Here is a 72,089-nt window from a genome sequence, read left to right on the forward strand (position 1 = left end):
ACATGTATGCAAGAGACCCCTTTTAATGTATGGTGTGATTGCAGATTTTATTTACTCTAAATATTACTGGATGTATAATAGTAAATATTTTGATAGAAGCCTTTATTGTCTTCTTTCGAAAATGTATGAGATGTAAGTGACAATTTGAGCAGATGTTTTCTTTGACCAGTTACCCCTTCCAGACATGATGAGTGGAAGCGACATCGAGGGTCGTATGATTGAGGTCACTTTGGACTGCTACTAGGGCGGGGTTCCCTTTGTGCCATCCACCTCGCGGCTTTGCCAGAAGTGTCTGAGGGGTTTTATTGTGTTTTCTGCCCTTCTCCTCCCCCCCCCCCCCCATGTCCTTGTCCTGCGGCTTCCTTTCTCTCTCTCACTTTCTCTCTCTCTCTCTGCATTTTTTGGTGGCATATCTGATTTATGCACTTTCTCCATTTCATCGTTGTTTGCTTTCAAATTTCTGTTTAAGGCCTGTCTGGCGCTCTGTTGTCTTTTTTTAGTCATGGAAGAAAAAGATAAATCTCCTCTTGTATTGCCTAATTTTGTATTCCCCATCCATTGCTTGTACAGTAGATCTGCGTATGATGCCGCATTCTTTTAGGGAGATTTTATGAGTTGGTGATCTTTACAGCTGATTAAGCAGCCAGTCTTTTCACGTGGATTTCCTCCCGAGTGATTCGCATACCATATTTTTGAAAGAAAAAAGAGTTAAGTGGAATAAAACACAGATTTTAAATTTCTGCATAAAGATGCCGCAGTTGATGTCTCCTGGGAGAAATTTTGGTGTACATCATTGTGAATGTTCAGTGGAGTCTGAGGTTGGAGTTAGTAAGACTGAACAGATTTTGTGCGTCATCGTAGTGGCAGATATTTTTCATTTGAATGACTCCAGAGTTTAAAAAACAAACAAACTAAAAAATACTATAGAGGCAAGAAGTAAGAACAAATTGTATATATGAATTGTTGCAGTCAGGGTATCTGTAATTGCAAACAGGACAGTACGCTTAACCCTGTTCAGATTTTCTCAACGAAGTGTCTCTTCCGTTGCTGCTTTGTAGTAGATGTAAAGGACTATAATATCTTTGATTGTATTGAATATCTTTCCTAGTTTGGCTGAGCTGATTCCAATTGTCTGTCGGTCAGCAGAAAGATTCCAATCACATCCCCAAATCTTGTGCCCAATGTTTTCTTACTGCTTTGCCAGATAATCATCGTACATGGATGTGATTATGCCTTTAAAATGTAGAGCGTGTATATTTGCTTCAGCAATGGTAGTCGTAGTTTGTTTTTATTATTCACAGTTTGGCTTGTACGGAGCATAGAAACTTCCTGGATGCAGTCCAACTGAAGCTCATTCAAGTGGCTTTCGGAATATTATCCTTCATGTAAATATTTCAGTGGCAAAACAGATGAACATCTGGGTGCAGCATATTTGTGGATAGTTTCAGCCGGAAGACAAATTTGTTCATCCACTGTCTCGTAAAATGTGATATCTTCAGATTAAAAAAGAGAAGAAAAATGTGGCACACTTTTCCAATTTAGTATTATTTTGTTGGTGCATCATTTTTTATATTGTTGAGATCAGACCTGTACTCCTAAGTGTCAATTTTGGCAGTCTGCATTTTAATTGTCATGCTGGTGGTTTTTTTATCCGTCTGTTCCTCCTGTTTTTATCTAATACACTGCGCTAGGGTATTGGCTCTGCCTAAGGATAGCCATGGCAACCAAAATCTTTGTTCCACACTTGAGGGGCATCAATGTCAACATCCTTTTACAGAATATTAATACCAGGAAATCTCTGTGGTTACGAGTTTTCCCTGTTCGAGCTGATCTTGCTCTAATCAATGCCAAGGTTTAACCGTTGAAATTCGGCTCGGGAGCTCCTGCTTGTATCTCTCATTTGTCTGCTTTCTCAAATGCATTAGTTCATACTTCTAAACAACATGTAGTGTATATCTGTAGCCCTATATGGTATGGTCTAAAAGTTTGTAATTGAGCCACGGCCGAGTGGTTTGTATTTTGTGTCGTGAAAAGTGATAATAAAGTTTGAAAATGCCAGCTATGGTTGATGGAAGAATTCTCTGCCTGCTGATCTCTGCATATTGTCCCGTACAGTTTTCCGTTGACTCACCTGCTAGTCCGTGCGTGTGTGATACTTTTCATGATCTCATGCTCGTGTGGACACCCAGAGGTTTGCATTATTTTGAGATGCGTTTACTGGAGAGATCCAGGGCAAGGGATCATTTTGCGGACATTACAAAAGGAACAAACGGCAGTGCATTCTGCAAGACATAAGACGGTGGTGTAGTGATGGTGTAATACATGTGTAAGTTCTGCTAGCCATCAATACATCATGCTCTTTGGTTAAGGTTCTTGAATGCTGGAAATAATTTGTAAGGATGCTGGTACACCCAAGAAGAAGAATTATATCTGCTTTGAGCTGGCCTCTGCCCCAGTTAGTGTGCCAGGAGTATTATGATTCAGGTTCTCCGTCTGTGTCATGCCATGTTATTACAATTGTAAAAAGAACAGCGTGATTCTCCAATCATAATTTTAACCCAAATTTTGCTAGAACGTGATTTCTGATAACAAATTTCAGTTGATAACATGTCCAATGATGTTCTTTGGAGTAAAAGATCGGAATAGGGTAATCAAAAAAATGCTTCCTTGTGCAGAAGGAGCTAGAGGTTTATCTGCAGTCAGTGGTCAAGATCGATTAACTTCACAGAAATGTAAAAGTAGCTCCAAATACTTCATAGCAGAGAAACCCAGCGACTACTTGTGGAAGCAGAGGCGCCCAGTTGCCTGTATACAGCAGTTGGAGTGCTCTAGTTTGGAGTAGGCTTGAAATATGTATATTGGTGGTACATGGTCTTCGGACTGAAGCAAACTACGTATAGCCGAGATGGGCTATTCTTGCAGTTATTATTATCGCAAGGGTAGTTCATGGAGTACAATGAGATTCAACAAGTGACGTGAGGATTTCATGGGTGGACCGTGATTCTTCAAAGAGATTTTCGGAGAATTTTCCAAGAAACCACTCTGCAGTGCCGGGCTCACAGTCCCATGTTCGGTTGATCTACAAATGACCGTCATCGTTGAACGAGATTCGGATTATTAAAGTAAATCAAAGAGACAAGCTGCTCCACTTGTGCTGTTTCGACGTCCACCAGTCGGGAAAGGTCTGACGTCCTGTAGACCTGCAAGATGTTTGTTCTTGAAATAGAATGCAAGTGACTCGAGTGCCTCAGACAAAACCACAGGCTGGGAAGAGCTGCCAACAAAAATACCTCTCAGCATAGGCAGAAAAGTGACCATTTCAGGAATTGTTCGGAGAGAAGTACTGACTGGCTTTGCCACATTCCCATCGTCGACATAATACCTTCACTGTCTGAAAATTTCCATCAGCTGCCCGTTGCCAGGTATTGACTGTGCATGAAATGATCCATCTCCGTTGGGCCATCTGAGAATCATCGGCTGGAGATTACTTGTCGTCAAGAATGTCTGGTGAGCAGAAAATTCAGTAATGGATCATTTGAAGGGGAACGAAACCCAAATAAACATGTGGATCAAGTAAATGCAGCAATATTAGTAGAACAAATCAGTGATAGTTTGAGGGAAATCAGATAATCTGTTCAAAAGTTATGAATTTTTTAATGTTCAGTGCTCCCAGAGCTCGATTAGAAGACTACTACAATTCATGACATTGCATATGGAAAGCAATACAGAAGAAATATAAAGAAAAATCAACATATTTTCACTTTTCTAGCACATTTAAAGAGCACTTGACTCGCTCTTTTCAGAAAGCAGGGAGAATATTACCCTTATCATGTGTAAGTAACAAGGCGAGGGAATATTTACTTTTTATACACAATGAAATTTTGCGGAATTTTCTGGATACTGTCTTTCATGGCAGCACCAAACCTTAAAAAATACAAAACTTCTGAATAGATTTCCCATTTTTCTCAAATTTTCACTGATGTGTTCTACTAATGATGCTGCATTCATGCTGTCCACGTTTATTTCTGGACTTCATTTCCCTTAAAACCTTCCATCCAAAGAAGACATTAAGCATGTGGAAAAGTACATATTTGATGCATGTTGGAATGAAGCCTTCTTATCAAGTATCACATCTTTAAAGTTGATCAAAGCTCTCAAAAGATCCTGCATTGTTTTCTTTAAATATGGAGATATGGTGTGTTATGTTTCCAAGAATATGCTCCATCACAAAGTCTTTTCCCGTGCTGGACAGAGTAGCTCTGTAAATTACAGAGGTCAGTTTCCTTCCACTGGTCGAATGCAAGAGAAGGCCTGCTGCATTTTACTGGTCAGGATCTCAAATGTTATTGCTCACTTTTGGTGGTTTGAACTTACAATCAACCCTTTAGCACATTTGAGGTTTCTGGCAATGCCGACCACTACAGGTAGAAGGAAACGGTAAACTTTCGGGGGTTGAAATACAGAGTGTAAATTGATCGTTTACTCATTAAGATCAACTTCATAGACGGATGGCGGATGACATTAAACAGATAGACAAGCACACCCACATTTCGCACAAACACACACACACAGATAATGGTGGCTGCTGATGTTTCCGTGATTCTTAAAGACCCAATATCGCGGAGAGAACAGGTCAGCCCGATTGAATTGACAGGGATGCCAGTTTCAGGTAAAAGCCTGAATTCAAGCCCTGGCAGTTTCAAAGTTCTGACTTTTTCATGTACAAAGTATCTTCGCGTAGATGTATTTCAGGCTCTCTCTCTCTCTCATTCTAACTGGCATCCCTGGAATTGATCGTCATTCGCCTCCCACTATCAGTGAATATATGCACTGAAGCGTACATTTAATGGTCAACTCAAGTCAAGATCCTTTGGATGCATCTGTGTTGCGTATGAAGCTTTACACAATCTGTTTTGGGGATTCCTGAATATATCTTAAGTCAGATCAGCCTTCCTATTTCATGGTCTCACAATGCTACCAGGTTTCTAAGAGGTCAACCACAGAGTGCTATGGTGCTAAAGGGTGTAGTATGAAACTGAGTTTACAATTTGGAGGCGCCTACAGTGATTTTCAGCATATATTTCCTTTGTGCTAAGCATTTAAGAATAGCCATTGGAAAGATGGTGCAGTAAAATTCATGAGGAAAATCTATCAGCAGTATACATCATCGGTGCACCACGAGTGTATCAAATCCCCAACTCTGATCACATTTATCAACTTCAGTGTTACTGGTGTTGTTACTTTTATTTCAGTACCATTCACTACTAATATCTAGAAGGTGTGCTTGTTGAATAGTAAATGCAAATACAACTGAATTATATATGTACAGCATCAATTTCATCGTGAAGATTATTTAAAATCTACACGGAGTCGTATTTCTCGTCTTACTGGGTCTAGGACAGACTTGTAGTGAATTTCACTTTTCATACTTGTTTGGTGTAATTGATATGTCATTTCTGCCATTTTGCATTCATTTCAAATGGCTTGGGTGCAAAGAATGATTGTTTTCAATTTAATTCAGTTCAATTTCATTGTCCATTTCTGGAATTTGTTTTGTTCAAAGTGGAATTATGTGAAGCCAACTGTGTTAGGAGTTCATTTTGTAAGCAGTATCAAGATACACGGAAAGTGTATACAGTATATATTGTTTGTGTTCAAAGGTACCTGGATAGTACATTTATATTTGTTTTCTTCGTGGCATCTTTGAACATGGAAGGGATTTACTTTGGCTGAACTTGAATCTCTCTTCCTATCTATATGTTTGAATCATGCTAAGGTTGACAAACCTTTTCAGTTAACCAATGTCTTTCAAATCAAGTGGGGACATGCTCACATGCTGCTTTTTTCCAGTCATGGCAATATCAGGGTTTGATCAGGTACTCAATTTTGGCTCTGCCTTCATCTCGATTGAGCGCACGCAAGAAACTTTCAAATTCCACCTTGATGTACTCCAACTTTCAAATTCCCCCTTGATTTACGCAGGACATAAAGTGTTTCTTCAGGTTGAAGAGGAACAAAGTGACTCTATCTGACATGCATTTAGATGTAATTGTATGGCAGCCTCGGTGTATCAGTTGAGTGCTTGCTAGATTTGTTGCAGTAGTTTTTGGATGATGCCATTGAGCTGAGTAATCATGTTCAAGTTCATTGCCTTCTGCCCTCTTCCGATAGCTCTAACCATTTCGTAGTTGTAAGTTTTGCATTCAGAATGTTTTAAAATTATGCAGAGAGAGTGAGTGTGGGAATGACAAAATAAACCAGCAAGTAGTCATTATGTTGTGCCCCGATTTTGATGGAGAAGTTTGTTGCGATCTAAAATTGGATATCTTGTACCAGTTGTATGAATTCGTACTCATGGTTACAATACCCTGAACTTGGTGTTCAAATATTCTATTACGCTACCCAAGGTGCAGGAGATGTATTCGGTAACAGAACCTCAAGAATTGTTGCCAAGGAAACTTGTCACACACATCGTCCAGAACATATGGCAGAACCATATTCAAACAGTGCTTGGAAGTTAAGACTTTTGAGTTTGGATCTTTTTCTGTTCTTTTTTTTTTTTGTCTCAAAAGATTGATGTCTTCAGATTCCCAATGACATGTGATGTCCTGCAGACTTGTGTGATATTCTCTGATTTAGTGTCTCGTTCAGAAGCGCACGATCCACCATGTATCATTAAATTCTTTGCAGTGTTAAGAAAAATACTCTACCGTCTGGGGGGCATGAACAAGTAAAACTACCAGCTTCTCCGTCTGCATCTGAAATGATGGAATGGAATTAATCCTGGAATTCATCTGCTCCGTAGTTTTCCTGTTCATGAGGGAGGAATCTTACAGAGCTTTTGCAAATGGTGTCACAATTCCTGATGTGTTTTCCATGCCCTCGGACATATGAGCACCACATGAGAGACACTACACAGTCCTGCGATGACTACCTGGGATTGTTTGGCTCCAACATTTTTTTAAACATGTAAATGTCTAATGTTATTCTGTAGATGTGAGATTTTGCAGAGAAGGAAAGCAATTCAGGTGTACCTATGTATTTGTAGATGTCAGTATCAATGTTCTCAGGTCCTCGTTTTGTTAATGTGAACATAAAAGCATTCACTCATACCAACAGTACTCTACAACTTCAACTGAGTAAATTTAGTCCTCCGGTGATATCACATCTTATCTGGTTTCTTGTGATTTCAACTTAAACTGGTGCCAGTAGCAAACGAAAAATATCCACATGGTTTGTCGGTGGAAGCTAGTAAACTAATTGCCCAGTAGTACTGACAATCTATCTATCAACTTGGATGGTTGTGGCAACTTGCTGCTTCATAGCACTTAAATGTCGGAATACTTCAGCTGGAGATCATTTTAGTAGAGAACCACAGTTTCCTCACATTAATGGTATCTGGGTTTCTTGAACTGTTTTGGATCAACGAACTGCAAATGCCATCGTCGCCTTTGTGGGTACTGCTGAATATCTTTGAACTGGAATCTGAAGCAGTTTCCCCAAGATGTATCGGTAAGCATGACGGTTTCCCGCAATTGTTGGCCACTCTACTCTCATCGTTTTGCATGGATGTTGCTTTGAGTAACAGACCTTGGAACTACTCATGTTTCAGTGGAAGAAGACCCCATTTCTTGAGGAGAAAGAAGAGAATGCATGCCTCTACCATCGAAAAGTCGAAATAATGGAATCTGCCGAGTCTTCCTGTGTAGCTTTGAAGAGAAAAGCATGGTGGTTCACCTGGAATCATATCTTTTTGCTGGCTGAAGTCCCTACGCTGAGGATTTGAGAAAGAGAGGAAAAGTCTGTTGATGGAATCCAGCTACCATCATCTCGTTGTCTCTTCTATGGCGTCTTCATGGAGTCATAATCTGTGCATCCCAATGCTCTGCTGTCATGCCAACATCATCCTGTGTTTCATATGGTGTCTCTACCAGTATTTTTACTTTGATTTTTTTTTTTAAATCTCTGACGATCCATCTTAGAAGTATCCTGCTCAAGGCAGACCTTCTCTAGCAAAATGCATTGTGCAAACGTCCATCAAAACTATAATAAAAATTAAAGCCAGATTCATGTACAAGTAATGACAACCAATCAGGAAGTGGGATTCCAAGACAGTATCCTGTTGTTTGCAGCAGTACTTCTGAACTTAGGGGTCCAAGTGAGATGAACTTTTGCCATTACACCCTTTATGAGAATTTAAGCTCCTGAAAAGAACACATGATGACTTTGGTCCTGCCTTAGTCCCACCCTATGCAAGATGATGTTGGCACTGTCAGTGAAAAGAGGGGTATGTCTGTGAAATCATCTGGAGGTATTTCCTTATTTGTCTCGGTTTATTATTTACACCATCTCGGCTGACAGAGGTTTTCTGGCTTCCCCCAGGCTTGCCATGGAAAGCAGAATGGCACCTTTAATCTTCTGGTGAGTATGGTGGTAAGTACACTGTATATTAAAAGTACCAAGTATAATCACTGTTTTTTGTTATGATAGTTGAAAATACTTGGAATTAAAAGATAGATTTGTATTGTCACTCTCATACAAATGTACTGCATAGTAAAAAGTGAGGATGTATTGCCACTCTCTAAATTTTCAAGTCATTGATCAAATGAGGTCTTTTTAACTCACCTGAGCCAAAGGCTCTAAGTGAGCTATTGCAATCGCCCTTCGTCCGGCGTGCGTCGTGCGTCGTGTGTAAACTTTTTGCATTTTCATCTTCTTCTTGAAAACCCCAAGACCGATTTTCATCAAACTTGGCAGGTAGCATCCCTAGGGGGTTAGGAACTCAAATTTGTTAAAATGGGCACCATGCCCCACCCAGGGGGCCCCCAGGGGGGCCCAAACTCCCCAAAATTAAGGAATCTGTAAAAATCTTCTCTAGAATCAGAAGTTATAGAGCTAAGATAATACTATGAGTGAGTACATTAATGACTGTAGTTTCAAGTTTGTTCATAGGAGATCCAGGGGTGCCCCTCTTGGGGGCAGGGGGGGGGGGGGGGGGGGGGGGGGAGTTGGTTGGGAAGGTCCAAATGGAGGCCTGAATTGTACATTTTCATCTTCTTCCTGAAAACCTCATGATGGATTTTCGTCAAACTTGGCAGGTAGCATCCCTAGGGGGTCAGGATCTCAATTTATCAAAATGGGCACCATGCCCAACCCAGAGGGCCCCATGGGGCCCCAATCCCCCCAAATTAAGGAATCTTAAAAAATTTGGGCCCTTATTGTACATTTTCATCTTCTACTTGAGAATGCCTGGTCAAATTTTGGTAGAGCTGTGAATAATTTAGATTAATGACTGCGTGAAAGGTGAACTTGCGATACTCGGGTGAGCGCTAGACCCACGGGTCTCTTTTTTTTTCTCTCTCTCTCCTTTTCTTTGTAGTGCTGTTTGAACATTGCATCTAAATTCATTACTGGATATCGAGCTGAATGAAATTCTTTGAAATTTTTCAGGATAATTCTGAATTTTGGATTTAGTTCCAGTTTCAATAACATTTTGCTTTTTGATTTGTTAATTTTACTATAGTTATTTTATTCATCATTCTAGCTGAGAAATAAATGAATTGCTTTATAGAAATATCTTGTCTCTGTGTGCATTTGTCGCGAAAGAGACCTGTAAGTTTGCGTAAAAGTGATTTGAATGTTACCAGTATTTCTGTCATGTTATGACAGATTTCACCAAGGAGGTTCAGCTGGTGTGAAGTGATGGTAAACACAAGTAGACTTTCACTTTAAAAAAAAAAAAAAAGATCAATTTTGTCTCCCGCGGTAGATTTTAGCCTATGTATAGAGGCCACTAGGAGCGGACACAGACCCACATGGAGCTGCTGCAGCAGCCAAGCTGATAATTTTGCGGGTTTTCTGCCTTGAAGCCATGCCAGTTATTCATTGTAGTGCTCAATGATTGCCACCGCTGAATTCATCACTCATTCAGTCACAATAATGGACTAATGTACAAGTGGATATTTTCGCGCGACTGATTTTTCGCGCTCGGCCCGGTAAGAAGAGTTTCGCACGTGTTTAATTCCACGGAATCAAAACAGTAAGTACGGGTATATATGGCAAGCAAAAATATTTGCGTGCTTTTATTTTCGCGCTAGTTTCTGGTTGTGCGAAATGCGCAAAAATTTCCACTTTTACAGTAGTGTAAAGGTTTCTTCACGACTACACAGGCTACTGTGCAACAACTAATGATCAATACTGCCATTGTCAAATGCATGTAACACACGTGCATACGTACCACCACCACTGGTTGAACACACACATGTTGTGTGGCTATGTGTGCATTTCTATTTGATATTTGAGAGACTTTCATTTGATATCAATCCATTAGATTGTTCAGTTGGTTACTAGGTAGAACTTTTGCTCTGGTTCAAAGTGTTTCATATCACAAAAGGAACACACACCACCCAGGACTGCCGGCATTCATCCATCAAAATCAGTGAGATTCCCCAGAGCAATGGGGCAAACACATGTAGGCTACCTGTGTGTTGCATGGCACTCTATTGCAGGGTTGCCAACTCTCACGCATTGAGCGTGAGACTCACTCATTTTGGTCCTTTCTCACTGTAAAACTTTATTTCATTTGCATGCATTTGTATTGATCTCACTCATTTTGACTCCTAAATTATAAAAGCATTGGCCTATGGGAGTCTCACTCTCAACTAGTTTCCAGTGTTGGCAGCCCTGCTATTGACTGAAATACATGCAATTAACAAATCAAGGGAGGTTTTGATGTTCTCTTATTTTCACATGAAGAACTAGAAAAGCACTTGGAGAGAGCAGACCTCCGGCAAGCAACTCAATTCCACCCACACATGCATACTGAAAATTGCCAAATTTTGTTTACGCCATCAGCTTTCGGCTACATGATGCTTCGCCTGAGCTGAGCATGCTTTTAAATAGAGCACATATGCAAACCCAAAATATGCGCAGTTTGCACTCTCAAGTTCATTGACCCTACCTGCCAAAAGATAAAAGTCCCTCATATATCCATTAAAAAATTCCTGGATCACTACATGTACCAAAATTTAATCACCTGTTCCTTGAGTCATTACCATTATCAACTTTTCCTGCAAGTTTCATTCAAATTTGTTCACAAACTTCTTGAGGGTTTTTTTTTTTCACACAGACAAACAAACAACACAACACCAATGAAAACATAATCTCCTTCCTTGGCGGAGGTATTGTGTTTTCAGGAAGCCTCTTGCAAAATCTGGGAGATATGGCAGCTCTGCACACTATCAGCTCTCATTAGGATTCAACAAACGCTCCAAAAACAAAAATTGTCTATCTGGAATAACTGCTCATACTGTTTCTTTAAGTAGCTTTTATTAGCATACATGTACTCCATTTTACAGATATTGTAGAAGCAAGGTTGGTGTTGAAGTGCACATAGGAAGAAAAAAAAAAAAAATTATGAGATGGAATGTTCTTGTTTTGTGGACAATTTGAGTCAAAAGATATAAATATGAAACAATTTTCAGCCAGTGGATATAAAATGGTGTCCAAAGAAGGGTAGAGTGTTAAACTGGGGCAGAACATCTTTTAGTAGGACACTGTTATTGCACAAGAGAGGGATAGAGAGGGGAAGGGTGAAGCTAGGGGAAATCTTCAAGTCTGAAGTGGTAGGTACCATAAAAGCTTGCACTACCTGCATTGCAAATCTTGAATGTAACTGTGTATACATGTGCCTGTGCTACCTCGTACGCAGTCGTAAGTACATTATCATACCATTTATCATTTTTCAGTTTCCACTGGTGAAATATCAAATCTGCAGCCTTAAAAACTTACTGTCTTTACTTGTGATACATTAAGTACAGTTGGGATTTCTGTGATACAGTGGAAACTTGATACAGTATAAAGAGATATGATGTAACAAATTACAGTGTACCGGTATCTGATAAAGAACAAATTACCTTGGTCCCAAGGATCTCGTTATACCGGGTTTCCACTGTAATTGCTTTAACCCGTTGAAGACTAGTCCTGTGTACAATCAGGCAGATATCAGTGCCATATATAAAGAGAGTCTGGCCAACTCGTAAATTGGATGCCATGTCGTTTCCCTAGCGTATTAGGCTTTGCAGGGTTAGCGTGTACGCTCGGACATAATAATGAAAACCTACCAAATAAGGGATAGTGAACAATGGGCACTGCGCATGAGCGCACTTTGGTAACGACATGGCTCCACAAAGATCACGGGACCACTTTTGACCAATCACAGGCTTCAAAACTCATAAGCCGAAAACCGAGTTGGCCAGACTCTCTTTATATACGGCACTGGCAGATATCAATGAGAAAAGCTTGTTACAGGTGTATAGCAAAATCAGTTCGTCCTCAACGAGTTGAAATATTAAGTATACATGTATGCAACTAGAAATTCATGCCAAGACATTTTTCTTACACACAAGTTCTTAGTGCTGGCCCTTTGTGTAAAACAATCAAGATTGGGATCTGCAGATGTACGCTTCCTTAATGAACATCACTTGGCCAGTACAGTGTACCTAATTTTTGCCAACTACAGTCTGTATTTCAATACAGTTTGCTTGTTTTAATGTACAACAGCCAAAATTTTCATATGTAGAAACTTCATGTGGAATTGCTTGGTTCTGACGCACAGAGGAAAAATCAACAAACTGAACAGCAATACTCTGGTAACATTGACATACACTGTTGCAGACTTTAGACATTTTGAACTGCAGTATTTTCCCCCACAATAAAAGTTGCCCTCTATTCCCAATAGAGTTCACACATTTCTTGCTTGCTGAAAACGACAAAATACACAGTAGGTCCAGATGTGGAATTCATCAGTTACCAATCAGTCAGAATGAGGTTTTACAGCAGTTTGACGGACTGTGAAAGAAATCCTAAAATAACTTAAAGGACAAGTCCACCTTCATATACATGTAGATTGAGTAAATGCAGCAATATTAGTAGAACACATCAGCGAAAATTTGGGGAAAATCGGACAATCCATTCAAAAGTTGTGAATTTTTAAAGTGCATAGTCACTGCTGGATGAGAAGACTGCTAGAGTGTATGATGTCATATGTGTACAACCATATAAAGAAAATAAAAAAAGAATTTCACAAAACTTTACTCTTTGAATTAAGTGAACATTTCTTCGACTTGTTACTGACAGTATGTTAAGGGTAATATTATTCCCCCCGCCTTCTGAAAGAGAGAAGTCAAGTGTTCTTTTGTTACGCGAGAAAAGTGAGAATATGTTGAATTTTCTTTATTCTTTCTTTATATCGTACTCATGTGACATCACAAGCTATAGTACTCTTCTCATCCAGCCTTCAGTGAGCAGAAACTTCAAAAATTCATAACTTTTTAACGGATTGTCCGATTTTCCTCAAACTCTCAATGATGCGTTCTACTAATATTGTTGCATTCACTCAACCCACATGTCTATGAAGGTGAACTTGTCCTTTAAGGTGATGATATCAAGGAAGCAAGAACATGATTTTTGCATGTAATTATGCATACAGTATATGCCTTGTTTCAGAACTAAAAAGATACAATAAGACACTTGTCAACACATTTCAACACCACCAACCACTTGACCAATAGATGGACAATGATAGATAACAGTATTGCAGCAGAAAAAAAAAGAAGAAATTAATCACCAATAAAACATGACCTCATGTTACGTCTCTAGATTACATATTATACACTATGCACTCTCTAGAAGCTCAAGTATTATTAAGAACATAATTATATATACACATGTCCAAGAGAGCTTACGTTACGTTACAAGACTGGAAGGAAGAAAGATAATTCACATGTCAAGATGTGTAGAAGCTTACTTTTCCTTGCAAAACCACTCAATTTTCCTGAAACATAAGGCTGGATAAGCCCCATCGGTCAAACTAAGCAGATACTGTACACGTATGACAATGCTATTGTGATCATTCTTTTCAGAGATATACAGTGGCGTACTTACATTATGAAGAAGTTGTTTTCGATTTGAAGTGAAAAAAAAATTATAGTTAAGTAGTCACTGAGATGATCAGGATTGCACAGTGCAGAACTCTTGAATTATCGTCTATCCTGGAATGTGTAAAATGTGTAAGCTTGTTTAGCAGTTTCTGCTTAACACTTGGGGTATAATTTGGCAAATCTGCCACATTCCATGCTGCACATTTCCTTGTAAGTTCTCTATGTCAGAATTGGAAGACCTAATCAGTTGCAGATGACGGCAATCAAAGTTGGTATCATAACATGTTTTGAGAAGACATTATTAAGTGGAAAAGCGATGTACACTGTATATTCTAAATCATCTACAGGTCCAGTACATTTCTGTGAAACTGGCAGGGAAATGTAAAAGCTAATTATTCATGTAAAAGTACAAGTTGTCTACAAACTAGTGCAAGTGAGGTTTCAATGTGGAAATGGCGCTAAAGTCATACGAACAATCTTATGTGGACCGTGCAGATTTTTTTACACAAACCATAAGTCACTACATCACTATGTACACACACCAATACCTGTATTGGGAGTGTTTTCATATACAAAGCTGGCCAGCCATATCACAAATGCACACCCTTGTCCATCTCTTGACAACTTTTCTCACAAACCTACTACTCCATTAAGAAATCACAAATTTTGCTAGGCTCTAGGATTTTCCCTTGCATGGCCCTGCCATAGTATACAAATATACTTGGCCTTGAGAGTTTCTTGTTAAAACTATGGGCCTCGGTGACTCCAAACTAGTACTATTCACTTCGAGCAGCCCCGAAGTGAATAGTACTAGTTTGGAGTCACCGAGGCCCATAGTTTTAACAAGAAACTCGAAACTAGGCAAAGTATATTTGTTTTATATTTTGGATCAAAAATTTGAATAAAAAGTGAAAATCATTTTATATAGGCCCTAGGCTTAGCCGCACTGCGGCAGCTGCGCAGCGCCTGCAGTACGCAACAGTGCGAGAGATCGGAAATTGAAAAACGTAGTAGCCGTGGCACCGCCAGAGTTGCCCGTCGCATGTATCCAAGCGCTCGTATGGCCGCTGCAAACCTGAACACTAGAGTTCGGGACCGGACGCGGACGGGTACACTTGATTGTAACTAAAGAAGGGTGATTGTGACATCATTTTGCAAATAGTATACTATTTGCAAAATGTCGTCATAAAAGTGACGTCATTTTGCAAATAGTACTTCATAAGGAGTGTCAAACACACCAACACTCTAAAATAGTTCAAAATACCTATAATGACGTGAAGCTCTTTTAACCAATCAATGGAAGACAAATTTTTGATCCAAAATATAATATGTAATATTGTCACCTTGTAAAGCTTTGTGATGTATCTACACCTATGTCATTTACCATAGCTTGCTATGTACAAGCGATATATTAGAAACTCTATGTAGTAATAGATACGCTTCTTCTTTTCTCTTGTTCCCGCACCCCCCCCCCCCCCTTTATTTTTGTGGTCAACTGGTGCCAATGGGCTGCTGTGTTCATTTCTCTTTTCACTTTTTACAAGTCTAGACACTGGAATACTATGTCACTAGGACCATTATCACTTTTTTATATCAAGTCATTCACCACATTACATCTCCATGTAACACAATACAAGAGAGTTTCCTGATGAGCTGTAAATGCCATATCTCATTGTGGTTCGTTTTGCTAGTCGTTTTGATAACCATGAAATAATATGTATATATAGCATGCCAAGGTATCGCCCCCATTAAACTTCGCAACATACAGCGGCACTGCCAAAGCATTCAACAATTAGCAGTCAGAATCCCTCATACGAGTTATGACTCTCATGAACGCTAATTATTATTGACTCGAAAGTCTTGCCTCCGATTCCAGATTTGGATCATATACTGTATACCCCACAAATTTCACGAGTGACTGAATTTGTGACCAAGAACCACAGAGATGAATTTGGGAAAGAAGTATTTTTATCTCTTTTTAGGAGAAAAGTATGTTTCACCTTCCAGACAATGTATAGCACATTTGTGCTACAGGAGGTAATGGTTGCCAGAGTTATTGAATTTGTGAATCTATGTTGTTTTTCATGGAATTCCTCCAAACGAAAAACACCACAAAATATACTGCATATACATGTACAGTACTGCCTGGAAAATATCCATTGGTGATCTGCTAAAACCCAATAAGAGTTCTAGAGCCTGCGTAGTTTCATGTTTCTTGAAGAAAATGCATGCATGTTCTATCAATTGTGTCCTCACCACTTGAGAAGTAACAACTGTCTTCATATAGATGACATAATCATATAAACAAACATATTCAAGTTTCCACACTATTAAGTACAGAATTGATAGACCTATGAATACATCTATTATTAAGGTGCCATTAAGTACTCCAAACCTTGCAGTCTTTCCCAGTGTAACACAAAGAAATGATTTACAGAAACTTCTTTGATCCACTTCACTGAGCCATCAGACTTTGTCTAGAACATAAACTTGTCACGTAAATGATGCATTTTCTTAGTAGTTTTCAGAGCAGTTAAAAAATATAATTATGTACACAACATACGAGTATATTACAACAGAATAGAGTGTTATCAATATTATAACTTTATGTATAAGTGACTACTTTATAAAAGACCCTGTAAGTGCAAGAAAATAATTTGCCTTAAGAACAACTCAATGCTAGAATCTGATAGCAAATATATTTATGGGTAACCCTGGACGTATTCAAGGCATTGTGATAGTCAAACATAAGCAAATAAATATCTACCAGATTTAGTGCTTGATTAGAAGACAACATTGTCAAAGCGATGAAAATAAATAATGGCCGATAAACCCCATTCTTTATAGAATGGCTACTTTGGCATGACATCAGTTCCATGAAGTACACTCAGATGTAAAATGCTACAGCTAGCTAGTACCTGATACTTGCAACATTAGCAAAGGGTAATTCAAAGACACGGCCATGATGATGATGGTAATGACATGTTCATCTACAAGAGGCAAAAAAAAGAAGTCCTTTCTGGGCCAGTTTTGCTTGCAAATTGGAAGTGGAACGTCCCATCCGTGCCACTGCTACAAGTGGACAAGTGCTAGATGTCTGTAGTTGATCAGCGAAGAGGTCTTTGAGTTGCACATAAAATGATCAGGATTTTCTGAAAAGATAATTCAAGGGAAAGAAATCTCTGGTAAGAATAAACATTCCACTGAAAATAACAACACTATCCATAGCAAACACATAAAATATCTGTCTGGAAGCAATATTTACCCCAAATAGAAATGTGGATTCAGAGAATATTACAAGATACATTACAATGTAATACATTGTACATGTATATCTGCACTCACTGAATCCTCATAATGCACGACATCAAATATAAAGCAGATACACAGATAAAGCTGTCATAGATTCAAATTGATTGGAATTCTTGCATTGAGTTGTTTTTATTGCAACTGATTGACACTGATTGACAAAGTGCCCTACCTGGAAGTAAATAAGCACTGAAGTTGTCAGTGTTGCAGAAGCAGCCGCGACTAAAGAAATCATGGGCGAAAGCATACACACTCGTGCAGGACTCGAACCCATGACCTCCTGATCGCTGGACACGTGTCTTATCCACAAGACCACAGAGCTTCCGCTCGACAGCTAGTGCTGATTCTAATCCTTATAGCATGCAGCAGGTATTGCGTCATTAATCAAATTGATTGAAATTCTTGCGTCAAGTTGTTTTTATTGCGACTGATGGACAAATTGCGCTACATCGATGAAAACAAGCACTAAACTGATTAGTGCCATGGCTACTACAATGTACTAAAACACTGATCAGTTCAGTTCTTATCTATATACATCGAGGTAGGGCAATTTGTCAATCAATTACAAGCTGTCGTAGACATGTCGTATCAATTGCAGCAGTTTCAAGACACAGTAACATTTACATCTTACATTGTACTATTACATCTATGATGTCAAAAGTGGTGATACACCCCACGTTCCCATCAGACTCCACGTCACAGGGTCAGTCACCAGAGATCTTATCATTTTGCAACTGACAGTCCATACCGCTATCTTGTCCCCGGGCGGAGGGGGCTATTGGGGCTTTGGGCAAGTCCTGTCACTTGAAACCAGACTTTGCGCTTGTGCATATTTGCAGAATACAGCTACAGGCATTACCAATTGCAGCCCAAGGTCACTCTCCCCTCCAATTTTTGTCCCCAAACCCTGACTTGCTTCGCGGGGACGGGGGGAGGACTAGTCCCAGTAAGCGTCCACGCTATGGTTATAGAGGGGGGAAAGTCCTGCAGTGTGGGACTTTCCCCGCATCACGAGGACTAATGTGAACGTGGAAATGAGAGATGTTGAAGTCTGAGGACACTCCTCCTACTCACAAGGACTGTCCAAGGTGGACATGAAGAGAAGCCAGCTGCTCCAGGGTGCTACCCAGCTGCTGGTGGACGTTGGTCAGCTGCTTGCCGTCCTTCTCCCTCGCCTCCTGTTCCTCCTTCAGCTTCTCCTCCAGTTCTGACACCCGCTCCGTCAATGAGCTCATGTTCCTCCTCGTGTCCTAAAACAGCAAAAAAAAAAGGAGAAGGCTGTGATTAATACACACCTGTAGAAAACAAGTACATTGTATTGCATATTTCCCGGGTGACAGATGTAAATCATCAATGCCCTCCTTAAATTTCTGGGTAACAAAAGGTGTACATACAAAAGAAAAATTGACAGATTTTGTTCTGAATGTAAGACTTTGTAAAGTTTCATCTGCTCTTAACAAAGTAGATATAAACACAAAAGAATGAAAAAAAAAAAAAGGAAAATAGAATCGCTATGTCTAAATTTTAGTCATCATGCAAAGTCACAGTCTAAACAAAACTTTCAAAACTGCTGAATAAAGCCTTCTTGAGAGGAAGAAAGCAAGTTTTCAATATTTCCTGGTATTTTCAAGGATATTTCCTTCAATATGGGAAGCTCGTGTACTGTATTGACATGTGTAAAGATAAATATTGTCATCCATTCAGTATGAATACACCTGGTGCCAAAGTTTGCAACAAGGAAGGATATGTTGCAAGGAGAAGAAGATTGAATCTTGGCATACAAACTACAATGAACTTTTTTCCAGACACATTTGCACCTTCGACTGTCCCAAGCACTCACAAATTTGATTTGTGCAATGTGACTTATGAAATGAACGAGAAATCATTTGCTACAACTGCAAAGGAGAAAACCCATTCATAGCTACTGAAAATACAAAGATAGTACTTCAGCCAAACTGAATTTCTTACGGTGTGCAAGGTGTTGTGAATTCAACCCTTTGTTAACCCATACACTCGCATGGTTTGGGTCAAGGGTAATCCAGAAGCGGAAGTTTTATTCTACATAAAAGGAAAAGGACAGAATTGTGTGCTTTGATTTCTTAGAACTATCTTTATATGAGGAAAAGAATGAGGCTACGCAAAGCTACTTTGCACCTACATTATAATCTACACAGCACAAAGAGTGTGAAACTTCAGTGAGTGAACTCTGCACTCCACTTTAACATAGCTTATAATCACTATGTGCAGATTTGAAAGCGCAGGACAGACGTAATGTTAAAAAACACTCCTCAGAAAACAAATATGGCATATAAGGGGGAGGAAAGCTAAAAAAAGCAAGAAAATATGAGTGCATGCCTTTGAAGTATTAACCTGTTGAGGACAAACTGATTTTGCCACAACACGCATTTCCCACAGATGATTGCCCAAGTATACTCGGGACTCGTCCTCAATGGGTTAAAGTTTTATGTGAGTCTATAATGCAAGGCTGGCACTATTCCATCAAGTGCATTTTGCTTCATAAAGAATACTTCACACAGAGAGGAAATATTGTCCCTTGGGCAGTGAATGTTACCGAGTGTGCACGCTATGACATTTCCTTGTGCCACAAAACAGGAAACGCGAGGCATGAAAACGGACAGTTCTACTTCTGGCACCGTCGCCGACAACACCTGGCAGGGGATGCCAAATTTATCTTATCACGCTATCACAGCTTATGAGGAACGGGCTTGAAATTAAATATGCAACCTCTGCATCTGAAAATCAGTATCAAATTTAAATGCTTCCGCATCCAAAGGATGTTAAGACACTTTTGGAGAAACTAGATGTAGGCATCTGGCGTGTTTGATCCTCGGTGATGGCGAATGCCAAATCAATGAATGGCAGACCAGAAATGTCATCTCCCACACAGATATCTGCTTCGAGTTAATATCCTTCTTGGAGCACGGAACTCGTTGGCACACATCCCTGCTACATGTACTGTAAAACAGGAATATTCGCGTGCATTTTAATTTTGCAAATTTTGGGAGAGCCAAGATTCTCGAAATTAAAATGCACACGAAAGTTCATGTCTACACTATATGCATTGAATGTGAGAGGCAACTTGTGAAAATTTCATGCCGCGAAAAAGCCCACTGGCTCCAATTTGCGAAAAGTTCATGCCGCGAAGATATCGTGTTTTACAGTATGTTTAAAACTGCAAGTGGAATTCCACATGGCATTCATGTTGACTGTTACCAATAGGATAAATCATGTGAGCAGCAGGGAAGATGCTATGTCAAAATTAAAGCTAACATACATTGGTATGACAGGTGGGGAGTTTTGAAATACATGTACAGTATTGCATACATTCACTGGATAGTGACATCGGGCACAATCACACATTCAAACTGGTAGAGGCGATATCTCGCCTCACAACTCTCCCGCTGGTTTGAATATGCAAATATTGTTAAAATCATGTTTTTCTGTGTGATGAATAACCTGTAACCTCTTTCCTCCTAGAAGTCATCGTTCCTAGGTTACTGTAAAAGTGGATATTTTCGCTTGACTAATTTTTCACACTGAGCCGGGTATGAAGAAGAATTTTGCATGTTTTTAATTCAGCAGAATCAAGACATTAACTTCTGGAACATATGGCAATCAAAAGTATTCCTGTACTTTTATTTTTGCGCTAGTTTCTGGTTGCGCAAGAATTTCAACACCGCAAAAATTTCCACTTTTACAGCAGTACATTCTAAAGACTGACATACAGTGTACATATACATTGTATGTGAGTGGATGCCAAGGATGTATCTTATTCCAATATTGTGTGCATGTCATACAAGGAGGAAATGTATTGAAAAGGTTTGTCTGCAAACAACAAGACTCTAGTGAGGTGAAGACGTCATCACTCCCGCTAATTACCTCGGCCAAGGAGGTTATGTTTTTGCCTGCCTTGGTTTGCCTGTTTGCAAAATAGCTCAAAAAGTCGTGAACGGATTTGAATGAAACTTACAGGGAAAGTTGATGGTGACAGAAGGAACAGATGATTAAATATTGGTAGTGACCTGGGAATCTTTATGAGTTTATGAAGGATATTTTAGGGCAAAAAGGGTCAGTTTCTAGTTTGAGTGTGCGGCCACCACTAAAGTCATGACAACATGGGAAACTTTCAATTTTTGTCACTTTCTCATTTCAGGTCCAATTTTGTTCACATAATTTTGTTCTATTCATTCATCATCTTAGTGATGTTTCTATTCATCAAAATAGCATCCACAATTCTACAGGGCTCTGTGCTTCCTTCATCTTTTTTTCCCCCCTTGCAGTCTTCTTTTCTCAGTAACCTTGCAGAAATCCATAATAAACTATCAAGTGTTTGATGTTACTTTTATCTGTATTTTAATGAGAGTACTTTCTGGCCAATCCCACACAAGGCATGTTCATCATCTTTAATGCACTTAACCCGCTGAAGATGGTGCCAAGATTTTGCTACAACACGCATTTCCCATAGACACCTGCTCAAGTATACTGGGGACTTGTCCTCAACGGGTTAATAAGAAAGGAAACTGGCAGGAGTTATACATAGCAAACAATTGGTCTATGAAGCAAAACTAAAAACAGTTCCTTTCAACATTCAGTTGCATTCTTCTATGCAGGCATTGTTACACAGTGAGATCTTTCTACACACAGGATGCTTGTACAGGCATACAAAAATTAGTCTATTTCCAGACTCTCTACTCTCTACTCTCCTCCACTGACCTCTAGTTCCTCCGTCAAACTCCTATTTTCCTTAGCGAGGTCAGCCACCTCCTCCAGCCTCTTTGATAAACGCTCAGCCTCCTGTAAAAGCAAAGATAAACAAAAGATACTATTAATGTTGTAGCATTTGTGCAGAGAAATATCTGTACTGAGCAGCTAAAAATCATATCTAATGAAGTTCATTCATTTGTACTGCACAAATGCTTACTCATGTTTTCTACCGATTCACATATAAAACAGAATTTTGATTTGGTATTTCCATACATGAAAATCGATGTACCACATAACTGCTCAAAATGCGAAATGATGTGTGCGCATCAGACTTCACTCTAGACAATTACGCATTACAAAAGTACCAATATGTACACACATTTGATTATAAATACACACAAGATATCCACTTGAATGTAGGGCCTGCACAGAAAGCTACTGTATAATTGTGCCCAAATTAAAAACTATGGCACATACACACACATATGAGAACACACATGCGTACTTCTACTGTATTTATTGGCTGACCAAGTGTTTGTTAAAACATATTTGTGCAGTAATGGACATGAACAATAAGGATACAACGAGCACCTAAGGCTTTCAAATCATATACAAGCGCTTCTAAACAATACACTGGTAAAAACTTGCAACCGATACAAGCTTACTATAATAGTGTGCATATATCCCCAGCATACATTTCCTCCTCTGGATATTCCTTTTCAACTAAGATAGTGACAAATTTGTGATTTTACAGGTCATTTTCAGCTTGAACAAGTTCATTGTATCTCGTACTAATGATATCCCTCAATTTTTTATGATGATTTTATGATGATGATGTTTTTTGTATCCCCATGATGGGAAATTCGATCAATAATAGTGGCTGCTAGAGAAACAGATACAGCAAAGAATATAACATGGGTGTTAGTCCCACCTGCTCCTTTTCCTTGTGTGCTAAAGTGAGCTCCTCCAAGCGTCCTTCAAGCTCTGCCGTGTCACTCTGTCCATTCTGATTCTCAGGCTCTATAGTGTTCTCTAGTTCCTTCATCTGCCGGCAGAGAGAATGAGATAGAAAATGTGGCAAGTGAATATGTGACCGTGCATCACAAAACGAACAAAAAGTCGCACTCACTGGTTTTGTGTGAGGACTGAAAAAAAGGTGAAAAGGGTCAACCTAGCCAATTTTGACTTTTTCATATTTTCTGAAAGAGCAAATCCTCTTCTACATTATGCTAAAATTTGGGATCATAAAACTAACAGGAAAGTGTGTTTTTTAGCAGTTTATCTTTAACACTTTTTTTTATAATAGTGTGATTTGATGTGTCTTTAAGAGTCCCCTTTTCATTTCTTAAAAACCCTGTACACACTCTCCACTTTCAACTCTAATAACTTTAGAAAGGATAATGCTACTGCTTTGAAAGTTGGCATTAATCATGGACATACTGTGTTAATAAAGCATGCTCAATTTCAGCTTAATCTGATAATCCTTCTTTGTTGTTACTCCAGTGGTTTACATCCTGTTTTTTGTCCCATTCATCGCACAGCTCACACAGCTTGGTAAAGATTAAGCGCTTGAATAGACCTTGTGCTTCAGAGCCTCTTTTGTCAGTTCACACCTTTCCCGAGTGTGCACTTTCTTTCCACTATTTAGGCAGGTTATGGGAGTCTACTTGAATTGAGTTATACATCATTTTAAAGCTTAAAGTCTGCTCTTTCAGGATGTGCTCTTAACTAAAAATCTGTATCTGAGCACTTTTTGTTGGTTTTGTGACACAGGGTCACATATCATTACCATGAAGTTAAACCCAAATAACTCTGGGAAAATCTGAATCTGCCATAAATGGCTACTGAATAAATTCTCAACAACATGATTATCACCACAATGTGTCTGACATGTAAATTCTGAGCACTTTTTGTTGGTTTTGTGATGCAGGGTCACATATTATTACCATGAAGTTAAACCCAAATAACTCTGGAAAATCTGAATCTGCCATAAATGGCTATTGAATAAATTCTCAACAACATGATAATCACCACAATGTGGCTGACATGTAAATTCTGGAAATCAGATTGTTACCACATAGGGGATACTACACGATTCTGAGGAGTATCTTAAAGTTACAATCATTACCTGTACAAGTAGATGTGACCAACGTATGGTAACTTCTTAAAAATAAGATTCGGATCATAGACCCGCTTATCCAGATGCTATAACTCTCTGCCTTTGAGACCATTTTCTCAAAATCTCTGCTTAAAATCATGCTTCCTTCCACCACACTTCACCTTCGTCATGCAAGTTCACAAATAAGGCTAAGATAGTACCAGAGACCATCCATAACACTAGAGCTTTCAGGGCCTTTCGGCAGGCTGTGGATCCCAGCTGCAATGGACGTCGCTGATATGTCCGTGCAGTCAAGAGTTTCCAGTTTGTGAAAGGGTCCAGGTGGGGGAATTCCCCGTACAAGAGATAATCTTGGGGTCGAAATCTCTGAGATTCTGGGGGTTGAAATCTCTGTGTATCTGAGGCTGCATTTATTATCTTTCCCATTTCTCATCCTCCCTCTTTCTTCTAGCTTTCATCATTTCCTACCTGTTGGGGACATTTTCCTCCTTGTAGGCCGAGCACTGCCTCTTCTATTCTCTCTCTCTCTCTCTCTCTCTCTCTCTCTAACTTCCATCATTTCTTTCATCATTTCATTATATTTTCCTCCTTGTAGGCCGAGCACTGCCTCTTCTATTCTCTCTCTCTCTAACTTTCATCATTTCTCACCCGTTTCTTTAAGCGGACGTTTTCCTCCTTGTAGGCTGAGAGCTGCCTCTTCCATTCCTCCACGTTGGACGTGCTCTCCTGGAGTGCTGTCGTCAGACGGGCATTGTTATTCTTTAGCGTCTGTAGCTCCAGCTCCCACTTCTTGGCATTGTTTGAACTAGAGAATGTCAAGTGGTATAAAGAACATCACAATAACGACTCCACAGAGTTACAACATGCATACTGTAAAACAAGGAATGTTCGTATGCATTTTCATTTCGTGAATTTCGTTAGAGCAGAGTTTCGCAAAATTAAAATGCACGCTAAAGATCTTGTCTACACTATACGGCCCGTATACATTGAATGTTAGACGCAACTCGCGAAAATTTCATGCTGCAAACAAGGCCGTCGGCTTCCATTCAGGAAAGCTTCATGCCGCGAAAATATTGTGTTTTACAGTACAATCAGACCCAAGTTTTCCAGTCACATTGGGACTGGTGGACATCCTAATATGTGATTCTGCTGAATATAAAGAGAAATATACTCAAATATAGCACATTCTACGTCGCATACTCTGCTGGGGATTTATATGTACATGTTATTACCCGTTTACCAATACTATGATTATTTGCCTCATAATGTCAGGTTTCATAATTGAAAAATAAAATAAAATGTCAGTAAAGTATCCTTTCCCGTACAGTAAGTGTGTTTGTTGGGTATTGACTGCAAATGAGATTGAGATCATAACTTATCTAATACTGTCGCTGTATGGTACCACTGTAGTGCCCTGACTAACATGGTATCAAATGCCAATGTCTCTTGCAGTATGTCTGCACCTCATATTATGAGCACAAAACTAGGAGGTTTTTTTTTTTAAACCTTTATTGTCAAGTCATTCTCAGGAATATATCTTCTAGTAGTCCACAATTATCAGAGATTTGATGCTGATAATGCATGAAAACATGAAGGAAATCATAAGCCAGCCCAGCCCACATCTATACGATAGAGAGATTCAGATGATCATGGCTGGATAACTGAGGTCGGACTGTACACACACAAAAAATAACTCATGTTGTGATTTAATGATGCCATCAGTCCAGATGGGATGATGCCAATGCGTGATTGAGTTTGGATGACATACCATCAGTACCTCTCTCTCTCCCATCCCATGTTTACCTTGCATGACTGGGATGAATGACTTTGAAGGCATAATGGCTCTCTTGCATTAAAGGGATGGTATAGTATTGGTGGAGATGAGGATTGGACTTTTAACTTTTACGAGATACCAAGAAACCATTTATGAAATAGTATTGAGCATACCATAAGAGGAATTCAAAGTTTATTGAAGAAAATCGGTTTTGGAATGGCCAAGACATCCCAAAACAAAGTAAAACAAAGCGACCGTAATAAAAGGTGGGTCCCACCTTTTATTAGGATCGCTCTGTTTTCGATATTTCAGCCATTTCAACACCAATTTTCATCAAAGAATGTTGAGTTCCTCTTGGAATTACATGCTCTTTCACATTTCATAATAGGTTTCTCATTATCTCACTTAAAAATGTTAGAAACCTGAAGTTAGGTCTCAACCAGAACTATACGATCCCTTTAACAGGCAAAGTGCTCAATATCAAGTTTCCCAGAACCTCACTTCTTACTAGCGGTCCTTTGAAAAGCTGATGTGGCCAAGTGCATTATCGAAGCAATTGCATCACTCTCCATTTGTGACCGACCTCTAACATGACAGACTGATTTGGCGTGAAACACCCTCAATAAATTTTACCAATTTTGTGAACAACTTATTGGTAACAAAAAAAAGAAATTAGACAATCATTTGACAAAACCAAAGACTCATTTTAATTCAAATTAATTTGCCAAAATCCACACTGGAAAAGAAGAGAAGATATTGTTTTTGTTAACTAACCTCTGAGCCAATGCAATCTTAAGCCTATCGTTCTCATACTTGAGCTGGGCATCAGATGCTGGCATTATTTGCACTGAGTTGGAAAGGGAGCCTGTGGAGTCACTGGAATTTTGCTGCAAGACAGACACAGATAATGCAAATTGTAATGATGATGGTGGTGGTGATGATGATTAGATGACAGTGATGACGATGATGATGATGATGATGATTGATGATGATGATGATGATGATGATGATGATGATGATGATGATGATAATGATGACAACAATGATAATCGTCATCATCATCACCATCATCACAATGATAATGACAACTGCAATAAAACTTTATGAGACATAATTCTACCAATGATAATGAAGCAATTACTGTCAAATAGTCACATATCAAAAGTGGCATGTCATCATATAATGAAAGTAGGCATGTTTAAATTGGCCTTTGAAATACATGTAAATGGTAAATAAATCTTTTAGACAAAGTAAACACCCAAAAGAAGGGAAATAATATACAGAGTCCATATAAGAAAGAGAATGAAACATACCAGTTGTGGTAAAAAATGAAAATAATCATAATCTTTATCATCATATCAATTTCATCTAAAACAAACACATTTGGCTTATTTGGCTTTTTAAGCATTTTTTTTTTCACTTTGTGAGTCATTAGAAATGGATGACAGGTCTCTAAAGCTTGCAATTTACATGAATTGTTGGCCAGAAGCAAGAAGTTTCAAACCTTTGTGACCATTTCCACCTCAAGACAATCCTACCTTCACACAAGTAACTTTAAAAAGGATTCAATCTTTTTTTAAATGGTTTATTAGAATTTCACTGTTACGTTTGAATGCTTTTAGTCTTCTTAATGTTGAAGTCAACTTCAAGTGATATTCAAATGCAAATTTCACTCTCTATCATACATATCAATTCTTCAGCATCTGATAAAAATCACTCACATGCTATTATGTAACTGAAAAGTCTGAATTGTGCTAAGTGTTCACACAACAATACCTTGGCATGGTTTATTTCATTGTTGGTAATCTTGGCGGAACCATTCTGGGCGGGCGTGGAGTCTGCCCCCTTCTTGGAGACTTGGGAAGAGGGAGGGGTGGATGCCAACTCTGATGCCGCATCCTTTACCGTCTCAAACTCTTCTATGAACTGAGTAATGTTGGTGGTGGTGGGGGGGGGGGGGGATCAGACAAAGAGTACGTAGCATGTAATCTGAATTATCAAAGAATGCAAACTATTTCATATCTACCTTTCTGTAAATGATCCATCTATGAATTAACCAAAGTATTATCCATCTTCCTATTTGATTATCATCAATCTAGAAATCTACCTACATGTGTATACTTGATCTAAATTTACTTATCTATTATCAATCTATTATTCTACCGGCCTACATGTACCTACATGTGTATAATGTATAAATGTATACGAAGTGAAGAGTTATTGCTACATTATAAAGAGAATGAAAACATTACAATTGCATAAAAATCTACTCTCCACTGCAAGGGAAGGGGAAGGATGGGGGTGAGAAATGACCATCAAAAAGTTGTGCAGACAGAAGGAGCCCTCAATCTAAAAGGCGCATTCTGACAGCAGACAGTGTGATTTGGGTCACAATCCACAAATTTAATTGCAATCCACAATTTGAATTGCAATCCAAATATCACTTTTCAGATCACGGCTCAAAGGAGGCAAAATTCTACTGCATAATCTGATTGAAATATTGATGTTTATTTGGCAGGCGTTCACTCGGTGGCCAAAAATCTCAACATAAACCCACTCGAATTTTAACGCCTGTGACCTCAGCCTGACCCTCAAGCACTGGAGATACCCAATACGCACATAGCACAATTGTGTGTGTCAAGTGCGTTCACACATTTGCAGCCCACGAAATGCAGGACTGGACATGAGATACACACACACGCATCATCATTGGCGTGCATCGAATGCGCTCACGACTGACCTCTTTATGTGTGGCTCGATTGGCTCGCTGCAGTGAGAAACGGATCATACTTAGGCCTCCCCAGCCCCCAGCAAAAAACAGAAATGTTCAAATCATTGTCAAGACAGGACACAGTGCTGAGCAAGCAGCACGATTATTTGGGGAAAACTGCAAAAATAGTAAGATTCGGATAGCAATCCCAAAGACAAATAGAATCCAAATCTTTTGATTTACCAGGCATTCACACAACAATTCAGTGAGATTTGGATCGCAATCCAAACATCAATGTTCAGACTGTGATGCACCTCTCATTCAAAATTGCCATGTGAACCTCTCATATGTGGCATGTTCTCTCCAGTCAGCACAGCACATCATGAATGAGAAAAGGGCACTGGCCGTGATGATGACTATCACATCCTTATATGGCTCATAATGTACAGGCTCTGCTGCAACTTGACAGCCAGGGTTCTAATACTTATTAGGGGATGCACATTGCAGCATAGCTATTACAGAAAGCTTCACTGGGCTTTACACAATGGTGGAATGCTGGGAATGTAGACGTAATAAATCACTTGTGCAGTGGTAAGCCCGCTGGCAAGTCTTGTGAGAAGGATGTTTTGCTGGGTGTGAATCAAAGCCATTCTGTCCGCAGGGAACATACACATAGCAATTAAAGCAGCAGCTGCCCCTCCACACAGCAACTTCCCTTAACGAGCCAGCCTGCATTCACATTTCAGCACGCTTCCTACGAGAAAGTTATCCCTGACACACCTTCAACTTGCCCTAGGTTACCCATGACTTTACCCAACATGGTAATGATTTAGGCATGATGGGATAAGATTTATGAGTATAGAGGGTGTAATGAAATGTCACAATTAGAAGCTCAAGAAAGAAGCATTTTAGCATACGAAAGGCACTTGGGTTCGAATCTTTATCAATCTGAGTATTCTTTTTTTTATGTAAAAATCCCATTCTTTCACTTCTGTGAACCTTATAAAAAGAAAATACTGAAAAACTCTCAATTACAGTAAAGAAAGAAAAAGAAAATCTCACTGGAATATTTCTTCCCACCACAACTAAAGGTGGTCAATTTGCATGTGAGACAAGAGTTTTATCATATTTTGACCAATGTGCCTGCAAGCTAGGGATTGAAAGAACTGAAGCACTCTTTAATTTTCTTTATATTTGGTGGAGGTGACACAATTTGCAAAGGGGAGATACAAAGATGGACTTAATACCTTAGTGTTATTGGGATGAACAGACTCTACGACAAACACTAACACCAAACTCAGGGCGCAATGTGTATGATGAGGGGTTGGTGTCATGAATTGTCTGTGTGTGAGTGTGCGCACTTTAGGTGTCGGTGCAAACACAAACGGTTTGTTTGTGTGTATGTGTGTGTGGATTCATGTTCTGCAATACTGAAAAAAGTGGATATTTTTGTGGGAGATATTTTTCCCCCTGACCTAGGTATGATGAATTTTGAGTGTTTTTATTCCACAAAATCAAAAATAGTGATACATATTTTCATTTTCACAGTATTCATCTATGTCCCACCTTGTTGAGTTCTCCCTCGGAGCTGAAGCCAAGTCCATAGACAGTGTTCGCCCTGGTGTCAGCCCACTGGCCAAACTTCTGAGAGGTCTTGGTGAAAGCCATGGTAGGGCTGATTGTACTATTGATGATGGCCTATAGGACAGAGAAGAAAGAATGAAGTAAGAACCAACATTACTCCCATCACTTTCAAAGGAATCTTTAAATATCTGTGATACATTGAATCAGCACAGACTGTTTTCCCAAAGTTAAAGCTCTACATATATACAAATCTGTAGTTGACATGTTTTGTGTTTTAAAGGGGGCCTGAAACCAAAACGATAATATGTGGATTGTATAAATGCAGAACACATTTTAGTAGTTTACAATTATGTAAAACACATTTACAAGTGAAGTTTGACTAAAATCTGACACTCTGTTGAAGAGTCATGAATTTTTAAAGTTTTGACACTGCCATTGCTGGATTTACGAAGACTACAACAATTTGTGATGTCACAGTCAGACAACTATGCAAGAAAATATAAATTAATAAGGAAAATTCAACAAAATGTCAGTCTTAATTTCGAGTGAATCAGTGCATAGTGGACACCCACATCCACAGAGCTTCTTTTCAGACATTGCCCTACATCACGTCTAGTTGTATTGCAAATTATTATCTGCTTGTTTTGTTTTCTTTCTTTCTTTTTTTTTTTGGGGGGGGGGTGGGTCTTGTATTGTACCAATTACACAAAAAGTTGCTATCAAGCAAGCTCAAAATATTGTCAGTGTATATGCCTTTGTAATAGTTTGGTATCATTTGCCATCTGTTTAATATGAACACATTCTCCAAGGCGAGAAATAATAAAACCTTGTAACATGATAATCAGTATCACATTACTATGTTAATTCTATTCACTGGCTGAATTCTGTTTAATGAATTTGTATGACAAGATTTTTAGGGTTTTTTTACCTTTTTTTATTCATTTTTTTTTTTTTTTTTAATGTGGCTTGAGCAATGAAATATGTAGGTGGGCAGGATTGTGTTGACAGTATAAGGTGGCAATATTTTGGCATGGTGCTGATTGCTTGGATATCAGTCAATTCACCGCATACAGCCGTAGGGTCCATCAAGGGCAGTTTGATGGGAATTTATAGCTCAGACTACATGTATGTTGACATTATTATGACACAGATTTTGCAGAAACCAGGAGAGGATTACTACAGAGTTTTGACATTATTTGTTATACAACTTTTATTGAGATTTTATGACAATAATGTAATAAGAGATTTATGATGACAATGAGAAAGACATTGTAAGCCAAACATATCACAACAAGGAAGCATGAAGGAAGAGTAAATTCACACCTATTAAGACATTTTCCTATAAATCACTCCATACATATACTCCTATGACAAGTCATGTACATAAAGGAAGCCACGGCTTCTATCAGACATTAATTAAATTCCTATTGACCGCATGCATGAAGTTGTGACCAGCACTTCAGTATAATCACACTTAGATGATGTACTTTGCACTGCACAATGCTTGTTGTAAATCTGACACTTTGTTCTTGCTGGAAACCACTCAATGATCGTGTTTACACTGAGTGTTTGATGAGTGATGTTTTGATATCATTTCAGCTCTTTCACATCCTTGACTGGATCACCAAATGAACAAAAAAAAAAGAAGAAAAGTTATGAATGTACATTATACATGTAATCACTGTACAGCACATTTCAAGATGCAGCAAATGAAATACTATACTACAGGTGCTGTATATACCATTATTCATGACAAAAACAAAAAATGTCAAGTGCTCTTGCAATGAACAATATACACGTAGACTGTTTCTGTAACTGTATTACAATTCACTGACGTTTCTATTCCTACCACCTAGTAACAAAGTATTCTCAACCTGCTCCCCCCCCCCCCCATTATATATTTTTCATTATCTTATTTTATTTTTTTCAGGCAGGAATTCATATTAGCATTCATAAGTTGCTACACAGGCCTCACAAGGTTGTTTAATACCTACAGGCACCCTTTCATGAACAAAGCATGTGGGTTGCACAGAATTCGAATGAGACGGGTCTATCAGCACTGACGAGGCCTAAAACAGAGACATATTTTTAAATCTGATAAACAGAAAACGAGAAACAAATAGCTCTGTTGCCCAAAGCATCAGGTCGACTGTCAACATAATGATAGATTACTTAATTGAGAGATTCCTGGGCAAAAATTTGGGCCAGAGCAATTCAACTGCATTTCTCTTATCTCACTCAGCAGCGCACAATATCAAAGTCAACGTTTTTCGCCGAGTCAACTTCTGTTATGATCGAAAACACTTCCTGTCTCCAGCCAAAACAGTTACTGAAGTGTCAATCATCTCTGCACTAAACATGATTATGATGCCCGTGCACAAATCTGGTCAGCAGAACTATTAGATTATTAAACTGCAACAACTGCAAAAGGCCCCGAGCGATGGGCACACGCAGTGTATCACTGCTTGTTTTGTAAACAACAAAACAGGCTCTACATTTAATTCATTCCTTGGTAGGTGCTTCAACGCCACTTCCAGTTTTAATGCATTTTGACTTATTTTGGATAAACAACAGATGTTGCGTATTTTTGTATCTTCTGTGAACAGATGTGTTGTTTCGAACCATTGGTTTTTTTATGATGAACTTAAACAACAGCAAAAATACAATTGATACTAACAAAATCATTGTAACAGCACTGATTAAATGTATTGTTATAGTATTAAAATCCTACATGTATGTGGGTTTATTAGAGTACCCTTTAGCTGAATTCCCTCTCATCATCTCTATACAAACACATATTTGTTGCCATTAAATTCTGACTTTGAGGAACGAGTGGGTTATTCTACGGATTACGCACGAGAGAAAATTTGCCCTTCAAATGCTGATTCAGTGATAGAGATGACACTTAAATTAGTATTTATTAGGACATTTTTCTTTTATTTTCTTTTTTTTTTAATGTGTGTAACCAAACTAGAATCACAAATTCATTTTTACTATCATGAATTTGAATTCTACTCCAGAGGAGAATTCTTGTTGGAAAAAAAAATACAGAAATCACAATGCAGTACAGATTCTGATGTATACAGCTTGACTTAGAACTACAATCGTACATCACGAGTTGGAAGGCAGCCAGAGCTCGGAACATTAATAATGTTCAGATGACTTCTGCTGATTAACTACCCGCTAAACTTGTATCAATAGTTTGTAGTGTGTGTTGATGTGTAGCTGCCACTGATGTGAATGGCACAAAGGATTAGGCCGTGCCTACTCTTGAGACTTCACATTCAAATCACAATTTCCAAGGTACTGTATGTATGATCCAATCACTATAACAACGAATTACCATTACTACGCTAATCTTAATTCGAATACTGGATCTTTCTCTCATGTGCAACCACAATAAAGCCCAGTACGTACGTACCTTGGAGCCATCGACACTGATGATGCGGTACGTGTTCCTAGTGCTATCAAAGAAGAAAGAGACGGTAACCGCCTGCTTGCTGGACGGCAGCCAGTTCTTCTTCGTGTTGGGGTCAATCTGAAAGACATGGGCCCTAGTCGTAAAGATGGGCTGTTCCCTAAATAGTGGAAAAAAGAAATCAACAAAATGAAAATAACAAAAGAAAGAAAAAACGACAACTCCAGTCAATTCACTTTTCCTTTTATAAATGAACATCACTCTATGGTCCATGCCTGTTAACTGAACATACAATGTAGAGCACGCCTGAAATATGATTATTGTGGATCTGCATGACAACATACTCACATGCGAATACATTGTACCCGTGTAAACCTGAAACCCTTCTACTGCACAGGTCATGTACCTCTTAAATCCAAAAAATGATCAAGAGAGCATGCTATTTATTGGTGAGTACAAAATATATCACCTCTGAAGTATTAAAAGTTAAGTTGAAGAGATACATTTGTACAACAATGTGGTCTACTCAGACAGATACACAATCACTAATACAATGTATTGATCAAATAAAATAACATTATCACCTCACATTTCAATTAAAAATGCAACAGTGGCACTGAAAGAACAATTGGAAAGTTATGGGTCGGTCACAAATACCATTAAGAACTGCTTGGAATGCTGTACGAACAATTTTTAGACAATTTCGTAATATCTTCTTAAGAAGGCCATACGAAACCAGCGTTCGTGGACCATTCGTAAGTTCGTAGCCTGGTCGATGGTCTTGTCCAAGACTTTTTCTAACTTCGTACGAAACCCTCTCTTCGTAAGGCTGCCGTGTGAACTCCAGAATTCGTACGAACAGTGACATTTGTACGTACGATGCGTTCGTACGAACCTTTGTGACAGTAGCTTTAGGGAATAGGTTTCACCCCTCAGGAAAATTCTTTGTTTGCACACCTGAGTACATCCTCCCGATAATCATTAGTGCTGCAACCTGGAAGCTCTAAAAATAATTCGATGTACATGGCAGCACCAATTCTGAAAACATCCTGTCACCCAAGATGGATTCAAGATGTCTAATTTGGATCAGTTTTTTATTGGCGAAACTTCCCTCGTAAGTGATGTAACTGACATCATCTGCAAAACATCGCAAGAGGAAGCCAATAAAATGTATGTATATGTTCCAATTTTTTTTTTTCTGATATTGCAAAATTTGTGATTGATTTTTAACCCATTGAGGACGGTTTGATTTTGCTACAACACGTATTTCCCATAGGTGCTTGCCCGAGTATACTCGGGACTCGTCCTCAAGGGGTTAATGTATAGCACTGACAGCAACAGAAATATTGGAAACTACTCACTCCTTGTTATATAATCTTTACTGTATCTTTTGCACTCGAAGTACCAGATATTGTTAATTTATAAGTTTTGATCAACATGACTCAAACTAGCACTTTCCAAATATGTGAACATTTCTTCCTCTATTTAAAAGATATTGTGGTACACAGCCAACATTGAATTCCTGCTACACTGTACATTTCATGATACATGGACTTTATCATACATAGCTTTAATTCTTTGCAAAATCAACACGCTACGGTATCACCACATGTTGGGAATTAGTCATACTGTGTGAACATCCTGGCACATACAATGTACATGTATACTACATTGTATACGCATACATTGTATACTGAAAAACTAGTGAACATTCACAAATTGGCACTGGTATTCAATGCATTGTGCCTACAGACAAAAACTTTCACATGGATTTTACTTAAAATTGCATATCTCGGCTCCTCATGAATTTGTAAAAGTTAATATGAAAATTTCTGGTTTTACAATAATCAAATTCAGGTGGTTCATAGCTCTCATTTGAGTTTGTACCCCTATTCTACATGAAAAAGACCATATTAGACTGAACACATTATACTCACGTCTTTAGCTCCATACTACACAGCCTTTTACAGAGAACCACTTGGAGAATGACACAACTACGCCTAAGGTGTCAATTTCTAGAAGATGGCGATAATATTCCTCCTACGGCTGTCTATAACATGAACCACTAGCCAGTCCACACTTCATCTCTGTATGAAGGCTTTGCGAATGCAGTGAAATACGCTCAGCATTTAGAATAACAGGAACTATTATAGCAGACACGTAGCTTCCCTCACTCGCAAATGCGTGTTGAGGTTGTAGTGGAGAGCATCTGGCAATTAGAGCAAAAATTATGTGGGAAGAGGACGGAAGAAGAAGAAAAAAAAAAATCTGACCATAAGTTCAGCCGGACGTTATTAGGAAGTGTGGGAAGTAAGTGAGGAGAGAGACGGAGAGAGGGAACGAGTGAGTGAGAGAGAGGGAGAGTGAAGGAATAAATGAAGGAGCATAGTGGTTATTGATTGTGGCATATTCAGACAAATACTGCCATAAGAAGGTGGTTACTTCAAATGAATTCTACATGCTGACACTATGCTGTGATTCTGTATACCATATAATGCATTGATGTGTGAGAAGAGGGCAACACGCGTTAGACTTCTTCTCCAGGGGGATGTTTCGTAAAGTTATGAACGACTTTATGAGTGACTGGTGATCAGTTCTTGTGCTGAATTATGGAAATTCTGATAAGTATAGCACATCAGAACTGATCACCAGTCGCTCGAAAGTTGTTCGTAACTTTACGAACAGCTTTATGAAACACCCCCCTGGTTACTTTCTCTTTTGGATTAGAGATATTCAATAGCCAACAAGATAATCTCAGTGGTATTTTGCTCAGAATCACTGTACTTTAATCTAGATTAGCCATTCCATGTTTAAGGGTCATCTTCAAACTATAAAAAAAGAACTGAAATCATACATGTGGATGTTTGAAGAGTAATATTGACATGATTAGAATATCAGCTTTTGACTCACGACTTATTCTAAAAGGTCACAGCTGTGTGATTGTGTACAAAACGTTCAGTGTAGCCTAGATGGGTTTATATTTATTCACAAAAAGGGAAATATAATTGAAACCATCTGTTGCCCCTCACTCTGCTTTGACTAAAGGATTAAAATCTTTATCTTTAAAAAAAGAACTATCGATACATTCAGCAGGGGGTGATAGTGGTAGTTTCTTTTTGGGTTTTTTTTTTTTTTTGTCTTTTCTCAGCTGAATAATTCCTCTACATTGTATCTATGTAAGGAAATACAGTAATAGGGTTGCAAAATAGGCGAGAAGAGATTTGAGAGACACTTGCACATCACAAGTATGCACATCCTGTGCATCAAGACATGAGTGAGTCCATAAAACTTGTTCCCCTATTGTTATGAGTTCTATACAACTGTAATACACACCTGCCATTGTTTGAAGGTGTCCATGTCACTACTAGATGCTGCATATTATATTTCAGAATGGCTATATCAAGACACACTTCCTGGGTATACACTTGTATTATGGTAGTTTTGTTACATACAAGAAGACTGAAAGTGTAACTGATAATACGAAGAAAGGCCAGCTTGTAATAACATGACATATTGGCAACTTTGATACTTGTATCTCCTTTGACAGAAGAAATTACAGCTCTTTATTTTTTAGTCAATGCTTCAATTATAAACTAAGGACAAGTTCACCTTCTGACATTAGTGAGTGAATACTCAAGACACATACCTAGGACACATGAGTAAAAGTTTGAGGAAAATCAGACAATCTGTGCAAAAATTGGAATTTTTTCGAGTTTCAGTGCTGCCATCCCTGGCTGAGAATACTACAGTTTGTGAGGTCACATACATCGCTTGTATGCTTAGAAATGATAAATAAGAAAAATTCCACAAAATTTCCTTTTATTTGATAAGTACAAATTCCTTCCACTTTAATTGCTGATGCATGGCAAGGGTAATATCATTCCCCGCCTTCTGAAAGGGGCAAGTCAAGTGTTTTCTTATATTGTGGGATAAGTGAAATAATATAATGAATTTTCTTAAAATTGTTTATCCTTCCAAGCATATGTATGACATCACACGCATTAGTCTACTCATCCAGTGATGGCAGCACTGAACTTCAAAAATTCTTAACTTTTTATGGGATTGTCCAATTTTCCTCAAACTTTCACTGATTTGTTCTATAAATAATTATTAATATTGCTACACTCACTCAATCCACATACAAAGGTACATTGTGCACTTGCTTATAGTCATAATAACCATCTTGATTGGGAAGAGGGGGATAAGATTCGGTCATACCTCTGTTGTGTGCTCACTACCCGATAAATCTGATGAGAATCACACCTGTCATAATTTGATTCATCAGTGCTCACACATAATTTGAAGACCCTCCCTCTTATCTCTCACTAAGCCTTTCAGGAGCTTGCCTAATTGCCTACAAGTTCAGTAAACCAAACCGGACTTGAAAAAGACTATTACTTATTAAAATGAAGAGTTTAAACAGAGGCTCTATACCAATATGTATTCACAATTGTTAAGTTTTGGCTGTCTGTCTCCTTTTTTTTCAATGATGGACTGACATGTTGTTCATTCATTCACATCTTTTTCTCTTCATCCTTTTTTCCTGTCAATGAATGAAAAACTGTTGAAGAAATTTTATCCAAAAGCAACTGTAGTGTAATTATAAATGAACACATGTCCAAGAAGCTTTCTCTCAAAATTTAAGTGCTGTACTTCAATTTCTTTTTCTTTTTTTTTTTTTTGGGGGGGGGGTTGCATTTGTCAAGCCATATTTGATCAACCAATCACTACCATAATTCTGTTCAAATGGCATTTAAATGCAAACTTGTGCTGCACATGAAACCTTTACACTTGTGTGCAATGCACACAATTGGCAATCAAAATTTAAATTTATTTTTGGTATAATAAATGAATATCAAAACTACTTTCATGAAGTACACTGAAATGATGAAGCATTAAAAAGAGGGTATTGGTAAAATGTAGTGTGACGTCCCTCTGATGACAAATTCTTTGGGCCCAATCGGCCAGTTAAAACACAGCTGGTCATTGCAGGGATAAAAAAAAAAGCGGTCATCAATCAATTATGACACGAAGTACAGGACTACCAAAGAAATGTACAAGTACAAGACTATTGACCTTTCTGCAAATGAAATCACCTTAACCACATTGTTCAGACCATGTTAAAATTGACTAACACAGATACAAGGAAAACATGAAAACAGAAAATTTACAATCAGATGGAAAGATACATGTAAATGGAGTTCAACAAACATTTTTTTTTTTAAAGTGGTCACTGCTTTCAATGAAACTCTCCTTTCCAAAAAAAAAAAATGCTATTAAAACAATTAGCTCAAGGACATAAAAGATGATGGGATATGGCTCTTCTTCCTTCTATAGATTCTTATCAATTTTGAGCATACACTACAATGTACACCGTGCTGTATGTGCATACCTGTATAATAATATGAGAAAATATGGGAGACTTGCAAACAATAGCATTATCACTAAATCAATGATAAAATTAATTCAAAGCTACATTGTACACATGTATGAAAGCTATTTATGTGAGAAATGAAACCTTCAGTCCTACACTTTCTCAGATTTTTAATCTATAATTTTAATACATTGTAGGTGGAACTTTCACTGTTATGTTACACTGATTTTTAGTCCATAATCGACTCAAACAAGGGCATGACGTCATTGTACTGATAACACCCACAGTTGCAGGTCCATCCTATGGAGTACACTATCAGGACTTGCAGTTATCCCATTTTAAGCTTTTCCTTGACTTTCTGTTTGCTCTTTTTTAAAATGTTTGCTTTATTGTCATACCATGCTGCTGGAAAGAGTAATAATGATCTACAATGTACTTGCACATCATGCCAATGTCACAGGAATTACAGTGTCGAAACAGTACTGATTTTAGACATGATGTTCAGTACTCTCTGGTAGGAAACATGTCACTGTCAATCAAGGATGATCTCATTCAAGTTCAAGTGTCATCTGCATCAGAGAAAATCAGCAGAATACAAACCTAGATATTGAAGGAGAGCACACCATGCTTTTTATTTGAAGATGAAATACAAAAGCATGTGTAACTCCAGCTAAACTCATTCTTCTAAATGGAACATGAATACCATGAACTGACCTTGGGTTGATTAATGCAAAAGATGGCACACCTATTAAAAAAAAGAAAACAAAAACACAAAGATGGCACATCTATGAGACAGGAAGAATGTGCCAGTCTCTGCCTATGCAGCTTTAATAAAAGGAGCTAGTTTAACATCAATCATTAAACAGAACATAATGCAAACCAGAGCAGACTGGTTCAAATTGGCCGTATGGATGAATACCCACATGTTAAAGAGCCGAAAACAGCTTGGTTTCTGCATCCTAGCTGATCTGTTCAGCAACGCCGCTTCCTGTAGAACAGACTTCCAGGCAGGAGCAATCGACAAATTACCTCGCACCCCGACCTCGACAGGACAAGGATGTACTCCTTGAATGAGATCTGTCCACAGTCTCTGTGAGGCAAAATTACCTTGTTCGCTCTAATTACAGCTGATTGGCTTCAACCTGGCTGACAAGGGCAACTACAAATCCTGAAGGGTTTCTAAAGACAGAACTGATGACTACCGGTAACTAAACTGTACTGGGTGTCCAAACTCCCTTGCACATTTTTCCTCAATGGTAACAAGGGACAGCTTACCCCTTAGAGACACGATACGGGAGAGATTGAATGTCTACAAGCATTCATTCAGACAGGAGCACATTGACCGATAATTGCATGTGGCATGTACGAATTGGTTTATGAAGGGAATGATTGTTCATCTGCGCATCAAATTTCCTCTAGGGTGATTGTTCATCACATCCAAATCTCTTACCATGAGGGCATAGCCCTCCCTAACTATTTCCCCAAGTGTGTCCAATGTGATCACCACCTGGATCTTTTTCTTCTTTGCTTCGCAAACCGCTTCACCAAATGTGTCCCTGAGATATTGGAGGGTTCCCCACTGACGGATGGTGCAAACACTTTGATGATGAGATGGGATGATGATCAAAATGTACACAGCCTCACTACTAAATTAATTAGATTCATTTCCTCTGTCAAGTCCATTCATAAGGTGTAAGATGAACAGGCTGGTCAACATACAAGTTGTATGTACAGAGTGTATGTAATGTCTAAAGCAAGGCAAGAGCATCTTTAACACAAACACGTGTTTGATGATACAGAGGGTGTACCAATGGGCCCTTTTCTCGAGCACTTGATATTCGGATGCCACATCCTAAGAAAGAAGATGAGGTCCCGAGGATCAGTACGAAATTTCACACAACACCTACACCTGTAGGTATATCACCTGAATAAAAGGAAGTTTGTCAGCTCAATCGCCAGTGTTGGGCCCAGGTTCTGATGGTACTCCCACGACCAATGTCCTGGAAACAAATGTTTCGGCGGCTTTGCAAAACACTTGCTAAAGCACTCAGGTGATGCAAAGGCGATTTGGGTTCTTCGTCCAACTAAAGCTTTTCCAACATGGCACAAACTTTATGAAAAGATGCAGAGCTAAGCGCTCAAAGACCTGCTGCTCATTTGACGCAAAATGATGGCCACAGAGATGCATGAACAACTCGGGTTTGAAGCTCCACAGAAAGAAAGATACCAAATTACCACATGCTTTCCGCTGAGAGCCACACAATTCAATTAGAATAAAAGAGAATCATTCTATGAACTGTCCATTCATCAGAGAGATCCGAGGCTGACAGAAATCTGCGGATTTGTACCCGGACTCACACGATCAGAGAGCAATGAGGAAATAAGGGGTAGATGTATCTTTACTGCACTGTCACAATCAACATGCCTTGGAGTATGAGACAGACAAGGGGCTATAAACAATCGCGACATTTACGAGGGTCTTCCTCCCAAGGAGGGGGCGAGATCGCCACCCCCCTGCGCCAAACGAGAAGTGAACTTCACTATGACATCCTACCCCCCTGCTAGAGGAACTCACAAATTATCTCCCTCTTCCACAGACCCCCCCCCCCCACCCTTCATCTCTCTATGCCCAATTGCAATCTCCCTCAAGGATACTACATTTCGCGTGTGTGTGTTTGTGCGCAACTATAGTAGAGGATAGTTTCTAAAATAGGCACGAAATCAATATCCAATTATGCATCAAAAGTAATCTATCTTCTTCTTATCTCTTCCTCTCCCCTTCACAAGCACTCACTCCACACACATCCATGACCCTCCTACACACACAACATTATTCTTGACAGGATGGGCGAATACTGAGCAGACCTTATCGATACTTGCTATCTACAATACTGTAGGACATCCTCCAATCCCGATGTCGACCGGTTGTAAATCCCTTGACCGATATGATGGATGTATGGCTCCTTTTGCTGCTACTAATTCGGCACACCTCATAATTCACCATCTCCCTCCTAACAGGAAACAAACTGGTCTCAACAGGAGATGGGGTTACAAATTTATGTTTGCGATGACGACATCCTCAGGAAGAACTAGCTGACCTATTTTCACTGCCTGCATCCTCCTTTTCTTCCCCCTCACAATTTGGAATTTATAAAGCTACCAGGTTAGATTAACGTTGTCATCCGTCTTTCTTGTTTTAGGTATTGCTTTGTTTTGTTTTGTTTGTTTTGTTTTTGTTTTGTTTCATTAGTGTTCGCTGCATTTTTCCAGCCATGGGTTGTTCCAGAATATACAAGTGTAGGAGCAAATCAATCTGGTTATCACTTCTCTACAGAAAAGGATTTGGGGTATTTTTTTCATTGGGTAAATTCTCAATGTACAATTGTATGGTCTACAGTAGGAATGCATTAATTTCAGCTAGCAGCTGTTCAGAACAATGAATATCAAATATCACAGCCAGCTGATTTCCAGACTTTGGACTACATTCATTTGTAGTTAATCTCATTCATTGTTGTTGTAACAAACTTGCCACATGAAGGACTGTGAATACAGACTTACTTAAATACACAGGTACACCATGTATGCATAAACACACACAAAATGAATGTACAGTTGAACCTCTCTTATCCGGCCTCCCTTTATCCGGATCTCTCTATTATACGGATGCAATCTCGCCATGATCTTTTTTTTTTTTTTTTTTTTAATTACGGGAAGAAAGGGGGATTCCCAACTCCTTGAGAACTCCTACACAAACACACATGAATTACCTAATTACTTCCAACATGATGATCGAATTTTGAAGCGTAGTTTCGTCGACTCGTACTGTTTATTTTCAAGATCTACTTGATACATTTCTTAATAATTATTTAGGTAAATCATCCTAAGAATTTATAAAAGAAAATGATTTCATTCTTGCAAACACGAACCTCTATTTTGGGGTCTGTTACTGAGTGTAACAATAAAAAGGTCGCAGTATACACATTACTACATGTGGTACTACAATGGGCTACATCAATATATGTGTACATGTAGTATGTACATGTACAAGTTGTATAAAGCATTGAGTCTCCTGTATCCGGCCAAATCCCTTATCTGGATGAGCCCCGGTCCCGACTTGTCCAGATATGAGAGGTTCAACTGTATAACAAATACATGCCTACTTGTACGAAGGTTTTTAACCATGAAATATTTCTGTGAAAGTAAAAACAATGTGTGTCTACTTGCTGGTTATCTAAACCGAGACCATGATCCTCATGCACTTAACCTGAAGATTCATCATCACACGAGAGGCCATTATATTACTTACATTGTATGACAACCATGAAAACTTCCATGTACAAAAGGCCATGGTAACAATCAGATGACAACGATAAAAAAAAAAACCAACAACAACATTGATCACCATCATCATAATGATAGATTCACTGTCCACTGTTCGATTCAGGACAAAAAATAATTGCCCTTTAAGATATCGACAAGCTGTATGTATTTGTTTCATTAATGAATCATTGATGCTCTGCTGCACCATGCAAAATCACGCACTGGAACTAAGTATTACTGCCACTCGAAACACTATCTTCCTCCAGTATGTTGTACAATCTGGGCCAAAGAGGGCACTCTTCCACTCCTACATCAGGCAATATAAAGTGAGATGACAAGTGTACATTGTATATCAATGTTGAGCTTGCCGCCACTATTGGTGCACTAGCATAGAAACAAACTCACGAGACTGAGACTTGGCGATAAATGTACCATTGTCATGCCTAAAACCTCCTCCGGTATGTTGCACAATCTTGGCCAAAGAGGGCACTCTTTTACTCATTAAATACATCAGGCAAAATAAAGTGAGATGAGAAGTGCACAACGTTGAGCTTGCCGTCACTATTAGTGCACTCGCATTAAACAAACTTATGAGACTGAGAGAGACTCAGTCATAAATATCAAATGATAAATGTACGTACAATTGACATGCCTTACATTCAACCACATTTTTTAACATTCTTTACAGGAATTTCATGACAAAATAAAAATTGTATAGTATGTCTGCTGAATATTAAACAAAGTTTTAAACTTTGCACCGTCATCCACAACCCATAACTGTCAGGAATATATTGAATGTGCAGCCTTCTTTGTTCCAACAGTTTTACTGTAGTTCTGAACATTTTTCTTTGTATTCACAAAGTTATCATTTTCTGGTGAATGTCTAATAATGGTGCCAACATACTTACTGTCAAACTATGAATTTGGGAAAGTCACATCTGGGCGTGCTCACTAGACAAGATCCTATTTGCAAGTGAGCCCAACCAAAGCCAGAGGTCGTCAATTTTTTAAACACGTTGAAACAATGGCCACTGCTACCATAACCATCTCTGTGGACACAATTTACAGCAATCACACGTGACCCTTAAAATACCCAAAATCTGAGTCAATGTGCAAATATAAAATCATTCCTTGACAACACCATTTTACTGCACTGAAAAAAAAAACCAAAAAACAAAACGAAACACAGTGTTGAAATTGCACACCCCCACATTTAATTGTCATAGTTTGTACAGTAAGATCCACACATTGTGCTAACTAGAGACATTGTGTGTGCCCCCATACCAAATGGTGGTGACATCATTGGAAACAGAAAGTGAAACAGAAGATGGGAGATGATTGCTCCTTAAGTTCAGACAAGTAAATGGTCTTCTCGGTAGATACAATTGGCATATCATACAAGTAAATACAATTGATATCATTTCTTTTGTTCATTACTACATATTGATACAGATGTGTACAATTGAGTATCTGAATACATAAGAATGACCCAAGTCCATGGAAGGCCATTTCAAGTAAACTTTAAAAACTTCATATCTTTTCTTATTTGTCCAATAACATTTTATCTAACTGTGATGGGAAGACAACATACAAATTAGAACATATACATTGTATTATCATGACAATTACATGTAACATTTACATTAATTGTGGAGAGGCCATTTTGTGTGATGGACTTGGGTCATTCTTTGAATCATACAGGATAGGCTGCTACATACATGTATGAGATGAGAGAAGTGATGAGAGAGGGCGCTATAATATGAATGTAAAAATGACCCAAGTCCTGGACTTGTGTCATTCTTACATTCATATAAGATTTCACTCACTCATTGCAGGCACTTCCGGGGGTATAAGGATTTATCATTTATACACAAGATGAGTCCATGCATAAGCTACAATTTTCCAAGTCACACTAAATTTGGCCAAAAAAATGGACTTGGGTCATTCTTACTGTATATTCAGGTCTTCAACTGTAACTCATGCTGGTTATACACAGCTACATTGTGCATTCAGCAAGTTGACTATACTGTACATGATTGATGTACACACTTGTACACACGTCACTGTACAAATGTATACTGGTACTTTACTCTCCTACTTTATTAAAGTACTTGTACAAATTAACTGTGTACACATACAGTTGTGCACATACCTAAGTACGACTTTAACAATTTTACTTCTGGTGGCCCAATTGAGTAACTTCAATTCAAAATGGATTGTTACTTTTCCTGTTTAATCTAAAATTTGAAATGTAAAGAGGTTATAGCTGCCTAAACAGGTCCCCAAAGAAAAAAGTTTGTGTCAAGGCAGTTGATTAACATTTTTGCATTGGTTGTTTCCATCCCTAACTCATATTTTTAATAGAACTATCATTGAAGCAGTAAAGCTGAGTTTTTATTTCATCCACAAATTACGATAAATAATGTCTAAAAAATGATTGTGAGTGTACTTGGACTTGTGCAGCACACACAGGATTACAGTCACATGTCATGGCATTCCAAGGATCTTAAATCAAACCATCAAAATTTGACAGCACAGTAATCAAAGGCTGCATTTATCTGCTTGTATCTCACAAGAAAAATCACATTTCAAAACATGTTTAAAATGGCATTATAAACAAGGTTTGATTGGGGTTCCATGTTTATCCAACCTTCATATAATTGTGATTCGAGTGTTGTCACTGCGCAGCTGCTTCTTGCTGTTCCACTCGGCAAGAAGCCTTCGTCATTCATGTATTCTCGTCTAAAGCAATGTCATAAGCCCTCCAAATATGTGCACAAAACTTTAGGGGTTATATTGTTAGAATGGGGGTGTGAATCGAGGGGTCCGCTGATGAAAAAACACAAATGGCATATCTTTTCTCTGCAACCAGAAACAGCTGGAATTTGACCTGGGCAGCTCGGAGTTTGTATAAACTGCATATTTCAAAATGGCATTGTGTTTTAAATATCAACTAGCAGAAAGGTGATCATGGTCTCATCGCCCATTTTTTTCTTTTTCATTTCAAATCAGCATCACCACTTCTTAACACCTTTGAAGACACTTTGCGTTCATCTATCACCTGAATAATGCCTCAAACTTTTTTAGGATTGTGATTCTGCCTCAGAAAAATTTTTTAAACACATGTACACAATATGGTGAACTTATACAGTATTGTATAAACACAGTCATAGCAAGGAGGTACTAGGCTCACCAAGTACCTCCTTGGTCATAGGGTGTGCAACATATTGGCCTCCTGTATGCCTACACTGTCTAATGTTTTCAAAGAGACAAGGATCAAGTAATTGATTACATAACAATGGAGGGACGATATTATGATGAATCATTGCGGTATACATCAGGACTGACAGAAATAAACAAGGAGTGCTCATGTACCATACTCAGACTGAAACACACCCGTCGCCAATACTTGCTTGACTGAAGTTGCTCTGGCAACAATTCTTGGTTTTCCCTCTATCATGAGTACACGGTAGACTTTCAAAGATTTGTAAAACTTTACTCTTTAGTTGACAGCATAAATACCACCAGTCTTCTTTCTTTTCTTTCTTTTATGAAGAAGAAACGGTACAGTATGCAAAAACAACAGTGATTTTCCATGATATGGTTGTTGTTGTTGTTGTTGTTGTTTTAGACCTGTATTTTGATAATCAAAGATTCGATAAACACTCACAGTTCATTATCCATGGTACTGGGCACTTTTAGTAGCTCTAGACACAACCATCTGTCCAAGGGATACACTGCGATTGATTTATAGATGATTTACAACTTGAGTTCCTCATTTAGTTTATGTACCGCCTAGAGATCTCTTGGTGGAGGTGTTTCAAAAGTGCTCATTGTGGGAGCAACAAATTTGGTCTTCATCCAAACAAGAAGTGAAACCAGACAAACCTATTGATACCAAAACTCTGCTGCAGACAAAGAACTGTAAGCAAAGACATTTTAGAACTACAGACAATATATGAATTGTACATGCAGTTATCTGAACATTTGATGCTCAATGAGATTGGCACTATGAAACATACTGTGTACTTTGCATTGCTTGGCTTATGACATGTATTAATTTACAATTGTATGGGCACTTCTTCTAGAATGCATTACAATATTAAGAAGGAAGCACAGTACACAGATAAGATTGCTCTTGGTCCAATTGTACCACTACTACACTGTATGTACTGTAAAAGTGGACATTTTTGCAGTATGGACATTTTCGCACAACCAGAAACCAACGCAAAAATAGAAACACACAAACATTTTTGCACGTCATATGTTCCAATAATAAATGTCTTGATTCCGCAGAATTAAAAACATGCAAATATCATCTCACTCTGCCAAGTGGGAAAAAGATTTCATAGAGTGGTTTCTCGATATCTCGCAAAACATTCAAAGCTAAATCCTCACCTCAACCAATCCTATACAGTCCCTGTTCTACTTGTATATGCCAATCACTGGTAGTGGTACAATGAGAATACTTTTGTAGGTACAACCGTATAAACTGCACTTTTCACTATCTCAGTCTACCCAATCCCAATACTTCACTAGGACCTTTTCTGAGCATTCTCTAGAGACAAAACACAGGGTATTCCAGAGATCGGTCAAAACGCAAGGTGATCGATGGGTGACAAGGTGATCAACCCTCTGAACAGGCATTGCTCAAAGACCTTCTCCGGTACGGTACAGGAATGTGTCTACTACACATCACCTGGAGAGTCAATCTCCAGGTCAGTAGATCAAGAGCATCTGAACATCAGACACTACCTTTGGAGTCTACCCTTGACAGTACACTGTAGGGTAAAATTAACCTCCAGGTTCTCCAGGGGCTACCACCATGTTGTGTCTTGACACACACAGGGTGACAACATTCTCTGGAGTGTTCTCCGGAGGGTACCCTGAGTTCTGTGGTCTGTTGCAATAAGGTATACTTGAAGAATTTGTTTGCAAAAACCGATAAGTCCATATTTGCCAAATGGAGATATTTGCGATTAAAGGTCAAGAAAAAATAAAGGGAATGATAAGAAATTTTTTGCTTCTTTAGACCATAACTTCAAAAATATACCTTTATACGTAGTGACCAATACATCATTTAAAGGACAAGTTCACCTTCATAAACATAAGGATTGAGAGAATGTAGCAATATTAGTAGAACACATCATTGAAAGTTTGAGGAAAATCGGACAATCCGTTCAAAAGTTATGAATTTTTGAAGTTTTTGTGCAGTAACCGCTGGATGAGAAGACTACTGCAGTGTGTGAATAATTTAGATGTCACATGCGTACAACAATATAAGAAAAATACAAAGAGAATTTCACAAAATTTCATCTTATGAAAAAAGTTCACATTCCCCCGACTCGTTACCGACAAATGTTATGGGTAATATTATTCCCCCTGCCTTTAGAAAGAGCCAAGTCAAGTGCTCTTTTATTATGTGAAAAAAGTGAAAATATGTTGAATTTTCTTTATATTTTCTTTATACTGTTGTACGCATATGACTCACAAGCTGTAGTAGTCTCCTCATCCAGCGGTTCCAACACAAAAATTTTAAAAATTCATAACTTTTGCATCGATTGTCCAATTTTCCTCAAACTTTCACTGATGTGTTCTACTAACATTGTTGCATTCTCTCAATCCTTATGTTTATGAAGGTGAACTTGTCCTTTAAAAGGTATTATTTTGTACTCTATGACAGAGATCTTACTTCAAAATCTTCAAAAATGGACTTATCGGTTTTTGCAAACAAACTCTTCACTTGCAGGTGTACAAAATAAACACAATATTCAGCATTGCCCTGAACCTAAAATACAATGTCCATACATAGTGTACATTATGTACATGTGTGACCGTGCTCCCCAAAACGAACAAAAAGTCGCAACCCTTGATTTCACATAAGGACTCCAAAAAGGTGAAACGGGTCAACCAAGTCAATATTCAGTTTTTCATTTTTTCTTAAAGTGCTACCCTTCTTCTACATTATTCTTAAGTTTGGGATCATAAAATGCATGGAAAAGTGCATTTTCAGTAGTATTTCTACAACCCTTTTTTTGTAGAGTACATTATTGTAGTGAGATCAGGTACGTCTTAGAGGCCCATTTTCATTTCTTGATAACCCTTTGCACACTCTTCACTTTCAAGTCTGATAACTTTTGAAGGGAAAACGCTATTCAGGGCTCGACACTAACGGTGGCCCGGTGGCCCGGGGCCACCAAAAATGAAAGTCGGGCCACCAAATTTCAGAAAAGGGCAAATTTGGTGGCCCACCTCGGGCCACCAAAATTTTTTGAAAAGTGTGTCAATAAATTCGTAACTTTTTGAGCCGGAAATGCATAAATGCATGCAGTGAGTGTGCGACTTATCAAAAAAAAAATTGACTTTTATCGATTTTTTTTTTTCGGGCCACTAAATTTTTCTCTCAGGCCACCAAAAATTTGAAATTGATGATTTTGGTGGGCCACCGAAAAATAAAGTTAGTGTCGAGCCCTGCTATTGCTTTGAAAGTTGGCAATAATCATGGACAGAATGTGTTAATAGCTCTATGCTCAATTTCATCTGATAATCCCTTCATTGTTGTTGCTCCATTGGTTTACATCCTGTTTTTTGTCCCATTCATCGCACATCTAGCACGGTTTGCTAAAGAGTAAGCGCTAGAATACACAAATGGACCCTGTACTTCAGAGCCTCTTTTCTCGGTTCACACTTTTCCAGAGTGTGCGCTTTCTTTACAATATTTAGATAGGTTTCTAGGAGAGTCCATTTGAATTGAGTCAGATGTACATCATTTTAAAGCTTACAGTCTGCTCTTTCAGAATCTGTCTTTAACTAAAAATCCATGTCTGGCGTCTTTTTGTTTGTTTTGTGGTGCAGGGTCACATACAGTTTGTATGTGTACATGCAGTGGGTATTTACACTGTCATAGATTTTCTATTAAAAATGGACTGGGTGAATGGTGTTTTTTTTAATGCCATCACTCCTAGAGACATGATAAGATTGTATCATCTCTATTTCTAGTCTCTATCTATGCTAGAGCAATAAAAAATTAAGAAGAATAAACATTGGAAACTTCTGTATTCATCCATTATTTCAGTATGCAATGTACATTCCATACCATGAAAATTCACAGGATGATTAATTTCAGCAGAATACACTACCAGACATTTTCCATTTTTCTCCTAACTACAGTAGAGAACAGTCCACCATCTGGTGTATGATATGAATCATACTCATATTGATTGACTGATCTGTGTGTATTTGGGGCAGACCACTTTTAGCGGGTTGTGCAACAATGTCTATGAAGCGGAATCTTTAACACAGACCTCCATTTTATGTCCTAATCAAATACAGAATGAATTGCCAGGGCCACGTTTTAAAAAGTGGGGGGACCCGGGTTTCATTCCGAGCTAACAAGCAAAAGAAAAAAGAAGGGGGGGGGGGGGGGGGGTCTTCTGCGCCTGGGGCCACATCCGGAGTTTCTTCAGTTGACAAGCAAAAAAAAAAAAAAAAGATCCTCAGTGCAAAAACAATGGCCTAACCAACTCAAGGGTTTCATTCTATTTCATTTCCTTTTTTTTTTTTGCAAGTCTGTGTGTGAGTTATGCGTGGAAAGGCGAGGGCCACAGAAAAAAAAAACCAACACTGCATCAGGCCAGGCCAATAGGTGCGGTGACCCTGCATTGAGCGAACCTGCTGGCACCCTAACTGCGACCATTACGAACGCGAAGCATTCGGACTGTGGCTTGTAGGATTTGGGGTCTTGTACAGGGTATTTCAAATTCCAACTTTAGCAGGCCTACTAAAAATTGCTTGAACTTGAATACATACCAATGTAGGCAAATCATTGACATCACCTCCCTGGGAACATTTGGTTTCTCTATCATCTCTTTCTGTTGAAATTGACGACTTTAAATGAATCGGCCAAGAGGAATCTGTGAGAACTGCTCTGTTTGAAGTATTTGAAACCTGTGGCTGTGGGCATGCGCTAGCCAAAGTGCAGTGTGGCCTTTTGACAAGGCCTTCTTGCTGTTGACAAGGCCCTCTCTCGCTGTATTGCGTTGTTTTCTGGGCAAGTGAAGAAGCAATCCCAGCCGAGCATGAAAGTGTGAGAGCGAAAGGGCCTTGTCCAAAGGCAAAAAAACATTGCACTTTTCATGCATACTGTAAAAGTGGAAATTTTCGCGGTGTTGAAATTTTCGCGCATTTTGCGCAACCAGAAACTAGCGCGAAAATAAAAGCACGCGAATATTTTGGCTTGCCATATTTTGTTCCTGTGTGCGTGAGGTCTTGATTCCGCAGATTTAAAAACACGCGAAACTCTTCTCACCCGGCCTAGCGCGAAAAATTAGTCGCGCAAAAATATCCACTTTTACAGTATGGGATTCATGATATCGCCAATGCGCAATGTGCCATACAAGAGGTTGCTTCGAAAAATGAAGGAAGCAAAGGGGAGAATGGAGCTAGACTGGTAGAAAGCTGCATCTTTAAGACAATGGGATCAGTGTGGAAATTAGCAAGGAAACGGTAGGTATGGATTACATGGAGATAGGAGATGCCAGTACAAAAGAAAGCCTTTTGCTGGTGAAATACATATAAAACTTAAATAGAGGGGCGAAAAAATGTTTTTTTCTTTCACTGTACAGAGACAGCATTCTGTTAACTTTACAGGGTATTCCCACAGAAACTGTGTACAAGGAGCTCTGCGGGGTTACTGGCACACTTGACAAGCCTTGTTTTAGTTGATCGCTGCACATCAGTTGATTAAAACCTGATTTTTGTCACGAGCGCAAATAGAATTTTTCTTCTTTTCATCATGGAGAGTGGACTTGTGAATTGTGTGTGTACCACATGTATATCGCTGTGCGAACTCGAGACAAGTTATTTAAATGTGTCAGATACGAGATGGATGAACCTCATCACGAGTATCCCGGCCATGTTCAGGGGGAAGAGGCTCTCTGGGATCCTTACGTCTACGCGTCACGAGCAAGAGCCCCCCTCAATCAAGAGCGGGTATCCAGATCCCGGACTGATAAGAAACCCTTTACGTTACTTATTGTGGCGTCTGTAACATTCTTTACAAGGACAAAGTTCTAAGTTTAAATAATGCATGCATTTAAACAACTCGACAAATATTCAAACATTAAGAGTCTACTCACCCCATTACGAATATTGCTCGGGATCTTGGCCTGTTTTCATTCAAGTTTCTCTGTCTGTTCTTTATGCACGGCTTCCGGTCAGATGCAGAGGAAGTTGCACCGCTAAAAAACAGAATGGAACGTTCACTGTCGTTAGGAGTGAAGTGTTGATCTAGGCCCAAATGGTAGAATCTAACGTTTACATTCACGGCATGGATAGGGCTAGAATTACTGATCATTCGAGGCTACCACTCGGATTATTGATAATACTAGTAGATCTAACAGTGACACCTGAACGAACACAAAATAACCAAAATAACGTTACATGACAACATACAACGGCCATCCCACAGTCTTATGCGGCGCGCACATGCACAGAGCTCGGTTCGAGGTGTTCACACACGTTACACGCACGGGTACGGACACTCAATTCGGTTCCCGCTAGCTTCACTTCATACTAGCTGGCAAGGCACGTACACACATGCAGCAGGTTGCTTGCAGCTGGCTGCGAGTCACGTTTGCTTGCAAGCGTCGCGTGTAAGCGTAAACAAACGACGAGTGCAATATGCCACAGCACAGCATGCATTGGCACGCGCGCAGTGAATAAAAAAGAAGACCCGTTCCAAAGCTTGAGAAAAGCAATCGGAAGAGTGCTTCGAATCTTGAACACTCTTCTTTTTTTCTTCCGACTCCTTCTGAAGATTCTTGTATCAAAAACATGTGACAACTGGTACTTGTTTAAAACCAAATTATCGTTCACACATAAAAAAGTGAGTCGTATCTGTACTTTGCATTCCTGTTTTCTGAAATGTTATGGTTTTATTCCCCCTATTCACATTCTCTCTTCGTATTTGGCATGCCAATTATTTCTTGTCCAATAGCACATGTGCAAAGTTTGTACACGTGTATTAACTTGTTAAAGATCATTGCCATGCAGTGGCGAATCCGGGGGCTTGGGGGAGCACCGGGCGCGTTTCTCCACCCCCCCCCCCCCCCATGACGGAATTCCTGGATCCGCCCCTGACTACAAATGTGCCGGATGACAGTGATGACATCCCTTAATTATGTTATAAATCATAATAGGGCCTACTCCTGTAAGAGATAGTTTTCGTGTTTTAATTTCGTGAATTGTGCTCCGGGCTTAAAGGCTACTCGACCCTGATTGATTCACGAAATTAATAACTCTCGGAAATATTTCATTGCAACTATAATTGGAAATATCCCGAAAATCAAAAATCCAATCTTGAAAACATTGTCCACTGTACCGGAAATGATGTCATCCAAGAACATTATTCAGTCTCAACCCGATTAGATAGAATAATAGAAATAAATTAAACACTTGGTTAATGGTATCATTGCCTGACATCTCTTCTCCAAATTGAATTATGGGCCATAATAGGTTATAAAACATATCCTAAGATATTAATGACCTATATAGCACATACGACCTTTTCCCCAATAAAAAGTAGTCATTGCTCATTTAACAAAATAAAACAGAACAATCAGGCGAAACATACAAGCTTTTGTTTTTTATTTTGTGCTTTGAAGAGAGAGTGAGGCGGAGGAACAGAGGAAATTATAGAGAACATCAAGCTATTTTTGTGCGCATATAGGTTGTCAACTGGAGCGGAAATATTGGAGATTCGGGGATTTGATGACAATGAATAGAATACCGGATTTTGGTAGGCCTTGCATGAAATCTATATTTTTTTCCACGCAATTATGCCCTATAGTCTCAAATCCTGAACGATCTGACTGATCATTAGTTTCAAGTTAACTAGCAATATAGGGTTTTACACTTTTACTCGAAAGGAAAAACTTGATTCTTTCATGTTTTTTTTTTTTACATAATGATCGATTGAAGGTATTGAGATGATGAAATGAAAAGTTGTAAAATGTTGACATCATCAGCTCATTCATTTTCTTTGTATTCATATTTGTTTTGTTCAAATAACTGCTGTAAAAAATTGGCGAATATTAATTTTGAACAATCATAACTTCAATACTTTTAACCCGATTTCGATCAATGATTCACTCTTGTGGTTGCCACTAGTTCATTCTTACTTTCCAGACTAATCTAACTGGTCTGAAATGTCCCTTTATCACTAAATGTCACTTTTTTATGCCAAATTCTGAACCCCAACCCTTGCAGAACAGAAGATTAGAATTAAGAAGAGTTTGTTTGCAAAAACCGATAAGTCCATATATGCGAAATGCCAATTTGCGATTAAAGGTCAAGAAAAATAAAGAGAATGATTAGAAAAATTTTTTGCTTCTTTTGACCATAACTTCAAAAATGTACCTTTTATGTAGTGACCAATATATCATTTAAAAGGTATTATTTTGTACTTTATGACAGAGACCGTAACTCAAAATCTTCGAAAATGGACTTATCGGCTTTTGCAAACAAACTCTTAGCGTTGTTATGGTCCCGACCGAGAGATGGCGCAAAACCTCTGATTGCTATACATACAGCCCACGATTCCGTTCTAGATACGCGCGACCAGGGCGTTTCGTCGGGTCGCTATAGGTTTTACTATTAAATTTTATAATAATATAATGTCTACTATTGTCGGGCGTATCGGGGAAAACAATGCTCACAGACCCCCCCCCCCCCCCCCCCCCCGTCCCTTTCTTTTTCTCCTTTAATCCTCTGGGTGCTACAATGAACTTACCTATTCACATGTTTGCGTGGTGTGCATATTAAAATGGCTTGGCAAGAGTTGCGTCTTTTGAATAACAGACGAATGTTCTTTGGATAAATAGGCATTTCACAAAATGTACTTTTTCCTCTTTTATTACATAACAGGTGCGGATCCAGGAATTCCGTAAAGAGGAGGCTCCATTATTTTGTTTGAATTGTTGGATTCTGACGCTCTAAGAGAGAGGATCGCCCTCAAACGCCTGTCAAATAAAGTGCTCTTGGAAAAATTGTGTCGCAAGTCATTCTTTACTATCCCAACACACTACAAAATAATGGAGCCTCCTCTTTACGGAATTCCTGGATCCGCACCTGTTATGTAATAAAAGAGGAAAAAGTACATAGATTTTTATGCTCCCCACCCTGAAAAACGTTCCGCAATCCCTGACACGTTATGTGTAACAATTGAAATTGAACTTGACAGCGATGATCTTACAGGACGGTATGTAGATCAGCGTGCTTCTCACCCACCATTCAAGACAAAGAATACTTGCTAGACCTTGCTTTCGCGATGCAAAACGAACAATACTACAGTACTCCGATCCAGGGTTTGTGAGGCGTTATGATAAATGGAGTAAATCTAAGCTGGAAATATCGGTCTAGATACGGGTGGGATTATTTTTTTTTTTTAATTCAAAGGCGGTCCAATTCAGTTAAATCAATTTAATTCAATTTCGGCATTATATTTTTAAAAAACACCAAATAAAAGTCCGAATTTAAGACTAAGCATCAAACTTTATCGTAGGGAGACAATAAAAGAAAAGATAAAACAAAACTAACACTTTACGTAAAAACTGATTCATATTGACACCCCCTCCCCCCGAAAGAAAAATGCCACACTATTAAAATCTTAAAAGTTAATTGATAACACCAATTTTAACAACAAAGACAAGGCATTAACAGAACGGAAATTGCACATACCCTCACATACAATGTACATAAAAAAAACTCATTACATAATTTCACACAAAATCTTTAAATATTTTCAAATTAATAAATCCAACTAGATGTCCAAGAGATGTCCCCCCCCCCCCAAAAAAAAAAAAAAAAGTCAGTAACGCATGTACAGAAGAGATCTGATAAAAGCACTAACGCCGCTGAAGTCGATGCCCTCTCTTTGGTTACCGCTATCGAATAAACAGTAGATCGTATCAGGACAAATACCCCCCGCGGACAATCGATACCTCCCACCCCCGATAAACAGCGGTTTAATTACTATAATAGGATTAAGATCATTCATGTACGGATTAAGATTCGTTGGTGAAGGTTATAGTAAGGGTCAGGATTATAGATTCAGGAAAAGGGTTATGGCCAGGAAATGGTCTGGGTATTGTCCAGGGGTAATTGTCCTTAAATCCCTACCGAGGCTTAAGAAAGGGATTGTACAGTTCTGGTTGAGACCTAATTTCAGGCCCAACTTGGTGAGATAATGAGAAACCTCTCATGAAATATGAAAGAGCATTAATTCTATGAGGAATTCAACGTTTATTTGATGAAAATTGGTTTTGAAATGACTGATATTCAAAAAAGAGCGATTCTAATGAAGTGTGGGACCCATCACACTTTATTACGATCGCTTTGCTTTACTTTGTTTTTGGATGTTTCAGTCATTCCAAACCCAATTTTCATCAAATAAACTTTGAATTCCTCTTAAAATGGCATGCTCTGTACTATATCATAAGTGTTTTCTTGGTATCTCGCAAAAATTTAAAAGCCCAATTCTCATCTCTACCAATACTGTACCATCCCTTTAATCCTTTGCTAACAAACTCCTCATGATCCTTCATCTTGCCCTAAAGTTGATCAAGTCATTATCCAGACACCATAGATCTGCAGTTTGATGATTTTCAAAATCTTGCGCTTGGATTTCGATCCATTCCCAAACGGACTTATTCTATATGCATCGATGAACTAACTCCTATAATGAACCACGTCAACGGAGTATATGATGCATGATCACAATAATGTCTCGCATGAGTTTTTTGATGGTATTTCATGTCATCTAGGGAACAATGCACTATGATCCAAAAGTTGCGACAGATTAACAAAATTCTGCGGCTATAGTTCGTATAAACATTTCAGCATTGCATTGGTTGCCGGAAAAAGAAATAGCGAATCGAATTCAAAATTGTAACAATGGCAATCATATTTTACAAGAATTGACAGGCCCGACATATTTACACTTAATAACAAAATATAAAATAAAATATTCTATGCGAATATATATATAGCGGTATTTTGTGTGTGTGTGTGTTTGTGTGTGTGTGTGTGTGTTTGTGTGTGTGTGTGTGTGTGTGTGTGTGTGTGTGTGTGTGTGTGTGTGTGTGATATGCGCATCGTATAGGGCATACCACAAATACATTATCCCAATTCCACAAAGCCGTATAGTTGTTTAACGGTTTGTTGTCTTTGTGTGTGTCATTTATATACATTTATGTTTATGATTATGCGCATGTATGCTGTATGTAACCTCGGGCCTTTATTCAGGGAGGTGGGAAGAGACCTACCTCCCTGCATAGTGGTATACTAAGTGAACTAACTCCTATAATGAACCACGTAAACAGAGTATGATGCATGATCACAATAATGTCTCGCATGAGTTTTTTTGATGGTATTTCATGTCATCTGTTGATATAGGGAACAATGCACTATGATCCAAAAGTTGCGACAGATTTACAAAACTCTGCGGCTAGATTCGTACTACATTTTGAGCATTGCATTGGTTGCCGGAAAAAAAAAATAGCGAATCGAATTCAAAATTGTAACAATGGCAATCATATTTTACAAGAATTGACAGGCCCTACATATTTACAACATTTAATAACAAAATATCAAATAAAATATTCTATGCGAATATATAGCGGTATTTTGTGTGTGTGTGTGATATGCGCATCGTAGGGCATACCACAAATACATTATCCCAATTCCACAAAGCCGTAGTTGTTTAACGGTTTGTTGTCTTTGTGTGTGTCATTTATATACATTTATGTTTATGATTATGCGCCTGTATGCTGTATGTAACCTCGGGCCTTTATTCAGGGAGGTGGGAAGAGACCTACCTCCCTGGTATTAGTGACCGTCAGGGGCGGATACAGGGAGGACCGCAACCGGCGCAGGCCCCCCCCCCTTTATTTTTTGTTGAAACAAAAGAAAAAAAGGAGAAAAATGGGGGGGGGGGGGGTGCATGCGCCCCCTCCTTTAATTTTGTAAACGCGCCCCCTCTTTACGAAATTCCTGGATCCGCCCCTGAGTGTGCTTGCCTCATCAATATTGTGTGTAATGGTTATGTAGGGCCTACACTGTATGCAGTAATGGTACACATATACATGGATATCCATTTATTTAACATTGCTTTATTCATTCACCAATTCATCCGATTATTGATGCAGAATCATAATCATTCATTTAGGCACTAATTATGTCAAACCAGTGTGATAGGATAAAGGGCGACCAATCATCCCTCATACCAGTTTATGTTTACGGTATTTCGTCGTCTTGTTAATCAGTTATTTCAGTTGGATTATGACAATGTGACTCTGAATATGTCATGCTACTGGAGACTTGTTTTGAACGACTAATACTAACCTTCATGCGCAGCGAGGATGATGAAGGAAAAGAAAAACAAATAAAACTAGACTTGGAATTTGTCAAGACTGACAAATTAGGTGATCCGATTTTTTTTAATCAATGATTCGAGTCCTGATCGCAATAGGCATGACCATATAGGTTTCATCTGTGTTTAGAGACATTGGACGTGTGATATTTGGATTCTCATTTAGAAAAGAGAGTTAGGTCTGCTATCTCTGTTACCAAATTCGGTATACACTATAAAGAAGATACAGAATGAAGTATATTTGACCATTGACCCAACTTTGCACAGCCAAGATGGCATCTGACCAAAAAGTGGTTATTTTGTGAAATGATTCTTGTAACATGGCCTTTGCGTGTGTAAAATATGGGAAAGATAGGACATGTATTCACCAAGATACAGGTTAAAACATTTATGACCTTTGACCCTAATTTACATACCCAAGATGGTGTCTGATCAAGTAGTTGTTATTTTATGAAATAATGTACGTGACATAAACTAAACATGTGCCAAATATGGGGATGATAGGGGCTGTTTTTCTTGAGTTATTGCAAAGAAAGTTGCAGAGACAAAGAAATATCTCAATACATCGAATATAAGTTTGATGTCAACCAAGTTTTTACGTGATCTCGGCATCGTATGAAAAAATGAAGAATCACTGATGATAGCCCAAAGTCTCAGCTACATCATATTAAAATCTGGGAGAAATTTACAGAAGAGTAAGTGAGGTAGTGCTCGATAAAGAAAGTCATGTCAATTTTCATTTCCAGAAAAATTCCCTCCCATAGAGATAACACGTAAACTGGTTAAATTTGACAAGGTTACATTATATCCATTTTCACGTGGTGAAGACATCATCCGATTAAAACTTTGATTAACAAAACTTAAAGAGTATTACATTGGCTACAACATACTAACATCTGGAAGAAATTCACCGAAGGGTAATTGAGCTAGTCGTCGATAAAGACAATCATGTCAATTTTCACATCTAGAAAAATTCCCTCCCATAGAGATAACACGTCATAATAAAGATAAAGAAAGAAGTACATATGACCTTTGACCCTACTTTGCACAGACAAGATGGCGTCTGAGCAAAAAGTGGTTATTTTGTGAAATGATTCTTGTAACATGGTCTTTACGTATGCAAAATATGGGAAAGATAAGACATGTATTAACCAAGATACAGGATGAAACATTTTTGACCTTTGACCCTAATTTACATACCCAAGAAGGTGCCCGATCAAGTAGTTGTTATTTTATGAAATAATGTACGTGACATAAACTAAACATGTGCAAAATATTGGGCTGATAGAGCTTGTTTTTCTTGAGTTATTGCAAAGAAAGTTGCAGAAAGAAAGGAATATGAAAATACATGGAAGATAAGCTTTAATTTCAACCAAGTTTTTGGGCATGATGCCGACTCCGTATGAAAAAACGAAGGGCACATTAACGATAGCCCAAAGTCTCAGCTACAACATACTAAAATATGGGAGAAATTCACCGAAGCATAAGTGAGCTAGTGCTCGATAAAGATAGTCATGTCAGTTTTCATTTCCAGAAAAACTGCACTCCCATAGAGATAACACGTAAACTGGTCAAATTTGACAAGATTACTTTAAATCCATTTTTACGAGGTGATGCCGTCATCCAATCAAATTGTTGTTATTATATATCTGAAAGACCATTTAATAAGCTACAACATATTGAAATTTGGACGTAAATCAATTAAAGAAAAAGTGAGATATGCTTGAATGAACTTGAAATTTGATGACGTCATTTTGAAAATTTACTTTTTTAACTTTATTAAGAAATTTGATATCTTTGAATGACTTTTTCAGTATCGCCAACCCATAAACTGACATGTACAACTCATCAGCTTTCAGAATATGTAAAGAAAATGGGGGGTCACCGTCCATCCTGACGAGTAAAATCGGATTTAAAATTGGCGGTTTTGGGGCATTGTTGTACTGTATATCGCCATTGACGCGCGCGCGGAATTTCAACTTTGACAGTCCCGTATGACGTCATATTGAGTCGGATTGACTTGAAACTTGCTAGAAATATTCCTTGACTTTTCAGACATCCGATAAATGTAAAAAATCGGGAAATTTCTGTTGCATATGAGCTGTACGTGCGTATATGTGCGCGCGCGTACGCGTCCGTCCAATTTTTTCAATTTTTCAAAAAATGCTCCAAATGGTCTGAAACGTATGCAAAAAAAATTTGAGCTTGATTGGAGCATACAAATATTTCAACGCGCGCGTACGCGCACGTCTTTACGATGCGAGGAATTCTGAAAATATGGGTAGAATTCCCTTGAATTGAAATTTATGTGACGTAAATTTCATTGAGAAATTCCACTCCATTAATGAGATATGATTGAAAATGTGTTTTCATATAATGACGTCATAGTGACGTCACGGTCGACTGATCACTACGATTTTACTTGACATGTCGTCTTTGGGACATGATACACATATGGTATAAGTTTGACATTCATAGGCAATGCACTTTCTGAGCTTATCTCTACACAACTTTTGCGGAGAAATAAAGAAGAAGAAGAAGAAGAAGAAGAAGAACTAGACTTGGAATTTGTCAACACTGACAAATTAGGTGATCCGATTTTTTTTAATCAATGATTCGAGTCCTGATCGCAATAGGCATGACCATATAGGTTTCATCTGTGTTTAGAGACATTGGACGTGTGATATTTGGATTCTCATTTAGAAAAGAGAGTTAGGTCTGCTATCTCTGTTACCAAATTCGGTATACACTATAAAGAAGATACAGAATGAAGTATATTTGACCATTGACCCAACTTTGCACAGCCAAGATGGCATCTGACCAAAAAGTGGTTATTTTGTGAAATGATTCTTGTAACATGGCCTTTGCGTGTGTAAAATATGGGAAAGATAGGACATGTATTCACCAAGATACAGGTTAAAACATTTATGACCTTTGACCCTAATTTACATACCCAAGATGGTGTCTGATCAAGTAGTTGTTATTTTATGAAATAATGTACGTGACATAAACTAAACATGTGCCAAATATGGGGATGATAGGGGCTGTTTTTCTTGAGTTATTGCAAAGAAAGTTGCAGAGAGAAAGAAATATCTCAATACATCGAATATAAGTTTGATGTCAACCAAGTTTTTACGTGATCTCGGCATCGTATGAAAAAATGAAGAATCACTGATGATAGCCCAAAGTCTCAGCTACATCATATTAAAATCTGGGAGAAATTTACAGAAGAGTAAGTGAGGTAGTGCTCGATAAAGAAAGTCATGTCAATTTTCATTTCCAGAAAAATTCCCTCCCATAGAGATAACACGTAAACTGGTTAAATTTGACAAGGTTACATTATATCCATTTTCACGTGGTGAAGACATCATCCGATTAAAACTTTGATTAACAAAACTTAAAGAGTATTACATTGGCTACAACATACTAACATCTGGAAGAAATTCACCGAAGGGTAATTGAGCTAGTCGTCGATAAAGACAATCATGTCAATTTTCACATCTAGAAAAATTCCCTCCCATAGAGATAACACGTCATAATAAAGATAAAGAAAGAAGTACATATGACCTTTGACCCTACTTTGCACAGACAAGATGGCGTCTGAGCAAAAAGTGGTTATTTTGTGAAATGATTCTTGTAACATGGTCTTTACGTATGCAAAATATGGGAAAGATAAGACATGTATTAACCAAGATACAGGATGAAACATTTTTGACCTTTGACCCTAATTTACATACCCAAGAAGGTGCCCGATCAAGTAGTTGTTATTTTATGAAATAATGTACGTGACATAAACTAAACATGTGCAAAATATTGGGCTGATAGAGCTTGTTTTTCTTGAGTTATTGCAAAGAAAGTTGCAGAAAGAAAGGAATATGAAAATACATGGAAGATAAGCTTTAATTTCAACCAAGTTTTTGGGCATGATGCCGACTCCGTATGAAAATACGAAGGGCACATTAACGATAGCCCAAAGTCTCAGCTACAACATACTAAAATATGGGAGAAATTCACCGAAGCATAAGTGAGCTAGTGCTCGATAAAGATAGTCATGTCAGTTTTCATTTCCAGAAAAACTGCACTCCCATAGAGATAACACGTAAACTGGTCAAATTTGACAAGATTACTTTAAATCCATTTTTACGAGGTGATGCCGTCATCCAATCAAATTGTTGTTATTATATATCTGAAAGACCATTTAATAAGCTACAACATATTGAAATTTGGACGTAAATCAATTAAAGAAAAAGTGAGATATGCTTGAATGAACTTGAAATTTGATGACGTCATTTTGAAAATTTACTTTTTTAACTTTATTAAGAAATTTGATATCTTTGAATGACTTTTTCAGTATCGCCAACCCATAAACTGACATGTACACCTCATCAGCTTTCAGAATATGTAAAGAAAATGGGGGGTCACCGTCCATCCTGACGAGTAAAATCGGATTTAAAATTGGCGGTTTTGGGGCATTGTTGTACTGTATATCGCCATTGACGCGCGCGCGGAATTTCAACTTTGACAGTCCCGTATGACGTCATATTGAGTCGGATTGACTTGAAACTTGCTAGAAATATTCCTTGACTTTTCAGACATCCGATAAATGTAAAAAATCGGGAAATTTCTGTTGCATATGAGCTGTACGTGCGTATATGTGCGCGCGCGTACGCGTCCGTCCAATTTTTTCAATTTTTCAAAAAATGCTCCAAATGGTCTGAAACGTATGCAAAAAAAATTTGAGCTTGATTGGAGCATACAAATATTTCAACGCGCGCGTACGCGCACGTCTTTACGATGCGAGGAATTCTGAAAATATGGGTAGAATTCCCTTGAATTGAAATTTATGTGACGTAAATTTCATTGAGAAATTCCACTCCATTAATGAGATATGATTGAAAATGTGTTTTCATATAATGACGTCATAGTGACGTCACGGTCGACTGATCACTACGATTTTACTTGACATGTCGTCTTTGGGACATGATACACATATGGTATAAGTTTGACATTCATAGGCAATGCACTTTCTGAGCTTATCTCTACACAACTTTTGCGGAGAAATAAAGAAGAAGAAGAAGAAGAACTAGAGATTGTAATTTGTCATCACTGACAAATTAAGGTGATCCGATTTTTTTTAATCAATGATTCGAGTCCTGATCGCAATAGGCATGACAATACAAGTTTCATCTGTGTTTAGAGACATTGGCCGTGTGAGGTTTCGATTCTCATTTAGAAAAGGGAGTCATATCTGCCATCTTTGGTACCAATTCTGTATACACTGAATAACGAAGATACAGCAACGAATACATATGACCTTTGACCCACCTTTACACTCCCAAGATGGCATCTGAGGAAAAAGTGGTTATTTTGTGAAATGATTCTTGCGACATCGTCTATATTCGTGTGCAAAATATGGCAAAGATAGGACAGGTATTCACCAAGATGCAAAATGCAAAGTCTTAGGTACAACATAAAATCTGGGAGAAATTCACCGAAGGGTAAGTGAGAGCTAGTGCTCGATAAAGAAAAGCATGTCGATTTTCACATTAAAAAAAATCCCTCCCATAGAGATAACACGTCATAACGAAAATACAGAAAGAAGTACATATGACCTTTGACCTCACTTTGCACACCCAAGATGGCGTCTGAGCAAAAAGTGGTTATTTTGTGAAATGATCCTTGTTACATGGTCTTTGTGTGTGCAAAATATGGGAAAGATAGGACATGTATTCACCAAGATACAGGATGAAACATTTATGACCTTTGACCCTAATTTACATACCCAAGATGGTGTCTGATCAAGTAGTTGTTATTTTATGAAATAATGTACGTGACATGAACTAAACATGTGCAAAATATGGGATTGATACCCATTGTTGTTGTTCATCTATTGCACAGAAAGTAGTAGAAAGAAAGAAAAATAAAGAAAATGATTCGAGTCCTGATCGTAATAGGCATGACAATACAAGTTTCATCTGTGTTTAGAGACATTGGCCGTGTGAGGTTTGGATTCTCATTTAGAAAAGGGAGTCATATCTGCCATCTTTGGTACCAATTCTGTATACACTGAATAACGAAGATACAGCAACGAATACATATGACCTTTGACCCACCTTTACACTCCCAAGATGGCATCTGAGGAAAGAGTGGTTATTTTGTGAAATGATTCTTGCGACATCGTCTATATTCGTGTGCAAAATATGGCAACGATAGGACAGGTATTCACCAAGATGCAAAATGCAAAGTCTTAGGTACAACATAAAATCTGGGAGAAATTCACCGAAGGGTAAGTGAGAGCTAGTGGTCGATAAAGAAAAGCATGTCGATTTTCACATTAAAAAAAAATCCCTCCCATAGAGATAACACGTCATAACGAAAATACAGAAAGAAGTACATATGACCTTTGACCTCACTTTGCACACCCAAGATGGCGTCTGAGCAAAAAGTGGTTATTTTGTGAAATGATCCTTGTTACATGGTCTTTGTGTGTGCAAAATATGGGAAAGATAGGACATGTATTCACCAAGATACAGGATGAAACATTTATGACCTTTGACCCTAATTTACATACCCAAGATGGTGTCTGATCAAGTAGTTGTTATTTTATGAAATAATGTACGTGACATGAACTAAACATGTGCAAAATATGGGATTGATAGCCATTGTTGTTGTTCATCTATTGCACAGAAAGTAGTAGAAAGAAAGAAAAATAAAGAAAAAAATATGTTATTTTATAGAAATTTGAAGGAGAAGCATAAAAAAATCAGAAAAAGATAAAGTTAGGAAGGGAGATTAAGACTAACTAAAGAAAAAGAAGAAAAAAAGTGTTTAAAAAAATGAAAAAAAAATATTGGCAGGGGTGAGCCTCGAACCAGGGACCTTAGGATTACGAGTCGGATGCGCTATGCAATGACCTATTTCATGCTCCATAGGCCCTGTGTATTAAGGAAAAATGACGCTGCATCGAAGCCACGTGCCATTTTCAACCAAGTTTTTCGACGTGATGCCGACGTCGTATGAAAAAATGAAGGGCACACTTACGATAGCCCAAAGTCTCAGCTACAACATACTAAAATCTGGGAAAAATTCACCGAAGCAAAAGTGAGCTAGTGGTCGAAAAAGAGAGTCATGTCAATTTTCACTGCCAGAAAAACTGCTCTCCCATAGAGATAACACGTAAACTGGTCAAATTCTACAAGGATACATTCAATCCATTTTTACGAGGCGATGACGTCATCCAATCAAAATGTTGTTTTTACATTAATGAAAGAACATTTCATAAGCTACAACATACTGAAATATGGGAGAAAATTGGCAGAGGATAAGTGAGATACGCTCGAGTAAACTTGTAATTTGATGACGTCATTTTGAAAATTTACTTTTTTTACTTTATTAAGAAATTTGATATCTTTTAATCATTTTGCCAGCATCGCCAACCCATGAAATAACATTTCCAACTCATCAGCTTTCAGAATATGTAAAGAAAATGGGGGGTCACCGTCCATTCTGACGAGTAAAATCGGATTTAAAATTGGCGTTTTTTTGGCATCGTTGCACTGTATATCGCCATTGACGCGCGCGCGGAATTTCATCTTTGACGGGCCCGTATGACGTCATATTGAGTCGGATTGACTTGAAACTTGGTAGAAATATTCCTTGACATTTTAGGTATCCGATAAGTGTAAAAAAACGGGAAATTTCTATTGCATATGAGCTGTGTGTGCGAATATGTGCGCGCGCGTACGCGTCCGTCCAATTTTTTCAATTTTTCAAAAAATGCTCCAAATGGTCTGAAACGTGTGCAAAAAAAATTTGAGCTCGATTTAAGCATACAAATATTTCGACGTGCGCGTACGCGCACGTTTTAAGAGAAAATATGAATTTTGAGAATATGAGTGAAATTTGCATAACTTGAAATGAATGTGACGTAAATTTCATTGAAAAATTCCATTCCATTAATGAGATATGAATGAAAATGTGTTTTCATATAATGACGTCATAGTGACGTCACGGTTGACTGATCACAATGATACATTAGATTTGTCGTCTTTGGGACATGATACATATATGGTATGAGTTTGGAATTGATACTCTGAGAACTTTTTGAGTAAGTAGATACACAACTTTTGTCCAGAAATAAGAAGAAGAACCAACAAAGAATCCGTACAGATACAGAAGGTGATCCGAGAGGATACTCGGATCACCTAATCAGTACAGATACAGAAGGTGATCCGAGAGGATTCTCGGATCACCTAACTAGAGATTGTAATTTGTCATTACTGACAAATTAAGGTGATCCGATTTTTTTTTTCATCAATGATTCGAGTCCTGATCGCAATAGGCATGACCATACAGGTTTCGTCTGTTGTTAAAAACGTTGGCCGTGTGATGTTTGAATTCTCGTTTAGAAAAGGGAGTCATATCTGCCATCTTTGTTACCAAATTCCGTATACACTAGACAACGAAGATACAACAAAAAATACATATGACCTTTGACCCACCTTTACACTCCCAAGATGGCATCTGAGGAAAAAGTGGTTATTTTGTGAAATGATTTTTGCGACATCGTCTATACGTGTGCAAAATATGGGAAAGATAGGACAGGTATTCGCCAAGATACAAGATGAAACATTTATGACCTTTGACCCTAATTTACATACCCAAGATGTTGTCCAATCAAGTAGTTGTTATTTTATGAAATAATGTACGTGACATGAATTAAACATGTGCAGAATATGGGGGTGATAGGGCGTGTTTTTCTTGAGTTATTGCAAAGAAAGTTGCAGAAAGAAAGAAATATCTCAATACATAGAAGATAAGCTTTAATTTCAACCAAGTTTTTTATCGTGATCCCGACATCGTATGACATAACAAAATCAAATTTAACGATAGCGCAAAGTCTCAGCTACAACATATTAAAATCTGGGAGAAATTCACCGAAGGGTAAGTGAGCTAGTGCTCGATAAAGACAATCATGTCAATTTTCACATTTAAAAAAATTCCCTCCCATAGAGATGACACGTCATAACGAAGATACAAAAAGAAGTACATATGACCTTTGACCTCAATTTGCACAGACAAGATGGCATCTGAGTAAAAAGTGATTAATTTGTGAAATGATCCTTGTAACATGGTCTTTGCGTTTGCAAAATATGGGAAAGATAAGACATGTATTCACTAAGATACAGGATGAAACACTTATGACCTTTGACCCTAATTTACATACCCAAGATGGTGTCCGATCAAGTAGTTGTTATTTTGTGAAATAATGTACGTGACATGAACTAATCATGTGCAAAATATAGAAGTGATAGGGCGTGTTTTTCTTGAGTTATTGCAAAGAAAGTTGCAGAAAGAAAGAAATATCTCAATACATCGAAGATAAGCCTGAATTTCAACCAAAATTTTTGACGTGATCCCGACATCGTATGAAAAAACGAAGGGCACATTACGGTACCGTAAAGTCTCAGCTACAATATATCAAAATCTGGGAGAAATTTACCGAAGGGTAAGTGAGCTAGTGCTCGATAAAGATAGTCATGTCAATTTTCATTTCCAGAAAAACTGCACTCCCATAGAGATAACACGTAAACTGGTCAAATTTGACAAGGTTACTTTCAATCCATTTTTACGAGGTGATACCGTTATCCAATCAAAATTTTGTAATATTATGTTTGAAATAACATTAAATAAGCTACAACATACTGAAATCTGGGTGAAAATTGACAAAGGACTAGTGAGATACGCTCGAATGAACTTGAAATTTGATGACGTTATTTTGAAAATTTACTTTTTTTACTTTATTAAGAAATTTGATATCTTTTAATCAGTTTGTCAGCATTGCCATCCCATGAAATGACATGTACAACTCATCAGCTTTCAAAATATGTAAAGAAAATGGGGGGTCACCGTCCATCCTGACGAGTAAAATCGGATTTAAAATTGGCAGTTTTTTGGCATAGTTGCACTGTGTATCGCCATTGACGCGCGCGCGGAATTTCAACTTTGACGGGCCCGTATGACGTCATATTGAGTCGGATTGACTTGAAACTTGGTATAAATATTCCTTGACATTTCAGACATCCGATCAAAGTGAAAAAACTGGAAATTTCAATTGCATATGAGCTGTGCGTGCGTATATGCGCGCGCGCGTACGCGTCCGTCCGATTTTTTCAATTTTTCAAAAAATGCTCCAAATGGTCTGAAACGTGTGCAAAAAAATTTTGAGCTCGATTGGAGCATACAAATATTTCAACGCGCGCGTACGCGCACGTTTTTAAAGATGGGATGAATTTCGAAAACATGAGTAGAATTTCCTTTAATTGAACTTTATGTGACGTAAATTTCATTGAAAAATTCCATTCCAATAATGAGATATGAATGAAAATGTGTTTTCATATAATGACGTCATAGTGACGTCACGGTCGACTGATCACTCTGATTTTAGTTCGATTGCCGTCTTTTGGACACGATACATATATGGTATAAGTTTGACATTCATAGGCAATGCACTTTCTGAGCTAACCTCTACACAACTTTTGGGGAGAAATAAAGAAAAAAAAAGAAAGAATCCGTACAGATACAGAAGGTGATCCGAGAGGATACTCGGATCACCTAACTAGAGATTGTAATTTGTCATCACTGACAAATTAAGGTGATCCGATTTTTTTTTTTTTTTTATCAATGATTCGAGTCCTGATCGCAATAGGCATGACCATACAAGTTTCATCTGTGTTTAGAGACATTGGCCGTGTGATGTTTGCATTCTCATTTAGAAAAGGGAGTCATATCTGCCATCTTTGGTACCAAATTCTGTATACACTGAATAACGAAGATACAGCAATGAATACATATGACCTTTGACCCACCTTTGCACTCCCAAGATTGCATCTGATGAAATAAAGTGGTTATTTTGTGAAATGATTCTCGCGACATCGTCTATACGTGTGGAAAATATGGGAAAGATAGGACAGGTATTCACTAAGATACAAGATGAAACATTTATGACCTTTGACCCTAATTTACATACCCAAGATGTTGTCTGATCTAGTAGTTGTTATTTTATGAAATAATGTACGAGACATGAACTAAACATGTGCAAAATATGGGGGTGATAAGGCGTGTTTTTCTTGAGTTATTGCAAAGAGAGTTGCAGAAAGAAAGAAATATCTCAATACGTAGAAGATAAGCTTTAATTTCAACCAATTTTTTATCGTAATCTCGACATCGTATGAAAAAAACAAAGAAAAATGAAACGATAGCGCAAAGTCTCAGCTACAACATATTAAAATCTGGGAGAAATTCACCGAAGGGTAAGTGAGCTAGTGCTCGATAAAGACAATCATGTCAATTTTCACATTAAAGAAAATTCCCTCCCATAGAGATAACACGTCATAACGAAGATACAAAAAGAAGTACATATGACCTCTGACCTCAATTTGCAACGACAAGATGGCATCTGAGTAAAAAGTGGTTATTTTGTGAAATGATCCTTGTAACATGGTCTTTGCGTGTGCAAAATATGGGAAAGATAGGACATGTATTCACTAAGATACAGGGTGAAACACTTATGACCTTTGACCCTACTTTACATACCCAAGATGGTGTCCGATCAAGTAGTTGTTATTTTATGAAATAATGTACGTGACATGAACTAAACATGTGCAAAATATGGAAGTGATAGAGGCCGTTTTTCTTGAGTTATTGCAAAGAAAGTTGCAGAAAGAAAGAAATATCTCAATACATCGAAGATAAGCCTGAATTTCAACCCAATTTTTTGACGTGATTCCGACATCGTATGAAAAAACAAAGGGCACACTTACGGTAGGGTAAAGTCTCAGCTACAACATATTAAAATCTGGGAGAAATTTACCGAAGCTTAAGTGAGCTAGTGCTCGATAAAGATAGTCATGTCAATTTTCATTTCCAGAAAAACTGCACTCCCATAGAGATAACACGTAAACTGGTCAAATTTGACAAGATTACTTTTAATCCATTTTTACGAGGTGATGCCATTATCCAATCAAAATATTGTAAATTTATGTTTGAAAGAACATTTAATAAGCTACATCATACTGAAATCTGGGTGAAAATTGACAAAGGACTAGTGAGATACGCTCGAATGAACTTGAAATTTGATGACGTCATTTTGAAAATTTACTTTTTTTACTTTATTAAGAAATTTGATATCTTTTAATCATTTTGTCAGCATTGCCACCCCATGAAATGACATGTACAACTCATCAGCTTTCAAAATATGTACAGAAAATGGAGGGTCACCGTCCATCCTGACGAGTAAAATCGGATTTAAAATTGGCAGTTTTTTGGCATAGTTGTACTGTATATCGCCATTGACGCGCGCGCGGAATTTCAACTTTGATGGGCCCGTATGACCTCATATTGAGTCGGATTGACTTGAAACTTGGTAGAAATATTCCTTGACATTTCAGGCAGCCGATAAGTGTGAAAAAACGGGAAATTTCTATTGCATATGAGCTGTGCGTGCGTATATGAGCGCGCGCGTACGCGTCCGTCCAATTTTTTCAATTTTTCAAAAAATGCTCTAAATGGTCTGAAACGTGTGCAAAAAAATTTTGAGCTCGATTGGAGCATACAAATATTTCAACGCGCGCGTACGCGCACGTTTTAAGATAAAATATGAATTTTGAGAATATGAGTAGAATGCGCATCACTTGAAATATATGTGACGTAAATTTCATTTAAAAATTCCATTCCATTAATGAGATATGATTGAGAATGTGTTTTCATATAATGACGTCATAGTGACGTCATGGTCGACTGATCACTTTGATTTTAGTTCGATTGCCGTCTTTGGGAGACGATACATATATGGTATAATTTTAAAATTGATAGGAGGAGCACTTTCTGAGCTAATCGATACACAACTTTTGAGGAGAAATAAAGAAGAAGAAAAACAAAGAATCCGTACAGATACAGAAGGTGATCCGAGAGGATACTCGGATCACCTAACAAAGAACTAGACTTGGAATTTGTCAAGACTGACAAATTAGGTGATCCGATTTTTTTTTAATCAATGATTCGAGTCCTGATCGCAATAGGCATGACCATATAGGTTTCATCTGTGTTTAGAGACATTGGACGTGTGATATTTGGATTCTCATTTAGAAAAGAGAGTTAGGTCTGCTATCTCTGTTACCAAATTCGGTATACACTATAAAGAAGATACAGAATGAAGTATATTTGACCATTGACCCAACTTTGCACAGCCAAGATGGCATCTGACCAAAAAGTGGTTATTTTGTGAAATGATTCTTGTAACATGGCCTTTGCGTGTGTAAAATATGGGAAAGATAGGACATGTATTCACCAAGATACAGGTTAAAACATTTATGACCTTTGACCCTA

The 72,089-nt window shown here is 38.2% G+C and overlaps 1 protein-coding gene across 3 annotated transcripts; it reads right to left on the reverse strand.

Annotated features, from left to right (window-relative positions):
- Positions 1-15,440: 15,440 nt before the first annotated feature.
- On the reverse strand, positions 15,441-52,652 carry LOC139727422 (homer protein homolog 1-like). 3 transcript variants are annotated; one of them, XM_071638375.1, is made up of 10 exons: positions 52,411-52,652; positions 33,583-33,739; positions 30,144-30,275; positions 27,644-27,793; positions 26,642-26,754; positions 24,742-24,898; positions 22,906-23,019; positions 21,984-22,064; positions 18,324-18,499; positions 15,441-17,092 (listed from the first exon to the last, which is right to left on the reverse strand). In XM_071638375.1, the coding sequence occupies exons 1-10, from the start codon at positions 52,626-52,628 to the stop codon at positions 17,083-17,085; spliced, it is 1,308 nt and encodes a 435-aa protein (XP_071494476.1). In that variant the 5' UTR covers positions 52,629-52,652; the 3' UTR covers positions 15,441-17,082. The 3 variants fall into 3 exon arrangements, with proteins under 3 accessions (XP_071494476.1, XP_071494478.1, XP_071494477.1); XM_071638377.1 differs by lacking the exon at positions 52,411-52,652 and adding an exon at positions 35,517-36,084; XM_071638376.1 differs by lacking the exons at positions 15,441-17,092; positions 18,324-18,499 and having other exon boundaries at positions 21,774-22,064.
- Positions 52,653-72,089: the final 19,437 nt, after the last annotated feature.

The sequence above is a fragment of the Diadema antillarum genome, unplaced genomic scaffold (assembly GCF_040938485.1).
Source record: "Diadema antillarum isolate AM-2024a unplaced genomic scaffold, OU_Dant_1.0 seq00000130_RagTag, whole genome shotgun sequence".
Lineage (NCBI taxonomy): Eukaryota > Metazoa > Echinodermata > Echinoidea > Diadematoida > Diadematidae > Diadema > Diadema antillarum.

What these genes read in the sequence shown, in the direction of transcription:
- LOC139727422 (XM_071638375.1), bottom strand. Translation starts at nt 52,628, where the DNA reads ATGATCAGTAATTCTAGCCCTATCCATGCCGTGAATGTAAACGTTAGA. An exon ending in CGAGCAATATTCGTAATGGG is followed by an intron (nt 33,740 to 52,410) that starts GTGAGTAGACTC and finishes TCCACTATTTAG; the next exon opens with GGAACAGCCCATCTTTACGA. An exon ending in ACGTCCGCTTAAAGAAACGG is followed by an intron (nt 23,020 to 24,741) that starts GTGAGAAATGAT and finishes CTCTGCCGGCAG; the next exon opens with ATGAAGGAACTAGAGAACAC.